Below are 64,195 nucleotides of genomic sequence, written 5' to 3'. Positions count from 1 at the left end.
GCATCATTTATTTCTATGATGTAGCCTAAGACATGTATAATGTAAGGTTGGGCAGTAAAAGTTTTCGGTTGCCCCAAGACAACTAGAGTAGTCATCATCCTTTTTAGCTGTGAATCTATCAATAATCTATATATTTAGTCATGCCAGGGATGTTTATTGGCATCGTATTTATCACCAACATCAGAGAGTGGTTTCAGTTTTAAGATTAATTGCTTGGAAGAAAACGTAAACATTTACTGTGAGGTAGACTATAATATTATCAAATAAAATACAACCTGAAATAAAACATTTTAATTATCCAACATTGTTTTTTGTATTCCTTTCTTAATTCGTATTTAATGGAAAATTGTATAATGGCAAATTCTCTAATTAATAATAATATTAATAATCTAGTTAATTTGATAATAACAAAAATAAGGCTTTATAACAATGTAATAAAACATATGTAGCATTTTTCCTTTTGCTATAGTTTGTCAAACACTGACATTTACAAGGGAGTCGTTTATTATATAGATAATACATAAGCATAAATACTAATAAGGAATAATAGAAGTACATATATCGATTACATTAGCTAAAACTGAATCATTTTAAGTCATCAATGTTTGTGAATCTGATTGTTGATTTCTTTCGAGTTTGTGAAGTGCATGTAGGAAAGGGTTAGGCCTATAAAATGAGCCTGCTGTTATTCTCCAAATACAGGTGTCATATCCTGATGGTGTCTTACTGTTGACTAGTCTACTGACTGTTTATTATAATCACTGATGATCTATCACCTGGGGACACTTCAGACATATTCCGTTTCTGCTATGTAAGCGATTTAGAAAAATATGCCATGTTTGACTATTTTGGCACTTTTACCATGCATATGAGTTTAAGATTGAGCCACTGAAAATCAAACATGCATTTTTGATTGAACTCACAACAATCTGGGCTATGCCTATAAGGCTACATGCAGGCCCACACATGCATGTGTGACTACACTTTTTAAAACATCATATTTTTCTAAATGTGGTTTTGTGCTTGTGAAACAAAACCAATTTCATAGTTTTGATTTCTTCACTATTATTCTACAATGTAAAAAACAGTAAAAATAAAAAAAAAACCTTGAATGAGTAGGTGTGTCCAAATATTTGACTGGTACTGTATATATACACTATCGGTAAAAAGTTTTAGAACACCTACTCATTCAAGGGATTTTCTTTATTTTAACTTTAGTAGTGGTTTCTTTGCAGCAATTCGACCATGTAAACCTGATTCACGCAATGTCCTCTGAACAGTTGATGTTGAGATGTGTCTGTTACCTGAACTCTGTGAAGCATTTATTTGGGCTGCAATTTCTGAGGCTGGTAACTCTAATGAACTTATCCTCTGAAGCAGAGGTAACTCTTGGTCTTCCTTTCCTATGGCGGTCCTCATGAGAGCCAGTTTCATCATAGCACTTGATGGTTTTTGTGACTGCACTTGAAGAAACTTTCAAAGTTCTTGAAGTTTTCCGGATTGACAGACCTTCATGTCTTAAAGTAATGATGGACTGTCGTTTCTCTTTGCTTATTTGAGCTGTTCTTGCAATAATATGGACTTGGTCTTTTACCAAATAGGGCTATCTTCTGTATACCACCCCTACCATCTAACAACACAACTGATTGGCTCAAACACATTTAGAAGGAAAGAAATTCCACAAATTAACTTTTAACAAGGCACACATGTTAATTGAAATGCATTCCAGGTGACTACCTCATGAAGCTGGTTGAGAGAATGCCAAGAGTGTGCAAAGCTGTCATCAAGACAAAGGGTGGCTATTGGAAGAATCTCAAATATAACATATATTTTGATTTGTTTAACACTTTTTTGGTTACTACATGATTCCATATGTGTTATTTCATAATTTTGATGTCTTCACTATTATTCTACAATGTAAAAAGTAGTACAAATAAATAAAAACCCTTGAATGAGTAGGTGTGTCCAAACTTTTGACTGGTGGTGTATATATACACTACCGTTCAAAAGTTTGGGGTCACTTAGAAATGTCCTTGTTTTCCATGAAAACACACATGAAATGAGTTAGAATAGGAAATATAGCAAAATGCATAGTAGCATGTAGTCATTGACAAGGTTAGAAATAATGATTTTTAATATAAATAATAATTGTGTCCTTCAAACTTTGCTTTCGTCAAAGAATCCTCCATTTGCAGCTATTACAGCCTTGCAGACCTTTGGCATTCTAGTTGTCAATGTGTTGAGGTAATCTGAAGAGATTTCACCCCATGCTTCCTGAAGCACCTCCCACAAGTTGGATTGGCTTGATGGGCACTTCTTACGTACCATACGGTCAAGCTGCTCCCACAAAAGCTCAATATGGTTGAGATCCGGTGACTGTGCTGGCCACTCCATTATAGACAATACCAGCTGACTGCTTCTTCCTTAAATAGTTATTGCATAGTTTGGAGCTGTGCTTTGGGTCATTGTCCTGTTGTAGGAGGAAATTGGCTCCAATCAAGCGCCGTCCACAGGGTATGGCATGGCGTTGCAAAATGGAGTGATAGCCTTCCTTCTTCAAGATCCCTTTTACCCTGTACAAATCTCCCACTTTACCAACACTAAAGCACCCCCAGACCATCACATTGCCTCCACCATGCTTGACAAATGGCATCAAGCACTCCTCCAGCATCTTTTCATTTGGTCTGCGTCTCACAAATGTTCTGCTTTGTGATCCGAACACCTCAAACTTCGATTCGTCTGTCCATACCACTTTTTTCCAATCTTCCTCTGTCCAGTGTCTGTGTTCTTTTGCCCATCTTAATCTTTTCTTTTTATTGGCCAGTCTAAGATATTGCTTTTTCTTTGCAACTCTACCTAGAAGGTCAGCATCCCGGAGTCGCCTCTTCACTGTTGACGTTGAGACTGGTGTTTTGCGGGTACTATTTAATGAAGCTGCCAGTTGAGGACCTGTGAGGCGTCTGTTTCTCAAAATAGACACTCTAATGTATTTGTCCTCTTGCTCAGTTGTGCACCGGGGCCTCCCACTCCTCTTTCTATTCTGGTTAGAGACAGTTTGCTCTGATCTGTGAAGGAAGTAGTACACAGCGTTGTACGAGATCTTCAGTTTCTTGGCAATTTCTCACATGGAATAGCCTTCATTTCTCAGAACAAGAATAGACTGACGAGTTTCAGAAGAAAGTTATTTGTTTCTGGCCATTTTGAGCCTGTAATCGAACACACAATTGCTGATGCTCCAGATACTCAGCTAGTCTCAAGAAGGCCAGTTTTATTGCTTCTTTAATCAGCACAACAGTTTTCAGCTGTGCTAACATGATTGCAAAAGGGTTTTCTAATGATCAATTAGTCTTTTAAAATGATAAACTTGGATTAGCAAACACAACGTGCCATTGGAACACAGGACTGATGGTTGCTGATAATGGGCCTCTGTACGCCTATGTAGATATTCCATTAAAAATCAGCCATTTCCAGCTACAATAGCCATTTACAACATTAACAATGTCTACATTGTATTTCTGATCAATTTGATGTTATTTTAATGGACAAAAAATTTGCTTTTCTTTCGAAAACAAGGACGTTTCTAAGTGACCCCAAACTTTTGAACGGTAGTGTATATATATATATATATATATACTAAATTACCAAAAGTATGTGGACACCTGCTCATCGAATCTCATTCCAAAATCAGGGTATTAATATGGAGTTGGCCCCCACCTTTGCTGCTATAACAGCCTCCACTCTTCTGGAAAGGCTTTCCACTAGATGTTGGAACATTGCTGCGGGGACTTGCTTCCATTCAGCAACAAGAGCATTAGTGAGGACAGGCACTGATTTGGGGCGATTAGCCCTGGCTCACAGTCGGCGTTCCAATTAATCCCAAAGGTGTTCAATGGGGTTGAGGTCAGGGCTCTGTGCAGGCCAGTCAAGTTCTTCCACACTCGACAAACCATTTCTGTGTGAACCTCGCTTGTGTATGGGGACATTGTCATGCTGAAACAGGAAAAGGCCTTCCCCAAACTGTTGCCACAAAGTTGGAAGCACAGAATCGTCTAGAATGTCATTGTATGCTGTAGCGTAAACATTTCCCTTCACTGGAACTAAGGGGCCAAGCCCGAACCATGAAAAACAGCCCCAGACTATTATTCCTCCTCCACCAAACTTTAGAGTTGGCAATATGCATTGGAGTAGTTCTCCTAGCATCCGCCAAACCCAGATTCGTCGGTCAGACTGCCAGACGGTGAAGCGTGATTCATCACTCCAGAGAACGCATTTCCACTGCTCCAGAGTCCAATGGCGACAAGCTTGGCACACCTGTATTTGGGGAGTTTCTCTCATTCTTCTCTGCAGATCCTCTCAAGCTCTGTCAGGTTGGATGGGGAGCATCGCTGCACAGCTATTTTCAGGTCTCTCCAGAGATGTTAGATCGGGTTCAAGTCCAGGCTCTGGCTGGGCCACTCAAGGACATTCAGAGACTTGTCCCGAAGCCACTCATGCTTTGTCTTGGCTGTGTGCTTAAGGTCGCTGTCCTGTTGGAAGGAGGTCCTGAGCGTTTTCATCAAGGATCTCTCTGTACTTTGCTGCGTTCATCTTTCCCTCTATCCTGGCTAGTCTCCTAGTCCCTGCTGCTGAAAACATCCCCACAGCATGATGCTGCCACCACCATGCTTTACCGTAGGGATGAAGCCAGGTTTCCTCCAGATGTGACGCTTGGCGTTCAGGCCAAAGAGTTCAATCTTGGTGTCATCAGACAGAGAATCTTGTTTCTCATGGTCGGAGAGTCCTTTAGGTGCCTTTTGGCAAACTCCAAGCGGGCTGTCATGTGCCTTTTACTGAGGAGTGGCTACCATAAAGGCATGATTGGTGGAGTCCTTCAGAGATGGGTGTCCTTCTGGAAGGTTCTCCCATCTCCACAGAGGAACTCTGGAGCTCTGTCAGAGTGACCATCGGGTTCTTGGTCACCTCCCTGACCAAGGCCCTTCTCCCCTGATTGCTCAGTTTGGCTGGGCGGCCAGCTCTAGGAAGAGTCTTGGTGGTTCCAAATTTCTTCCATTTAAGAATGATGGGGACCTTCAATGCTGCAGAAATGTTTGGGTAGCCTTCCCCAGATCTGTACCTCGACACAGTCCTGTCTCGGAGCTCTACGGACAATTCCTTCGACCTCGTGGCTTGGTTTTTGCTCTAACATGCACTGTCAACTGTGGGACCTTATATAGACAGGTGTGTGCCTTTCCAAATCATGTTCAATCAATTGAATTTACCACAGGTGGACTCCAATCAAATTGTAGAAACATCTCAAGGATGATAAATGGAAATAGGATGCACCTGAGCTCAGTTTCGAGTCTCATAGCAAAGGGTCTGAATACTTATGTAAATAATGTCTTTCTGTTTTTTATTTCTAATACATTTGCAAAAATTTCGAAAAACCTGTTTTCGCTTTGTCATTATGGGGTACTGTGTGTAGATTGATGAGGAAAAAATGTAATTTAATCAATTTTAGAATAAGGCTGTAACGTAACAAAATCTTGAAAAAGGGAAGTTGTCTGAATACTTTCCGAAAGCACTAGTCTATATACACTACCGGTCAAACGTTTTAGAACACCTACTCATTCAAGGGTTTTACTTTATTTTTACTATTTTCTACATTGTAGAATAATGGCGAAGACATCAAAACTATGAAATAACACATATGGAATCATGTAGTAACCAAAAAAGTGTTAAACAAATAAAAATATATTTTATATTTGAGATTTTTCAAATAGCCACCCTTTGCCTTGATGACAGCTTTGAACACTCTTGGCATTGTCTCAACCAGCTTCACCTGGAATGCTTTTCCAACAGTCTTTATGGAGTTCCCACATATGCTGAGCACTTGTTGGCTGCTTTTCCTTCACTCTGCTTTCCGACTCATCCCAAACCTCAATCTCAATTTGGTTGAGATCGGGGGATTATGGAGTCCAGGTCATCTGATGCAGCACTCCATCACTCTCCTTCTTGGTAAAATAGCCCTTATACAGCCTGGAGGTGTGTTGGATCATTGTCCTGTTGAAAAACAAATGATAGTCCCACTAAGCCCAAACCAGATGGGATGGTGTATCGCTGCAGAATGTTGTGGTAGCCATGCTGGTTAAGTGTGCCTTGAATTCTAAATAAATCACAGCAAAGCACCCCCACACCATAACACCTCCTCCTCCATACTTTACGGTTGGAAATACACATGCGGAGATCATCCGTTCACCCACACCGCGTCTCACAAAGACACAGCGGTTGGACCCAAAAATCTCAAATTTGGACTCCAGACCAAATGACAATTTCCACCAGTCTGATGTCCATTGCTCGTGTTACTTGGCCCAAGCTAGTCTCTTCTTATTATTGGTGTCCTTTAGTAGTGGTTTCTTTGCATCAATTCGACCATGAAGGCCTGATTCACACAGTCTCCTCTGAACAGTTGATGTTGAGATGTATCTGTTACTTGAACTCTGTGAAGCATTTATTTGGCCTGCAATTTCTGAGGCTGGTAACTCTAATGAACTTATCCTCTGCAGCAGAGGTAACTCTGGGTCTTCCATTCCTGTGGTGGTCCTCATGAGAGCCATTTTCATCATAGCGCTTGATGGTTTTTGCGACTGCAGTTGAAGCAACTTTCAAAGTTCTTGAAATGTTCTTAAAGTAATGATGGACTGTCGTTTTTTTTTGCTTATTTGAGCTGTTTTTGCCATAATAGGGATATCTTCTGTATACCAGAAACCCTGTTTGTTGAATTTTGGGGAAATTACCAGAATTTTGCAACCCTGAACTGGACATACAGTGGGGAAAAAAGTATTTAGTCAGCCACCAATTGTGCAAGTTCTCCCACTTAAAAAGATGAGAGAGGCCTGTAATGTTCATCATAGGTACACGTCAACTATGACAGACAAATTGAGATTTTTTTTCTCCAGAAAATCACATTGTAGGATTTTTTATGAATTTATTTGCAAATTATGGTGGAAAATAAGTATTTGGTCACCTACAAAAAAGCAGGATTTCTGGCTCTCACAGACCTGTAACTTCTTCTTTAAGAGGCTCCTCTGTCCTCCACTCGTTACCTGTATTAATGGCACCTGTTTGAACTTGTTATCAGTATAAAAGACACCTGTCCACAACCTCAAACAGTCACACTCCAAACTTCACTATGGCCAAGACCAAAGAGCTGTCAAAGGACACCAGAAACAAAATTGTAGACCTGCACCAGGCTGGGAAGACTGAATCTGCAATAGGTAAGCAGCTTGGTTTGAAGAAATCAACTGTGGGAGCAATTATTAGGAAATGGAAGACATACAAGACCACTGATAATCTCCCTCGATCTGGGGCTCCGCGCAAGATCTCACCCCGGGTCAAAATGATCACAAGAACGGTGAGCAAAAATCCCAGAATCACACTGGGGGACCTAGTGAATGACCTGCAGAGAGCTGGGACCAAAGTAACAAAGCCTACCATCAGTAACACACTACGCCGCCAGGGACTCAAATCCTGCAGTGCCAGACGTGTCCCCCTGCTTAAGCCAGTACATGTCCAGGCCCGTCTGAAGTTTGCTAGAGTGCATTTGGATGATCCAGAAGAGGATTGGGAGAATGTCATATGGTCAGATGAAACCAAAATTGAACTTTTTGGTAAAAACTCAACTCGTCGTGTTTGGAGGACAAAGAATGCTGAGTTGCATCCAAAGAACACCATACCTACTGTGAAGCATGGGGGTGGAAACATCATGCTTTGGGGCTGTTTTTCTGCAAAGGGACCAGGACGACTGATCCATGTAAAGGAAAGAATGAATGGGGCCATGTATCGTGAGATTTTGAGTGAAAACCTCCTTCCATCAGCAAGGGCATTGAAGATGAAACGTGGCTGGGTCTTTCAGCATGACAATGATCCCAAACACACCGCCCGGGCAACGAAGGAGTGGCTTCGTAAGAAGCATTTCAAGGGCCTGGAGTGGCCTAGCCAGTCTCCAGATCTCAACCCCATAGAAAATCTTTGGAGGGAGTTGAAAGTCCGTGTTGCCCAGCGACAGCCCCAAAACATCACTGCTCTAGAGGAGATCTGCATGGAGGAATGGGCCAAAATACCAGCAACAGTGTGTGAAAACCTTGTGAAGACTTACAGAAAACGTTTGACCTGTGTCATTGCCAACAAAGGGTATATAACAAAGTATTGAGAAACTTTTGTTATTGACCAAATACTTTTTTTCCACCATAATTTGCAAATAAATTCATAAAAAATCCTACAATGTCATTTTCTGGATTTTTTTTCTCATTTTGTCTGTCATAGTTGACGTGTACCTATGATGAAAATTACAGGCCTCTCTCATCTTTTTAAGTGGGTGAACTTGCACAATTGGTGGCTGACTAAATACTTTTTTCCCCCACTGTAGTTCGAGGATTTTGGTTGTTGGTTCACAGTCACATCACACACAAGGTGTCAATCATTATGCCTTTAATGTTCCCCTGTAATGTACAGTATACATTTGGTACTGTTATGGCAGTTGTGTAAAGTTACATGGCATCATAGAAAGACCTCTAAAGAAAGTAAAGCAAAATACTATAGAAATAAGGTTTTTCCATGAAATCAGGAAATTGGAAAGGCTATCCCAATATTTATCAATATCAACAAGCTCACCAATGTACAATAAGATGTTGCTCCCCCTCCAACCCCCCCACCCATTCTAAAATACCCAACCTCCACACACTGATAGTGCACTGGTTGCTAAGCAACAGAGGGAGAGATGGATTGAGAAGGCATAGTCAATCAATTCTACAGCGGGAGAGGGAGAGCACAGAGAGAGTGACCCAGCGAAAGAGGAGAGGGGTAGAGGGGGAGGAGGGGAGGAGGGAAAGGCAGAATGCAGAGTGATTGCAGTCGTATTCCTGCTCGAGTAGTGGAGAGGGGTTAGAGATGATATTTTAAAACATATATCTTTGTTAACGGTATCTTGCCTCTGCAAATAAATCTATCTCTAGAACTGTCCGCCTCTCAATCTCTGTCCAAATATTCCGCTTTAATCACTACACATTATAATCTGTTCACCCTCCCTATGTTGAATGTTAACCAATTCAAGAGAGTTTATAATTTTACATTTTATACTCTCACTCTCTATCGCACACACACACACACGCACGCATGCACGCACGCACACACACTAACACACACACGCGCCCAGCAGTAGCACATCTCCCCCAGTGTGTGTGTCTGTGCAGAGCTTGGTGTTGAGCGCATCGACTGAGTATTGATCCCTCCACTCACCTCCCTGCAGTCAGCTCTTGTCCTACCTAGCATACCCTGTCTGATTTCTCCCTTAATGGCTTTTATCCAGCTCCAATCTTTATTTAAACTGAAAAGCAGGAATTAGCACTCACTCCCTTCCCGCTACTCCTTCCCCATCCTTTCACCCTCCTCTCCAGGCAGTCAACACATCACTGAACCCCATTCCTCATTTTCTGGCTTTCTCTTTGTTCCCATCCACATTTTACTCCCCCTACCCATTCTGTTTCTCTGTGTGTGTTGGCAATGATTGTGGTGCTGTTTGTGTGTCTGTGCGAGAGAGAAAGAGAGAGTAAGAGAGAGAGTGAGGTGGATTTCATACAAAGATCATATGAGTTTCAGTCATATAGGTATCAGATTTCTGCATATTACCCAAAAATATGCAACTTACTCATCAATAAATATTCAGGCGTTATATATTTACAGTACAGTGAGATGAATTTCCATCCTCCAGTCACTGACATTTCAGCCTGGGAATGAGAGGCATTTGTTCTCTGAGGAAGAATTTGTTATGGATGGGCTTTCCTTATTGGGGACGACCTGCTGCATGCTGTCACCCCACCATTCCATTTGATTTGATTTGATGATGTTCATAGAAGGAAGTGATTGGAGACTCTTATCTTGGCTGAGCAGAAAACAAGCTATACCAAATAAGACACTGCCGACTATCTGTGCTGGCACACACAATGGGGATTAATTGATCCCCTAATACCACATATAAATCAATTCCTGCCTTCCCCGTGAGCTCCTCTGTCCAATTGGAGGACGTATCATTTGATCAACAGATGCTCCGTGGCCAATGGGGAGGCAAGTGGGAGGGAGACTGACAGACAGCAGAATGGAGGTTAGTCCTACTATGGCCAGGGGAGAGCCAATCAGATAGCCATTGGCAGGAGAATTGTTACTGAGCTGGATTTAATAGAATTAGTGCTAAATCCTCAGAGCTACAGAGTGCAAAACTGTAGCGGGAAACTACTGTATAAGAAGCCATCTATGGTTGGAGAAAAATGACTAGTTGATACAATATTCACATAAATCTAATAGGAATAAATGTGTTTGTTGAGCCAATTGATATCACAAAACACACGGTATACCCTCTTCAGAGTCACTGTAAACCTATCACAATATCATATCAAAATATCATATCACAATATCATATCAAGTATCACATGGTCACTGTTCTTTTCTTCTCTCAGATAGCCCATCCTCTCCTCCTCCCATGCAACCAAGTCTCTGGTCTGGTCAGGGCACTGACCATTATCTTCCAGTCGCCTCCTCTTATCTCCACTTTCGTTTGATTCATATCCATTAGACTATCGCTTCCATCCACTAGCACTCTTCTTCACCTTCTTTTGTCTCTCTCTCCTCGTCTCTCCTAGTCTCTCTTATCAGTCACTTTGCTGTTTCTGCCTTTCCCGCAAACATGTTTTCGTTTTACAGCTCATATAATAACAGGCTAAAAATATGCCTTTTTCTTTCTGGAGAGTATTGATTTTGCCCGTAGCATTGTCTATAGATAGGGAGAGGAGAAAGAGAGAGGGGGAGTGAAATGAACTAGCAGGAAAATAAGGAAAGGATCAGTCTATGTCTGGTGAAGCTCTCACCTTTTGTATTACTGTACTTAAGCCAGTTGCAACATACATTTGCTGTACATTACAGCACAATAATAATCCCACTTTGTCGGTTAAATGTGTATCCATTGTACTGGTCTACAGCACAGGGAGTGGGCACATGTGTAAACATGTGTAACTACTATTATAGCCTACTGTCTACATCTATTTCATGATATGAAAGAACATTTGACAGGCCATACATGGCAAATGCTCACCGAATATGTTTTAGGTTAGTGAATGGTTGGCTCTTTTGGCACTTGTGTGTAATGGAAATGGAGAGAGCTGATCAATAGAATATTGATCGCAGCTGGCCGTAGTCAAGGGAATTGAGAGTGAGAATAGGAGGGAATTGGGGTGGGGGTTGGCTGCTGGTAGAATTTTTAAAATGCTTTATTTCAGAGATGACATATAGCCTGTTTGAAGTGAGGGGAGAATGGCGGAGCCGAAGCATCTCCTTCCAGTATGCGCTCTGTCTGAACAGTCATCGGACAGATTGGGCTTCCCAGAAGTTGTCTCTTGAATCTGAGCTGAATCTACTACAAAGCGATGGAGGCTTTTAAGGCCACAGCAGCTAGTGTGTGGGGATCTCTGTTTTAAAGGCTTTCAGAGCCATCCAGCAGTGTTTTAAAGCACTGCAAGCACATAGTCTAGTGATTTGTACTGCTATCCAGGGTGCAAGAGTGTCTGGAACCCCAGGGGACACTGAGACACACAGTACTTAGGGAATACTTATACTACCTACACACACAGAACACAGGCTAGGACTGAGGTCCTATACCCATACACCCAACACTGGAGAAGTGGATAGTAGAGGCATCACACACTTTATAAAGGGGGCACTGATGGAACATTTATTTTGTGTGTGGAAAAATAGTATATTTCTACCATAGAAATTGATAACATTGTGGGGGCATATAGGTTACCTCCTCAGTTTCAGTGGGTATACTGGCTGTGGTGGACAGGACCAGCTGGTAACCCAGGTCCACAGGAGACATTGGTAAGGCATTGGTAAGTGGTTAGAACCCGGGTCTATAAGTAAGTATCCCTGAGAGAGAAAGGCCCCATACCTCAGTAAAAATTCATCTGTAAATAATGTATTGAATGCTAACTTCAAGGTCCAGAGGGAACAACGGATGGGCTCTTTAATCTTTTTGTTGCTTATTTATGCAGTGCAGGTTCAGACTGATCGGTTTGCAACTCCATTCTCTATTGTAATTTCAGCAGCCTACATATCATTTTACATGTGGATATGGATTTGGATAGTCTTGTTTTTCCATTTTGCCCTCAGGTTTGCATACAATACACCTGTGTGCCGACATGTTTCTCTGCCCTCTCATGGTTGTGGTGCATGTGTGTGTTATCTAGACCGGTAGCCGAGGCGGATACATGGTCCTAGGTGTGTGTGCCCTGTTAATGCCCAGAGCCTGGATCCATTGATCTCTGTGCAGGATGTCAAACATTTTAGCGCGGATCTTGTCCTTGTTATTGCCCTACACAAGCAGGCTGTTAATGCATTAAAAATCGTTTCTCCCTATCTTTCCAAACCCATTTCGGAGCCCTGCCCGGAGCAACACAAGAATATACCTCCATTGTATCATATACCACTCCTGACCCCCCTTCCTCCACCAACTGTTTCTCCCTGTCCTTCCATCCTCTTTGTCTCAATCAATCTTTACGACACCCGGTTGCATCTCCCTAATGTTTCCGGACTTGACTGTATCCCCGTTCAAAAATTCTTAATTAAGCCCATTCTGTCTGTTTACAGTTGGGCAAATTACAATCTGACAGGGCTAATAAAATAACATCTGAGAGAGGAGGCCAAGAAAAGCATAAAGGGACCATTCTCTATGACCCTTACCTCCTTCATCTACCACTCCATCTCTACCACTCTTTATCTCCCTATGTTCTACCTCACAGCTCAGGCGAAGGGGGGAGTGATGTACTGATACCCGTTGTTCAGGCCCCTGTGTTGATTTCATTTCTAGCAAGCTTTCATCTCTGGCTATTGAGATTCATTAATATGCTCCCTGAAGTACAGTTATTGTTACTGCTGTGAGTCATATGCCTATCTCTGAACATTAGCATTCTCTTGATTTAGTTATTGACATATGCAATATCTAGACTTCAGAAATGTTTTGGTTTATGTTTCGTATCTCTATTTCTGTCCAATGTATGTTTTAAAGTAGACAGCTGCAGGAGTAGTGGGTGAGATGGGAAGGGAAGGGGGACCTCTCCAGCTGTTTAGGGAGACCTAGAGGGTGAATAAGGTTTGGAGGCCTACCATCCTCTCAGAGCAGAGTCCAACCACACCTGTCTGAGGTCAGAGGTCATGACAGGAACAAATAAGGGGTGGTTTTCTAAGAAACCTGAAAAGAAAGCAATACATCCCAAATTATGTAAGAGATGTTCAAAGGGCACGTTAATAAAGGGAAATATAAGACGGCCCAGGTTCACACAAATTAGAAACATTTATTGGCCAAATGATTGGTTTGGTACAAATATGGGGCCAACAGTCTTCCTTATTTTCAATTATAACCAACAAAAAATTTAATAAGTAAAATTAGTTTTAAGCTCTTTTAAAGTGTATTATTTTCTTCGGTATGTGTGTCTGTGAGAAAGAGAGGGAAAGACAGTGTGTGTTTTTGATACTTTGTATGTCGCTCGACAGTCTGACAGAAGCAAAGCGCTGCAGTATTGTATTTCACACTCCACCAGACATATACCTCACATTGGATGTGTGAGAAATCCATTGTGGTCTTTGAGGACCTATCAGAGAGCCTCTGTGAACACATCCTCACCTCCTGTATGTCAGCCACACACACAGGCTACACACTGCAGTGTGATGTGTTCGCCCCTCTCTCAGGAGGGTATGTGTGAGTGTGTGAAGTGAAAGAGAGAGAGAGAGGTTCTGATTATGTGTCATAGGATCAGTGTGTGTGTGTGTGCGGTGTGTGTCTGAATGTCTGTCTTTAGTGCAGTTAATCAGAGGAGAGGCCTGGAGAGTGTCAGGCAGCTCAGTTGAAGAGTCCTCAAGCCCTCTCTCTGTGTGTTCACACCTCTTAACCCAGTCTATCATCTCTCACACCGACACGGCCTCTCCATTGACACTTGCCACCGCCGTACAGCATACAGCCCTCTCCAAAGGCTGAGAGTCCACTACAGGGGTTGTTAGCATAAAGACAGTGTTCAGAACAGTAAAGCATATGCATGGTATGAACTGTACGTATCAGAACCCCCGGGATATTACATTATAATGAAGAAGAAGAAAATTTGTTCTGTAAAAATATGGATTATAGAAGATGAAAATGAAGTATAATGACTTTCATCTCCCATGACCATTCTCTGCATGCCTGTCACCTTCACTCTTATTTTTCATTCATTGTGCAAATGGATTGATATGGATGGATGGATAGATGGATAGATGGATGACAAAAAGATGGATTGACGGGTCAGTGATGGAGGGAAAAATAGCATCCATCTTTTATACCCCAGAAACAATGCAAATGTGTTTATTCAAATGTGTCCTTCTCCTGTACAGCTGACCAACGGAAGTGAGAGAGGGGTGTCAGTACTGTCACTGGCCAGTATAAGTGGGGTCAGGGGGTGGGGTCAGAGGGTGATGGTCAGTGGAGGAAGGTTAAAGGTCACAGAGCAGTGGGTCCTGTTAAAATATGAAGTATTTTAACAAGGCTCCTTCAGGGATGTTATGTAATGGCTTGGGACTAGTTTACAGGGTGAAGGGGTGCTAGATAGGAGATTTTATATGCACTATGCCGGATGTATATTTATTTACCCTTTTTTATCAGGATTCAAAGTGAGGGCACAGAGGTCAAGAGGGTCAGGGTTAATATTGATGTTGTTTTTTGGGAAGTATTATTATTATTATTATTATTATTATTATTCTGATTTACATAAAGAATATGCCTTTATGTAGCATAGTTTAACTTGAACCTTCCAGACATGTTAATGTCATTGAATGTCATCAAATTAGGTCTTAATAAATGTTCATATGTTCTCATCAACAGCCTTGTGTCATGAACGATGATATCCCCCTTGTAAGGTTCTGTATTTATTTTCTTAGTCAACCTTGTGTTCTTGAACATAGCCCTGTTTCTTTGTGTTCTTGAACGTAGCCCTGTCTTTAATTTTTTGTTCATTGATTTCACCTGTGTTTGTTACTCACATGGTCTCATTATCTCCTTATTTAGTTCAGTTCATTCTGTTTGTGCCTTGTGAGGTATTGTTCGTTTTGACTCTACTAAGCCTTTCCTAGCTCGTTTGTGAGAACCAGTTATAGCCTTCAGTCCTAGTTTTTGATTCTCCTGCCTGTTTGCCTACCTGTGTATGACCATTGCCTGCCTGTGACGATGATTCCTGCCTTCTGCGAAGGCTAAATAAACACCTGCCGCACTCAGCGCGTGAATCTACACATTTTTCACCCTGAGAATTCATTACACCCCTTTCACACCACAAATCTCCATCACTCTCTCTACGTCATCATTGATCACTCCACAGCCCCAGTCTCTCTCTCCCTCGGCTATCTTTCTTCTCATACCTATAACCTCCCTCCATCCTCTAGCCTCACTGTAAAATGTGTCCTTATTCCCTGCCTCAGGACACTAACCGTGTGCTATTATCAGTCCAGAGCTGTTAAATTAATATATTGATATTGACGAGCTATCAGCCGGGGGATAAATTATTTTGGAGCAGAAGGCTAGGGTCACATGACTTTTAGTACCCACGATTCTGCAATTATTACCTGTGAGTAGGCCAGTGGTACATTTCCCATCCCCCCTTCCATACATTCACACTTTGGCCTATAAACATCAACACGTAGCCTACATGTAATGAATACTCGGACAGAGTGGTAAGATCCAATCGCAGAATAGCGATGCTTTATTAGAGTACAGACAAGGGAATAGCTTAATCGTGGTCGGGCGGGCTGTGGTCAAAACCGGGCCAGGCATAGACAGGCAGAGGTACCAATGGAGCGGGCTTAGTCGTAGTCGAGGGCACAGGCACAGGATCAGAGGACGGTAATCACTGGGGTAGACAAGCAGAGGATTAAGAAATTCGGGGAGTCAAACAACAAGGCACAGGTCGGATACACGGGTAATCAAAAACAACAAACTCTCTCTCTCTCTCTCGGAACAAAACGCTTAGTCACAATGGAACAATACCTCGCGCCGACTGAGCTTCTGAGCACACCTTAAATCCTACACTAATTACTGACAGGTGTGCTCAGAACTCAGGTGAACCAGATCGAGTCTGATGACTCCCACTCTCTGTAGATCGGGGAAGTGTCAGACTCTGTCTAGACCCTGCCAACCCCCGATCCCTTACAGTATCCCCCTCCCCAGGGCCGGCTCCTGACGGCCTTCTACCTCTACCGGGTGGTCTTCCTCTGGGTCGGGGTCCTGGATGATCTGGGTGCTCAGCGTGGAAAGTGGCCTTGAGAGCGGGATCCAGTATGTCCTTAGCCGGAACCCAGGACCGTTCCTCAGGTCCATATCCCTCCCAGTCCACGAGATATTCGATGCCCCCTCGTCTCCGTCTTGACTCCAGTATCTCGTGGACTGTATAGGTGGTGTCCTGTTCATCCTCCAAAGGTGGTGTAGTAGGTTGTTGAGCGATTGGTGGATACATCGGGCTATAATGGACAGGTTTCAACAGGGAGACGTGGAACGTAGGGTTTATCCTGTAGTGTCGAGGGAGTAACAGACGGTAGGTGACAGGGTTAATACGTCTCTGAACTTTGAAAGGACCAATGTACCTGGGTTGGAGCTTCTTGCAGCTCCGTCGGAACCGCAGGTCTTGGGTAGACAGCCACACTCGTTGCCCGGGTTGATAAATGGGAGTAGGTCTCCGGCGTCGGTCGGCGTAGGTCTTTTGCTGTTGTGAGGCTTGACTGAGATGTTGATGGGCCGTCTCCCAGACCTGCGCACTCCGACGGAACCACTCGTCCACCGCCGGTACCATCCCTGATGCGGTATCCCACGGGAACAGGGGGGGTTGATACCCTAGAACACACTGGAAGGGCGTTAAGCGTAGGGAGGTGTGAATGAGTGAGTTCTGAGCATACTCTACCCAAGGAAGGAATCGACTCCACTCTTGCGGCTGCCGCGAACATTGTTGCCGTAGATATTTCCCAATTTCCTTGTTGAGCCGTTCTGTCTGCCTATTGGCCTGGGGATGATATCCGGAGGTTAGGCTAACCGAGATGCCCAAGCGTTCGCAGAAGGCCTTCCATACCCGGGATACAAACTGGGGTCCCCGGTCGGAAACAATATCCTCCGGGACACCAAACTGCCGGAACACCTGGGTAAACATAGTCTCAGCCATCTGAGTGGCGTTAGGCAAACGGGTCATGGGTACTAACCGGCACATCTTGGAGAAACGATCGATGACCACGAGAATTACAGTATGGCCCTCTGATTCTGGTAGGTCGGTAACAAAGTCCATAGCAATGTGCGACCATGGTCGTTGAGGAGTTGGCAATGGCATCAGCTTACCCTCCGGTAGTGCACGAGGTGCCTTGGACTGAGCACATACTGGACAGGATAAGACATAGTCTCTGACGTCATCTGTGAGGGAATCCCACCAGTATTTTCGGCTGATGAGTCGTGTAGTTCGAGTGATTCCGGGATGACCAGATCCCAGCGACGTGTGGCACCATTCCATCAGTTGAGGTCGAAGAGGAGCTGGCACAAACACCTTAGACCCCGGGGTTTCTGGAGGGGCTGGTTCCGCTTGTAAGCTCTCCTGAATCGTGTCATCAATAGCCCACCTCACCGGACCAGCACGGTAACTCATGGGGAGAATAGGTTCTGGCTCCACGGGTCTTTCCGTGCGCTCGAACCGTCGGGAAAGTGCGTCCCGCCTTACCATTCTTGGACCCGGGGATATAAGAGACAGTGAATCGGAAACGGTTGAAGAATAAAGACCACCTTGCCTGTCGGGAGTTCAGTCGTTTGGCACTGTGAAGATACTCCAGGTTGCGGTGGTCCGTGAGCACTTGGAACGGATGCTCTGCTCCCTCCAACCAATGTCTCCACTCCTCCAGTGCTAACTTCACCGCCAGTAATTCCCGATTACCCACGTCATAGTTCTGCTCGGCAGAATTCAGTTTCCTTGAAAAGAAAGCACAGGGTCGTGATTTAGGCGGCTCACCTTGGCGTTGGGATAACACGGCTCCAACTCCAACCTCCGAAGCGTCCACTTCCACGATAAACGGTAAGGTAGGGTCCGGCTGACATAGAATAGGAGCGGTGGTAAAGCGTTGTTTCAACGTCTCAAACGCACGCACTGCCCCCTCCGTCCAGTTCAGACCGCGACCCTTGTAGCTGGTCATCGCCGACAGGGGCGCTGCGGTTGTGCTGAAATTACGCACGAAACCGTCTATAGTAATTGGCAAACCCTAAGAACCTCTGGAGCTCCTTCACCGTCTTGGGTTGAGGCCAGTCTTGTACCGCTTGCACCTTGGATTCATCCAGTTTAACCCCGTCGGGAGTGAGTATGGCCCCAAGGAAGGAAATCGTAGTGACATGGAATTCACTCTTTTCTGCCTTCACGAACAGAGAATGTTGTAGGAGCCGATCCAGAACCTGTCGTACATGGGACACATGTTCACTCAGAGAGTTAGAATATATTAGGATGTCATCAATGTACACTATAACAAATCGATCAATCATGTCTCTGAAAATGTCATTCATGAACGCCTGGAATACTGAGGGCGCGTTGGTAAGTCCATAGGGCATGACACAATATTCGTAGTGTCCTCGATGTGTGATGAAGGCGGTCTTCCATTCATCCCCCTCTCTAATACGCACCAAATTGTACGCACTCCTGAGGTCCAGTTTACTGTACATGGAGGCCTGTCCCACCTGTTCAAGGGCTGCTGGAATCAAAGGAAGGGGGTAACGATTTTTGATGGTAATATCGTTCAACCCTCGATAGTCTATACAAGGACGCAGTCCGCCATCCTTTTTCTTCACAAAGAAAAAACTGGATGCGGCGGGAGACGTCGATGGGCGAATGGCCCCTTGCTGTAGCGCCTCATCAATATACTGGCTCATCGCTTCTCGTTCCGGCTGTGACAACGGGTAGATTCTTCCACGAGGAGGTGTAGCTCCGGATAGCAGATCAATCCCGCAGTCCCAGGCCCGATGAGGTGGTAACACGGTAGCCCTCTCCTTGGAGAACACCTGCGCGTAATCCTGGTATTCTGTAGGGACCACAGTAGACACCGCACCCTGCGCATCCTCCACAGTAGACATTTTGCACGGTAAATTGAGGCACTCTGCCCTACATACCTCACTCCAAGCTGTGATATCGCCAGATTTCCAGGAGATGACCGGATCATGGAGGACGAGCCAGGGGTGGCCGAGAACTAGTGGCTCCCGTGGAGCGGAGATGACGAAAAAAAAGATGTTCTCCTGGTGTATGGAGCCCACTTGTAACTTGATTACCTCTGTACGGTGCGTAATGAACCCAGTGCCCATGGGCTCACCGTCTAGCGCGTTGACTCGCAGGGGAGGTTGAATTGGGATAAGTTGAACTCCCAACTCCTCAGCAAGACCCATATCCAGAAAGCTGGCAGCCGCTCCGGAATCAATAAGTCCTTCCAACCTGCACACTTTCTCTCCGACAGATAAGGTAACTGGCACATACATTTGTTTCGATGTAATGTTCAAAACTTGATTCTCACACACCGGTTTGGCAGTTCCGAGGCGATATCCTGGTGTACGGTTAGGTCGTACCGGACATTGACGAACGAAATGACCCGACTGACCACAATACAGGCATAGTCCGTCTTGCCGACGTTGTTGTCTCACCGAACCTTGTAGAGGTGACCGTCCCAGTTGCATAGGTTCCTCCTCAGATTCTCTCCTCCGCTCTGTCGATTGCATAGGACCAGTGATCGAGGACTCCCGGACTGTGGATGCCTTGTGTTGCACTATAAGATTATCAATAGAGATGGCTATTTTGATAAACTCATGTAGTGCAGTGATATCTCCTCGACAAGCCAACTCAGTCTGTACGTCTTTGCGCAGCCCTCTTCGGAAAACTGTGAGCAAAGCAGTCTCGCTCCATCCGCTACCGGCTGCTATAGTACGGAACTCTAAAGCGTAGTCGGCTACTGTGCGACGGCCCTGCTGAAGTTCGCATAGTTGGTCTCCCACACTACGCCCAGATACTGGGTGGTCGAACACCTCTTGAAACAGTCTCTTGAACTGAACTTCCGCATTCAACTCGGGGACCTCAGCTGCCCAAAGCGCAGTAGCCCAATCCAGTGCTCTTCCCGTTAGCAGAGAAATCATGAAATCCACCCTGCTACGGTCATCGGAAAACATAGTACGATTATACGACATATACAGGGACGTCTGGAGTAGAAACCCCTGACATTTGCCAGGTTCCCCGTCGTACCTTGTAGGTAGAGAAATCGGAGGTGCATGACGAGGACTGACCGTGCTCGGGGTGGTGCCTTCAGCCGCACCAGCGTTGAGTAACTGTAGGAGTTCATCCATCCGTTTCTCCTGTATCTCCCATCGCCTCTGGAATTCCGCTGGATCCATGGTAATGGCGAGGTATTCTGTAATGAATACTCGGTAAGTGGTAAGATCCAATCGCAGAATAGCGATGCTTTATTAGAGTACAGACAAGGGAATAGCTTAATCGTGGTCGGGCGGGCTGTGGTCAAAACCGGGCCAGGCATAGACAGGCAGAGGTACCAATGGAGCGGGCTTAGTCGTAGTCGAGGGCACAGGCACAGGATCAGAGGACGGTAATCACTGGGGTAGACAAGCAGAGGATTAAGCAATTCGGGGAGTCAAACAACAAGGCACAGGTCGGATACACGGGTAATCAAAAACAACAAACTCTCTCTCTCTCTCTCGGAACAAAACGCTTAGCAAGTCACAATGGAACAATACCTCGCGCCGACTGAGCTTCTGAGCACACCTTAAATCCTACACTAATTCCTGACAGGTGTGCTCAGAACTCAGGTGAACCAGATCGAGTCTGATGACTCCCCCTCTCTGTAGATCGGGGAAGTGTCAGACTCTGTCTAGACCCTGCCAACCCCCGATCCCTTACACTACAGTGGGTTACAGGGGGCTGTGGGGAATACTGATTATCATTATTGCTGTCATAATCGTCATTTCGTCATACAGGGGTTAGAGCTGAATATTGTGCATTACTAGTAGCCTACCAATACACTCATACAATACATAGAATGTCCATCCATGTGTATATGGGCAATATATGTATGAGGATGTATAAAATCAAATGCAAATTGTAGACTATTGAGCGCACATACGTTGCCTTAAGAGTAGAATACCTACAGAAACAAAAATGCTAAAATAGGAATGTTATGCACTGATGTTTCCATATAAATGCAAATGGGAGGTGAAATATGGGAGAAAGGTGAACTCTGCAGATGAGGGGGCAGTGAGCATCAGAGTGCCGATCATGGAAGTGCTCTCATTGCGCTCCGGCCACCACTGACCTCTTGACCCTGGCCATGGCCTAAAGGTTAAGGGTCACCACCAAGGGTCATCAGGGTTCACTGCTGGCCTGGCCGAGAACCATCACCATAGAAACCGTGGTCCCCAGGGAGGGAGAAAGGGAAAGGGCACTGGACTCTAACATCTACCACCTCCCCCAAACCAGGGGCTATATCACATCTTTTCTGCTTTTAGAGATTTCAGCTTCCCCTACTAGCACACATTGGACTAGCATACAGTGGTATTGTTTAGGCCTACAGTAGGAAAGGTAGCATAAAGCATCTAGTAAGGGACCATTATCATGATCAGGTTAATATGATATTTGCAATATAATGAGCAATCTGATACTCACCAGGAGAGAAAGAGCTGATCTCTTGAGATTCTCATCTGACAAATAAATTGACATTAGTATCTTGTTATGTGAAGTATTGCTTTCCTAGTCTTACTAAGATGTCTTACTCTGTCACTTGTATTTTGTACCAGGAAAGTGACATGCAAGTCTACATACTGCGTGTGTAGAATTTCCATAAAGTGTGACGAATAAGAGCCCTACTGAAATATTTGTTTCAAACGGTCAAAACAATGTCGAGGTTTATTGGCATCTTGCGCCATCTAGTGGTTAAATGCCATATCTCTCTTTACGCAGCGCGGCACTACTGGTCCTTTCCCGTCTCCGCTCTCCTCACCGCTCCCCCGCAAAAGAAAATCACTCCGTCTGCATCAGTCTCCCGGGAGCGCCGGTCGATGCCTCGTCCGACCATATGTCTGAGCCCAGCTGCCAATCAACAGGTCAACGCGACCCCCGGGAGAGAGAGGGGGTTGTGTGGAGAGATCAAACAGTGTACCTCAGGGATGACAGATGCAGATGAAAAGAAAGGCAATAAAACATTGTTTCAAAGATGGCGACGGTGCATTGGGAGGCAAATTATTGTTAACAGTAATGTGTAGAATAGCGCATCGCACTCATAATAATCGATTGACTATTATGAGGCCTTTGTTCCTGTGACTATTGTTCCTGTGACACAACTGTACACGACAGAGATAACGGTTCTCATGCAGCATAATGCTGACGTCTAAAGAGTTGACCTGTTTCTATCTATTCATAAGCTTTACAATACCTTGTTTGGACCTTTTCCAAAACTTCAAGTTCATGCAAGCCCATCTGCCATGGGTCCGTGTACCTTTCCTTATTTTGATTTCCGAGTCAAAACTGAGAGTGGAAAAACGTTCTCATTCATTGTGCCAAAATTGGACATGTAATAATGTATTCATTTTTTGTCTCTCCGTTTTTCATTTGGTTCATACATGGAAGTACACCCCCCCTTATTGAATATTCACAGGGTTTAGGTGGGGTGTTTAAAGCCTAGGTTGGCAGCACAAAGAAAGGATTAGACTGTGTGAGTGTGACAGGAAGATAAAAATACTCATGTTAGACTAAGATGCAGAACTTATCATGAAGTATGCACACCAATAGAACAAACTCAACAACAACTGAACAAAGTTGGTTTGCACTAGCTGGCTAAAAGGCTGGCTAGCTAGCCCTACCTGGTTACTGGCTATAGTCATGCTAGCTAGTAGTAGCTAGTGGAAGTAAGTTAGTCCCTCAACCTGCTACAAGATTAAGCTGCCCGGCCAGAGCTACCTGCTGCAGAAAGGTCCGATTTCTCAATTACTTCTGTAGGGAAGGACAGGAGGGTCTCAGCTGATGTCCAATAATTATTATATTTTCTGTCCAGTTGTCCCTCAAACAGGCCTGCAGGTGCCATCAAACAGCTTACATACCATCTGTAAGTGAACTGTGAGGATTGTCGTTTCCCATGCTAATAAAGTCTATTTGAATTTAATCGAGAGAGAGAGAGATAATCACTGTTGAGCATTCCATTTAAAATAGTGTATAACTGTTCTAGAGTCATATTGACTCAGCACAGTAGGGTACAGCAGGGTTAGAGAGATATGCAGACTTACAGTCATGGGGCCAGGATTATTGCTTCCCATCAGGGTGTTGTAGGAGGCGGTAGTGCGGGGTCTTGAGAGCATCATGTCCACTGGATAGGGCTGAGTGACTGAACTGTGTGAATGGTCCTGCCGGTGATTGTGTGAGTGAGTGAGTGAGTGAATGAGAGAGAGAGAGAGAGAGAGAGAGAGAGAGAGAGAGAGAGAGAGTGTGTGTGTGTGTGGGGGGGGGGGGTGTACGATCTTAATTTTTCTCACAGCAGAAAAATATTCCTGCAGCAACAGGAAATCTGAATTATTGTGTGGATTATAATTAATTGATATTTTTGTAAGGGTTGATACATTCTTAGTTAGGGCAAATCAAGTCAGACATTTTAAAGTGGAAATTACAAACTTCAGAATCCTTTTAAAACCTCAAATACACTACAAGTTTGCCTGCAACAAATGGGTGATCAATTAAAGATCCTACACCTGTATACACTGAGTGTACAAAACATTAAGGACACCTTCCGAATATTGAGTTGCACCCCCCTTTTTCCCTCAGAACAGCCTCAGTTTGTCAGGGCATGGACTCTACAAGGTGTCGAAAGCATTCCACAGGGATGCTAACCCATGTTGACTCCAAAGCGTCCCACAGTTGTGTAAAGTTGGCTGGATGTCCTTTGGGTGGTGGACATTCTTGATTCACATGGGAAACTGTTGAGCATAAAAAACCCAGCAGCATTGCAGTTCTTGACACAAACCAGTGTGCCTAGAACCTACTACCATACCCTGTTTAAAGGCACTTAAATATTTTGTCTTGCCCATTCACCCTCTGAATGGCACACATACACAATCCAAGTCTCAATTGTCTCAAGGCTTAAAAATCCTTCTTTAACCTGTCTCCTCCCCTTCATCAACACTGATTGAAGTGGATTTAACAAGTGACATCAACAAGGGATCATAGCTTTGGATTCACCTGGTCAGTCTATGTCATGGAAAGAGTAGGTGTCCTTAATGTTTTGTACACAGTGTACATTCAGAGAAGTAGGCCAGTTGTCACAACAATAGTTGTGTTTGCTACTGAAGAGTATAGCCTATGTCTGCCTTTCAGTGAGCAGGAAAGGATGTTGGTGAAGTATACCCATACCAATAAAAAGGCTTATTTTAACTTACTGTATTAGCTGACGTAACTAGATGAAGTTCATGATGATCAGCTGAGATGCCATACTGTGCTTTTCTCCTACGGGGACATTAAGAACTCTCACACAGACACAAACAGACCCCCCCCCCCAGAATGGTAACTATTTACAGTAACTGCAGTTCATTATTACTTAGTCAATAAACACCATTAGCCAACAGAAGATAGAGCTAAGTTAGCTACAGAAAGTAATGGAGAAATCTGACCTTTCTGCAGCAGGTAGCTCTGGCCGGGCAGTTAATCTTGTAGCAGGTTGAGGGACTAACTTACTTCCATTAGCTACTACTAGCTAGCATGACTATAGCCAGTAACCAAGTAGCGCTAGCTTGCCAGCCTGCTAGCTATTCTGTAGCCAGCTAGTGCTAGCTAGTGCAAGCCAACTTTGTTCAATTGTTGTTGAGTCATCTTATCTAACATGAGTATTTTTATCTTCCAGTCACACTCACACAGTCTAATCCTTTCTTTCTGGTGAAACCCTGTGAATATTCTATGAGGGGGCGTGTACTTCCAGGTATAAAAAAAAAATGAATACATTTTGTTGTTGTTTGTTTTCTGTTATTCCATGTCCAATTTTGACACAATAAATGAGAAAACAAGTCGATTTCAGAAACAAATTTTCCACACTCCGTTTTGACTGGGAAATCAAAATAACAAAAAGTACACAGACGTATTCTGTTAAGAATTTAGTTAACCTAGTTGTTATAACCTAGGTCATTAAACCAAGTTAAACCTTGGCTAAATTTGGGTCATGTAAGGATTGACTAATTCAAATAATCGAACACATTTGGCATGTTTATTGAAATAATAATGTTTATAGTTCTAGTTTTGGTGGTGCTGTTGTGCTTCCTGTCTTATCAAATGTCAGTCACATAAAACCCCCAGCTTTATGTCATTTTCTACAGATGCTCTGTGGAATCAGACATCAGCCAATGTTTAGTCAACATTTGTCAATATTGTGTCTTGTGTTGAGCCATAGTCAATCTAAGAGATACTACAACAGAGCTATGAAACTAGCTTTGGAATGCTGTAATGTACTAATGTACTAAAACATGGCCATAAGTTTTCATCATCATCACAGCAGGACTCATCTTCTTACCTCACTCTCAGATCTGTTAATCAGGCACAAGTTGTGGACAGTAATCTCAGGCCCCCTGCACCCTTCCGCCTATCCTATTAGATTAAGAAGATAAAGCACACAACCTGACATGCCTCTCTCTGCAATGGCCTTACAAGCTGGGGCTAAAGTGTACCACACACTGACAGCGTCAGTCATCTTAAACACTTTTAACTTCTGACCACCATTCTTTGAATGGAGAGGTTATTTGGTAAATTGAGATGTCAGGTGTCTTGACGATGGACAATTCACATATTCCTAAAATGCATGGCACGTCTACAATGTCAGAGGCCGAAAGAATATAGCACATTGCTTGAGTATTCCCAACATTTATTTTAACCTTCAATTATGCTATTTTGGATTAATCATCACTAAAAGTGTAACAACTTGACAACTTGTGTCTTGTGTCATGTTAAAGTCATTCACAGGGATCTACATAGTCTGATAGTTCTCCCATTGTTCATTTTACTGTAAACTACAACCTTACACCTTGACACTGTGGTCCTCATCACAACCACCAAATAGGTAACAGTGTGTGTGTGTGTGTGTGTGTGTGTGTGTGTGTGTGTGTGTGTGTGTGTGTGTGTGTGTGTGTGTGTGTGTGTGTGTGTGTGTGTGTGTGTGTGTGTTTGTGTGTGTGTGTATGCATGCGTGTGTGTGTGGTGGATGCAACCTGTTCAATGCCTTGTTTCCTGCCAGCATGCGGCAAACATATGCAACAGAATTAAAGCCCTAAAGCTTGCAAATTGATGAGGATTTAATGCAGAGTGCAATTCATGGGAATTAAACAAATTAGTGGTCTAATTAGCTTGTCCGCAATGAATCGAGAGATTTGGTAAACAAAAATTAATTAGATGGATTTGTTATCGCTCTAATAAACATAGAGGGAAATTGGGTTTTGAAATGATTGTCTCTTGTATTTTTGCCTTTTCCCATAAATAGATTAATTATATTTTCTTTTTATAATGTAATCTAATCTACATGTCAGATGTATTGCTTTATCCGAATGTTCAGTAATTGGTAGACAAAAAAACTCATATGACTTGCAATAAACAAGCTGCATAATCCACTCAAAAAAACAACTCAAGTACTGTGAATTTAAATGTCAACCTTTGGAAATCACATAGGAATTTCCTATTAATGGAATAACTGACAGCTGATGATTGACTTTTATTTTTAATCTTGTTGTATTCACCAGATATTCTTTTCTGACCATGCTGCTGCATATTTTAACATGTTTTGCCCTTTGGGAAAGAAATATGGTGCCAGTTCCCTAGCCATTTTCAGACCTGTTATCATTATTATTGTATACTGTATCATATTTCTTTCACATTTCCAGTTGAGTTTGATTGACTGTTGGGTTTGATTGGACCTGTATACCTTCTACTTGTTGTTGCCTGTGATGACTTTCACAATGGCCTTGTCCTCTTGGCCTCTCCACGCACACTCCTCCACCTGCACCTCCCCCTCTACATGCTCACTCTTCTACCTGCACCTCCCCCTCTTCATGACATCCACTCCCCCTCCCCCCTCTCATCTCCATCCCTCCCTCCTTCCCTCACCTCCCTCCCCCTTCCCTCACCACCCGCAGTGTCTCCTCACCACAGGAGCGGTTACAGATTACAGATTATTTTTTTCGAAACTCCTTAGGATCTCTAGGATTATCCAGGTGCTTATCCCCGGAGTCGGCTTTGGGAAGCCTGCTTTAGTCTCTCTTACAGCACAAGATTTGGAATCCTGGCAGCTCTGACTAATTAGCATGGGCTCACTTTTAACACCCTGTATCGACACACAACCACACACAACCACACACGGACACAATTAGGAACACACAACCACATACAACCACACACATGAACACACAGGCACACAAAAAGACACAGAGACACACAAAGGTATTCACACTCACGCACACATGCACGCACACACACACACACATGCACATGCACAATTGATGAACTGTACTACCCAGTGTACCAAATGTCTTCTCAGAACAGTCATCTGTATGGTACATTATTCTGTACAGATTTGTTACTATATAGTGCTTTATTTATTAATTTAAAAAGTTATAATTCAGTGTAAGCCTTTTCTCGTCTGACAGAAATCAGTGACACATTGCTGGGTGAGTTTTTTGTTTATTTATTTGAAATTGTGCAGATATATAAAATATTGCAATACGTTCATCAATATATTTACAATTAATTTTCTTCATATACAGAATTAATCAAATGCAATATACATGTATAATATTACAGTACAAATCTGGTGTATTACGTTTCAAACAATAAATAGTGCAATATCGTACTTTGGTGCTTTGGTACTCTTATTTGTGCCAGCCAGCCACAGATTTCACAATCATACTCAATACATCTCTCTCAGCCATCTGTCATACAAAGAACAGGCCAACATCCAACACGCATCCAATTCTATGTGGTTCTATTGAACCGGAGCGTGGTTGGGTGTCGTCTGGCCTGCAGGCTGGGCCAGCTCCAATACATCCTGGCTGAGAGGTAGGACAGAGGGTGGGCCGCGGAGAGAGGGTGGGCTGGGGGACAGCACCAGCACGACACCCCCCTGGGCCTATGGAGGGGGTAATAGGGTGTGTGCAGGGTGTAGGGGAGCTGTCCTGTCACCCTGCGGATCCTGCGGCGAGCCCGGCGCCGATGGTAGTCCCCATTGGAGAAGTCCTGGAAGTTAGCGGGGTGGATGGCCCAGAAATGGCCTTTACCATTGTCACTCCGACCAGCCTTCACAAAGCACTCATTCAGGGACAGGTTGTGTCTGACGCTGTTCCTCCAGTTCTTATCCTGTAGAACAACAATAAAGTTGACATATGAGACATGAAGTATAAAGGTGAGTAATGAATTAAGTGTTGTATGTGGCCCTGGAACAGAAACTGTTCAACATATCATCCTTGTCCTCATTTATTAGAAACCAATAATCGTTTTACCTCACGGCTGAATCCCCAGTATATGCATTGATACACTGTACTGAGAATATGGCAATTTGCCCTTGCTTTCATTTAATTGGTGCCAAGTTCATGTGAAGGGTCCACGGTGACCTTTGGTCAAGTTTGTTTGAGTTGGCTGCCAGACGAAACCACCACATTCACCTTGTCAAACTCCCCCAATCCTATGAGGTAAACCTGTTGTTACACCTGTTAAAGACCTAGTTTTAGTTTTTAGCCAGTTGCGGCTATCAACAGGTTTACCTATAGCCTTGAGATTACTTAGACCTTCCATGCAACAACAGGACCAGCCGAGCCAGGGTCCTGCATGCAGCAATTATACTTATTACTGAATCAGACCACCCTGTTTCAACAGTTCACAATAGGAATATAGTGAACATTTAAAATTATAGATATACTTTTTTCAAGCTCTTTATTTTCAGATGCTGCCTTTTGACTACAGTAGAGGATGTGTGTAATGTCCCAAATAGTACTTTAAGTTTTGGAAACTTTCCACACACTAGTCATTGCTTGATCAAAGAGCTTTGCAAAGGTTTTTCTCATGAGTATCTTGTCTACTGTTATTCAGTTAAATTGATAGGAATATCAGTAATTGGCTATTGACTATACAGGGAGTTGTCAATTTCAATTAAATTCAGTCCATATATGAAGTGAGTTGAAATTGCATTTCAAGAATAGAAAAAATCTGCTTTCAAAATAAATTGCACTCTTTTCAATTATTGAATTGGAATTGGAATGTACTGTATCTCCTGAATTGAAATGAAACTGACCCCAACCCTAATTCAGACAAATTCTCAACTTGAAATGAACCCTGAAATGAATCACTTGGACATACCTTGCTCTTGAAGTAGGGGTAGTTATCCATGATCCACTGGTAGATGTCACACAGCAAGAGCTTCTTCTCCTCTGAAGCAAGTATGGCCATGGAGATAAGGGAGATGTAGGACTGGGAAGGCTTGTCCTGTGGGCTGTCTGTAGTGGTTGCCTCTTGGTCTTTTCCCCCTTTGATCTCCTCCTCCTCTTCATTCTCCTCCTCTGACCCCTCTTCTCCTTCTGGCCCCTTCTCAGGGCTCCCAAGTTTGATACGTTCCCTCTCTGAGAGGATGTCAGGACTCTGCCCCTCCAGTGGGCTATGAGGGGTCTGCTCCACTGGGGGATTAGTTTGCTCTTCTCTCATGCACTTACTGTCCTTGTTGTACAGCAGGTAGTCTATGGTGAAGCATATTCCCAAGCGCTCCCGGCCTCTGTTGCAGCTGCTTCTGTCCTCCATGGTCCTTCTTACACTTTTAAGGCAGTTACTAATACTTGCTATGTAGATTACCTATGCCCACCACAATAGGCAATTGTCAGCTTCTTTCACAGGTGTTTTTGTTTCTTTTTGTGTCTAGGACACTGCTGTGCTCTCCATCAGGTAGGATGCCTCTCTTCAATGTCCTTTGGGTAAGTAAGTTAATGACTGAAGTCTCTCTGGTCACAAGATCAAGTTAGGACAATTAAAAGGGATCGTCCCAACTTACTCTAATTGTTTGGTGACTCAAACTCAATGTGATGCCAAAGCTTGAATAGGTTTAGAACAATCTAATTTGTTAGACCAAATAGATCTGATAGAGAAAAAAACGGTATTTTTTTAAATCTATGCAGTGTTACTCAACTGTATCTTGTGGACACTAGATCAGAATGGATCACAGTTGTGAGGGTACCACTATTTAAATGTCTGTGAATTTATCCTTCACAGTGAGAGGCAATAGAGACAGGAGAAGCGCAGGTAGGGGGTCTAATCGAGGCAGATTAATTTGATTAACCACAGCAAATCTTTGTAATTACGGGAGATTAAACACTCTGATTTAGTAGGACATGGTGTTCAGTTGGGTGCTTCAGCAGCACCAAAAGGCATTTAAACAGCGTTATCCCTACTTAAATGGTTTTCGGACAGAGGATGCGCTGCATAGTGCGCATTATCAGAGTTGGGCTTACTGTAAGCCATTCTGTTAGAAAACAATAAATCATTTATCATAAATTATATGCTAAAATCAAACTACTTTTTTCCTGTTCGAACTTGCAGTGAAGCACAATGACAATAGCCAAGAGGCTAGACATACTAATTAAAACTATACTGAGTAGAACCACCTTGCTTGAGTTGATTTACTTAATCTAAATTCAATAATTTGGTTGCAGATGTTGAGTGCCGAATCAAGAGCAGAACTATCTCAACTTGATTATTTTACGATTATTCTACTATTCCTCGCATAGGTCTTGTCACGGTTGCGAGGTTCCAAACTGAATATGAAATGTTTAATTGTTCTATGTAAAAAGCTTTAATGCTGCTGACTATTTGTAACTATTATAACACCGACAAGTGTTGCACTTGTGCTATTCTAGTGTTAAACTACAATAGGCCTAGCCCTGTTCTCTGTATAGAAATGATGCTACTGCATTTTGTTCTGTACATCATCTTGCTATAAAATGTATTATACTCAATTATATTTCATTTCATTTGGTTAGAGAGCACACTCAAAGTGCTACTTTCCAGAAATGTCCCTAGTGTCAGTAATACAAAGCTAAGTTGTAGTACTGTTTTAGAACAAATTATCTCACACTGGCCAAGAATGAGAGGAATGAAGAACCACCAGTGGACTATATCACCCTCGTCTGTCTGAGTTGTGGAACTACTACTACAACCTGCCTGTACAGTACCATCCAAATAGAATGAATGAGCCATGTGGTAAAATGTATCATTAATTCAAGCTAGAATCCTTAATGTAAAGAATAACAAAGCGGTTACATCCACCTATGTTTTGGTAAAAAGCTGAGGGATTGACCTGGAGAAATGTAACCACTCACAAATGTAAAGACAGAGCTATGGATGCAAGCACTGACCATCCATGATATGAACATTTTGAGGCTATACAGCAGGGGTGTCAAACTCATTCCATGGAGGGCCTAGTGTCTGCAGGTTTTAGTTTTTTCTTTCAATTAAGACCTAGACAACCAGGTGAGGGGAGTTCTTTAATTAGTGACCATCATTCATCAGTCAAGTACAAGGGAGGAGCGAAACCCCACAGACATTCGGCCCTCCATGGAATGAGTTTGACACGTGCTATACAGTGGTTGTTTACAATTACATTGTTTACAAAGATTGGAGTAAAACAAGCTTGTAGGGTTCAGATGGAGTATGACAGTTTAACTAAGCTCATGAGGCATTTTTAAGTTATATTCTTCAAGAACCATGTATAATTAATGTATAAATCCATAAATTGATGTAGCAACTAAGGAGTCCAGCTTTAAATATAAATGATTCCGTAATATAAAATATTATAATACCAACATCATGTTGTAGCCTATCAACCAAACCCCACACTGTTTGATTATAATATGGAGGATATATTTTAAAGAACTGGAGGCATTGCAAGACACCGTTCCGTGAATATAATTTGTGCTTGAATTTGTGTGTGCAAACCAGATGTAGTTCTGTCCTTGAGCTGTTCTTGTCTATGAATGTTCTGTATTATGTCATGTTTCATGTTTTGTGTGGACCCCAGGAAGAGTAGCTGCTGCTTTCGCAACAGCTAATGGGGAACCTATTTCAATTGACTGAAATAGGTGTCAGTACTCATTTTCTGTGCGAGTGAGTTGACACACTGATGGTTTCGCAGAACTGATGGCTTCTATGGTTGTGGCTTGATGGAGTAGGCCTACTGCATTTTAGCTAAGCCTTACCATAACCCTTTTCCCAACCTTAACCTAATTTCCCTAACCTGGTACGTTAATTCTCCTAACCTGGTACTTTAATTCTCCTAACCTGCTACATTAACTCACCTAACCTGCTACTTTAATTATCCTAACCTGCTACGTTAATTCTTCATCTAGTCACAACGTAGAAGCCATCAGTCCAGAGAAACAGTGTCAGCACACCTGTGCTGTTTATATTTAGGTGCAGGAACTCTGCAATACTTTTGCACTAATATTCTGTAAGAGGTGCAGTAACTTAAGCAGTAGAACAATTGCGGTGCCGGTACTCAGTTCCGGTGAGCTCCTGCCACAGTCAAGCAAGCACTTGTGCAAACAGCAAAAAATAAAACACAGGGATGATATGAAAGTAGGCCTACATAGAGCAGAGTTAGGCTACTATTTATTGTTCCAATTGTTTACTTAAGTTATGGCAAATTTGAGGTGAAAGTAAAATCATGCAAAGATGATATATGACAGTGTATATCATCTTTTAATTAGATTTTATGAATCAATTTTTAACCATTTCTGTTATTCAGCGCAAATCAAGAAGTTTGGAAATCGAGAAATGGATTCAGGGCAGAGTGTGAAATCGGGATTTATTTAAGGCATTACATTTACATTTTAGTCATTTAGCAGACGCTCTTATCCAGAGCGACTTACAGTTAGAGTGCATACATTCTTTTTTTCATACTGGCCCCCCATGGGAATCGAACCCACAACCCTGGTGTTGCAAACGCCATGCTCCACCAACTGAGCTACATCCCTGCCGGCCATTCCCTCCCCTACCCTGGACGACGCTGGGCCAATTGTGCGCCGCCCCATGGGTCTCCCGGTCGCGGCCGGCTACGACAGAGCCTGGATTCGAACCAGGATCTCTAGTGGCACAGCTAGTACTGCGATGCAGTGACTGCTCTTATTCAATGCACTGCATTTTCAAATTGATAATCAAGTATAACCTCTCATCAGAACGTGACTTCAGTACGCAACATCTGTGTACTGCATTTTCACTTGGCTCCCTGTGATTATTTAGATTTTGTGTTAAAAATAGACAAAGCATTTATAGTTGATAGCTAATAGTTCATTGCAAATCCCGAAGTGGAGTTTTTCACTCAGACAGGAGTTGATTTGGCCATGTGCCTCTCCCCATTTAACAGGTCATGCTTTCCTCTTGTGTTGAATTTGAATTATTTCCACAATGCATATTCTCTTTGACTCGATAGTATAAAACTCAGCAACCCCCAACGTTCAGCTATTTGGAGGCTGGTTATGTTTTCTTATAATTGAGGCCTAACATAGAGGTGAGGCCTGTCTTTGAGTGTTTAAAAAAAAGTTGTACTGTCACTTTAAAATAATGCTGGCACGCCTACTTTCAACGCACTCCTTGAAACTCGTAATGTAGTTGCGCTGTGATTGGAAGCAGAGAATCGTCGACCAGCGACCCCTCTGCTCTCATTGGCGAAGGACTATCTTTCGGTTCTGGCTCTCGCGGGGCTGCTTTACGAAGATGGCGGCCGAACTGGTGGAAGCAATGGTAAGCAGAGCTCCGCTCGCCAGGGTTGATAGAAAAGGGGCTGCTGTAGTGTTGGAGATGGGCTGCTAGGCTAGGAAACTGTAAGGGTGTCTCATGAATACTGTCTAAAATGATTTAACTTCGCTACCTAGTGATGGTTGATTAATTGGTACATTGAAACTGGTTTCCCTGCGCTGCTAAGTGCGTCTAGCTAACAGCAGGGACATGGCAAATTAATGATGAGACCATAAAAACATTCGCCAGCAGGGAGTCGGCGTTTAATTGTATCATTCAATGTTTAAGCAAGATATTGCATTAAGCATTCAGTCCATCCACTGTCCATTTGACATGGATTTATTTTCAGTATTGGGGGGTGACAACAGAACAAGTGGAGTTAGCTTAGCTAGCTAGCTATGTAACCAATAGCCTAGCCTCTGTTGTCAGACAAGGCAATTGCTCAATGTCTCTGTCCCCCTATACATGCGTACTGTCTTAACAAAACAGCCAGCATGTCACTGTAAGCCTAACACACGAGCTGTAGAAATTAACTCAATTGATGAGATTGACTGATGTAGCTACCTAGCTAGCTTGTAAGATACATTTCCTAACTAAATAGCTAGCTACATGCATTGCTGGGTATTCGACTACACCGGTGTTGTATCCTACAGTAGTTAAAGAAGGGACCAGTCTAGGTTTTGCTTGCAGGAAATATATTATATGCATGGCGTTAGGAACAGAAAGGGGTCATGTTACTGAATTCTGGAGGGTATGGAGGGGAAATATTGCTCCAAGCAAATACTAACGCGAATATTTCAACCGAGTTAAAAAATAAATAATCTGAGTGTACACTTTAAACAACTTTTTTAGACACCTGTGCACATCTCTTTGTGTAGTATAGGCTACCTTTCTTATTGGGACTTGCCTAGCTCAAGGAATCCAAAGATGGTCATTCAAAACCTCCCCTCTTCTTCCTATCTCTCTCTCCTTTGTCTTCCCTCCAGAACATGGTAAAGAATTTTCGGGTGTCTGACCTGCAGACGCTGCTGGCCTCCATGGGCCGCAGTAAAAGTGGTCTGAAGCAGGACCTGGTGGGACGGGCGCTGAGGCTGGTGCAAACAGAGTGCAGCCCAGAGCTACTGAAGAATGTGCGGCAGCTCTATGAGTCACGCTTCCCCAAGGCTTCGGGTTGGCTGGCTGCCCGGCGCCCGGAGGTGGTCCCGGTGGCCTACTCCTCCCTCAGCTCCTCGCCCACGGGCACACAGGGCGCAGACTACCTCAACGGCATCCCCAAGCTGTCCTCCACACCTGCAGCTGAGGTCAAGCTGGTGTCACTGCCCTTCTACCAAACTCTGGAGACACTGTTGCCGCCAACGGAGCTGAGTGAGTGATTTCTCTTCAGTGAGATGTAGAGATTTCAGGCTAGTCATGTCCTTGTATAGAGGCCCAAACGTTTTTACTGATCGACCTATAACTAAAGCTCAGCAGAATACTTCCTGGTCAGGTCTTATGGTCAGGAAAAACCCTGGCAACCGGGCCCTGGCACTACACATACAGTGCATGCGGAAAGTATTCAGACCCCTTGACTTTTTCCACATTTTGTTACATTACAGCCTTATTCTAAAATTGATTACAAATAATAATAATCCTCAATCTACACACAATACCCCATAATGACAAAACAAAAAATGTTTTTTAGAAATTTATTAAATACAAAACCCCAGAAATATTACATTTACATAAGTATTCAGACCCTTTACTCAGTACTTTGTTGAAGCACCGTAGGCATCGATTACAGCCTCGAGTCTACTTGGGTATGAAGCTACAAGCTTGGCACACCTGTATTTGGAGAGTTTCACCCATTCTTCTCTGCAGATCCTCTCAAGCTCTGTCAGGTTGGATGGGGAGCATCGCTGCACAGCTATTTTCAGGTCTGTCCAGAGATGTTAGATCGGGTTCAAGTCCGGGCTCTGGCATGGCCACTCAAGGACATTCAGAGACTTGTCCCGAAGCCACTCCTGCGTTGTCTTGGCTGTGTGCTTAGGGTCGTTGTCCTGTTGGAAGGTGAACATTTGCCCCCAGTCAGAGGTCCTGAGCGCTCTGGAGCAGGTTTTCATCAAGGATCTATCTGTACTTTGCGCCGTTCATCTTTCCCTCGATCCTGACTAGTCTCCCTGCCACTGAAAAACATCCCCACAGCATGATGGTGCCACCACCATGCTTCACCGTAGGGATGGTGCCAGGTTTCCTCCAGACGTGACGCTTGGCATTCAGGCCAAAGAGTTCAATCTTGGTTTCATCAGACCAGAGAATCTTGTTTCTCATGGTCTGAGTCCTTTAGGTCCCTTTTGGCAAACTCCAAGCGGGCTGTGATGTTATTTTTACTGAGTAGTGGCTTCCGTCTGGCCACTCTACCATAAAGGCATGATTGGTGGAGTGCTGCAGAGATGGTTGGCCTTCTGGAAGGTTCTCTCATCTCCACAAAGGAACTCTGGAGCTCTGTCAGAGGGGCCATCTGGTTCTTGGTCACCTCCCTGACCAAGGCCCTTCTCCCCCGATTGCTCAGTTTGGCCGGGCGGCCAGCTCTAGGAAGAGTCTTGGTGGTTCCAAATTTCTTCCATTTAAGAATGATGGAGGCCACTGTGTTGTTGGGGACCTTCAATGCTGCAGAAATATTTTGGTACCCTTCCCCAGATCTGTGCCTCGACACAATCCTGTCTCGGGGCTTTACGGACAATTCCTTCGACCTCATGGCTTGGTTTTTGCTCGGACATGCACTGTCAACTGTGGGACCTTGTATAGACAGGTGTGTGCCTTTCCAAATCATGTCCAATCAATTGAATTTACCACAGGTGGACTCCAATCAAGTTGTAGAAACATCTCAAGGATGGTCAATGGAAACACAATGCACCTGAGCTCAATTTCGAGTCTCGTAGCAAAGGGTCTGAATACTTATGTCAATAAGGTATTTATATTTTATGTTGAATACATTTGCAAACATTTCTAAAAACCTGTTTTAGTTTTGTCATTATGGGGTATTGTGTGTAGATTGATGAGGACACAAATGTATTATCAATTTTAGAATAAGGCTGTAACGTAACAAAATGTGGAAAAAGTCAAGGGGTCTGAATCCTTCCCGAATGCACTTTAATGACAGAAACCTGCCATGGCATTACAATGAAAAATGCTAAGGACATTTTGGACATTACAAAGCATAGTGATGTTGTGCAATGTGTTTGATCTTCTTTTTTTTCTGCACCTGTCCTTGTAGTTGCCCAGAACAGTGAGAAACTGCAGGACAGTCAATGCGTATTTGAGTTAACACAGAGCCAAGCGGACCAAGTCAGAAACTCAACGTGAGTATAACACTTTTATTAAAAGTTAACTGTCTATTCTACTGCTTGTGACTTTTAATGAGCACTGAGGGTACCATCATTTTCCCCTCCCTTGTTGTTTCAGTGAGCTTCGACCAGGAATGAAGGCAATCCAGGTGGTCCTTAGGTGAGTTAAGAGTTCTCAACTGTTTTACACACAGCAGCACCCCAATCCCACTGTTAATATAATTGCATAGGTAGTTAGCATATTGCATATAGTTGATACATATATACATGTTAGGGACATACAGTTGATTTGCCCAATCAAGTATGCAGTTATAGCCTATGCTATATCAGTAGCTAGGTTTCCATCAATTTGTAAAAAGATTTTCATGCGAATATTTGTTTAAAATATGCATATTTTACCAGCAGTGGTCTATTTCCATCAAACTGTCTTCTTGTTAATTAAAAGCTGTGCGTAATGATGTATTGCACATAAAAAGCACTTTGTCGTATAACTTCTCATTTACCAAATAAAAAACAAGGACAGTGTGTTTCCATCCCATTTTTAACTGCCGTTGGTTTTGGCACAAAAAGTCTGCAACAAACAGAAAATGTGCCCACTGTTCTTAGCGTGTGCGCTCTAGCCAACAGATCGCAGATACAGAGCAGAGGGTAGGCTTCATGATGAGGTTATGGAGAAGAGCAAGATCATTTTTATTTGTCAATTGACAGCCAAGCATTGATCGTCATGTCACTAGCATCAAACTAAGACCCTCAATATTTACCGGAAAGGAGCATCAAGATCATCCCTGTGCACTTTCACAACCCTGTGAAGTTCATAACTTATTTCATCTGTAGCCTAATAAACTGTGCAGTGTGCATGCTTTTCCAAGTCGTGGGAGAACCACACAACAAAGCATAGCGTGACTGCAATTTTACTTTGATATTATGGTTATTCTATCAAAAATGTGCATCATAGCATTTCTACTGCATTTGCAGCATGATAGAAGGATTACTGTTATACAGTGAGGGGTAAAAAGTATTTGATCCCCTGCTGATTTTGTACATTTGCCCACTGACAAAGAAATGATCAGTCTATAATTTTAATGGTAGGTTTATTTGAACAGTGAGAGACAGAATAACAACAAACAAATCCAGAAAAACGCATGTCAAAAATGTTATAAATTGATTTGCATTTTAATGAGGGAAATAAGTATTTGACCCCTCTGCAAAACATGATTTAGTACATGGTGGCAAAACCCTTGTTGGCAATCAGAGGTCAGACGTTTCTTGTAGTTGGCCACCAGGTTTGCACACATCTCAGGAGGGATTTTGTCCCACTCCTCTTTGCAGATCTTCTCCAAGTCATTAAGGTTTTGAGGCTGACGTTTGGCAACTCGAACCTTCAGCTCCCTCCACAGATTTTCTATGGGATTAAGGTCTGGAGACTGGCTAGGCCACTCCAGGACCTTAATGTGCTTCTTCTTGAGCCACTCCTTTGTTGCCTTGGCCGTGTGTTTTGGGTCATTGTCATGCTGGAATACCCATCCATGACCCCTTTTCAATGCCCTGGCTGAGGGAAGGAGGTTCTCACCCAATATTTGACGGTATATGGCCCGTCCATCGTCCCTTTGATGCGGTGAAGTTGTCCTGTCCCCTTAGCAGAAAAACACCCCCAAAGCATAATGTTTCCACCTCCATGTTTGACGGTGGGGATGGTGTTCTTGGGGTCATAGGCAGCATTCCTCCTCCTCCAAACACATTGAGTTGATGCCAAAGAGCTCCATTTTGGTTTCATCTGACCACAACACTTTCACCCAGTTCTCCTCTGAATCATTCAGATGTTCATTGGCAAACTTCAGACGGGCATGTATATGTGCTTTCTTGAGCAGGGGGGCCTTGCGGGCGCTGCAGGATTTCAGTCCTTCACGGCGTATTGTGTTACCAATTGTTTTCTTGGTGACTATGGTCCCAGCTGCCTTGAGATCATTGACAAGATCCTCCCATGTAGTTCTGGGATGATTCCTCACCGTTCTCATGATCATTGCAACTCCACGAGGTGAGATCTTGCATGGAGCCCCAGGCTGAGGGAGATTGACAGTTCTTTTGTGTTTCTTCCATTTGTGAATAATCGCACCAACTGTTGTCACCTTCTCACCAAGCTGCTTGGCGATGGTCTTGTAGCCCATTCCAGCCTTGTGTAGGTCTACAATCTTGTCCCTGACATCCTTGGAGAGCTCTTTGGTCTTGGCCATGGTGGAGAGTTTTGGAATCTGATTGATTGATTGCTTCTGTGGACAGGTGTCTTTTATACAGGTAACAAGCTGAGATTAGGAGCACTCCCTTTAAGAGTGTGCTCCTAATCTCAGCTCACTACCTGTATAAAATACACCTGGGAGCCAGAAATCTTTCTTATTGAGAGGGAGTCAAATACTTATTTCCCTCATTAAAATGCAAATCAATTTATAACATTTTTGTCATGCGTTTTTCTGGTTTTTGTTGTTGTTGTTCTGTCTCTCACTGTTCAAATAAACCTACCATTAAAATTATAGACTGATCATTTCTTTGTCAGTGGGCAAACGTACAAAATCAGCAGGGGATCAAATACTTTTTTCACTCACTGTACTATTCCAGGTATTTCTTAAAGAGGTAGGGTTTCAAGTGTCTCCGGAAGGTGGTCAGTGACTCCGCTGTCCTGGCGTCGTGGGGGAGCTTGTTCCACCATTGGGGTGCCAGAGCAGCGAATAGCTTTGACTGGGCTGAGCGGGAACTGTGCTTCCGTAGAGGTAGGGGGGCTAGCAGGCCAGAGGTGGATGAACATAATGCCCTCGTTTGGGTGTAGGGTCTGATCGGAGCCTGAAGGTAAGGAGGTGCCGTTCCCCTCACAGCTCCGTAGGCAAGCACCATGGTCTTGTAGTAGATGCGAGCTTCAACTGGAAGCCAGTGGAGTGTGCGGAGGAGCGGGGTGACATGAGAGAACTTGGGAAGGTTGAACAGCAGACGGGCTGCAGCGTTCTGGATAAGTTGTAGGGGTTTAATGGCACAGGCAGGGAGCCCAGCCAACAGCGAGTTGCAGTAATCCAGACTGGAGATGACAAGTGCCTGGATTAGGACCTGTGCTGCTTTCTGTGTAAGGTAGGGTCGTACTCTGCGAATGTTGTAGAGCATGAACCTACAGGATCAGGCTTTGATGTTAGCAGAGAACGACTGGGTGTTGTCCAGGTTACGCCAAGGTTCTTTGCACTCTGGGAGGAGGACACAATGGAGTTGTCAACCGTGATGGCGAGATCATGGAGCGGGCAGTCCTTCCCCGGGAGGAAGAGCAGCTCAGTCTTGCCGAGGTTCAGCTTGAGGTGGTGATCCGACATCCACACTGATATGTCTGCCAGACATTGCAGAGATGCGATTCGCCACCTGGTTATCAGAAGGGGGAAAGGAGAAAATTATTTGTGTGTCGTCTGCGTAGCAATGATAGGAGAGACCATGTGAGGATATAAAATAACCAATGATAACCTCCTATGCTGTTTCTATGATCCTTTACAGAATCTGTTACACAGACTCCATTGGTGTCCAGGAAGATCAGTACCCTCCCAATATTGCTGTCAAAGTCAACCAGTCTTACTGTCATGTACCAGTGAGTAGTCAAGATGGGGAATCCGATGCCATCAGGCATACAAACCAACTAACTAATCAGAAGAAAATGCCTAAGCCTATATCTTAGAGGCTTAACATGTCTATTTGTTCTGTACAGGGTTACTACCCTTCTAATAAGCCAGGTGTGGAGCCGCGTCGGCCCTGTCGCCCAGTCAACATCACACCCTGGTTACAGCTCTCCACTGCCACCAACCGGGTCACCGTCACATGGGGCAAATTTGGGAAGGTCAGTCTCTGGTTGACATTTTGTTCTGTTATTTTAAACCTCGCTGCTGTATTCCAAACTTGTTTTGATTCATTTCCATTACAAATATTTGAAATGGTGTGGTTTGTTTTCTGTAGCTGTTATACTGCTTAGAAAGCAGATATCTACTGCTTTCTAGTGTTCATTCCGCTCAGTGCTCACTCCTCTCATTCTGTGTGCAGCGCTACTCGGTGGCAGTGTATTTAGTGAGGGTCTTCACATCAGCAGAGCTCTTCAGCCAACTCAAACACTGCTCAGTGGAGAGTGCAGAACGCTGTCGTGAACGCAGTAAGTGGCCTCGACATTTTTCTCTTTCTCCCTGTTTTTCATGCTTCATGCATTTTAGTAACATTCACCGCATAATGCAGTGTGATGTTGAACTAGTTTCTCTCTGCTCTGTCCAGTCCAGGACAAGCTACGCTTTGATCCAGAGAGCGAGATCGCTACCACAGGGCTACGGGTGTCCCTCATCTGTCCTGTGAGTATCTGCGCTCACACCCTAATCCATATCCACCCAGTCATGCTTTGATTTCTTATTAGAGAGGAAGTCACAAACCTTTCAGTTGTTACTGACCAAAACATAGAAAAATCACAACACGACGAACAGGCTACAACCCACCATTTGTCTACAGATTAATACTAATGACATATCTCCCTTTCCTCCTCCTCTCAGCTGGTGAAGATGCGGATAGGCGTGCCGTGTCGGGTGCTCACCTGTGCCCACCTGCAGTGTTTTGACGCCATCTTCTTCCTGCAAATGAATGAGAAGAAGCCCACGTGGACCTGCCCTGTGTGTGACAAACAGGCTCCCTTTGAGCTGCTCACCATCGATGGGTAAGTAAGGCATGCTGAGGCTTGACACTTACCAGCAGCACCACTACCATTCACTCTGCAGGAATTTGAGAACCACGCTTCCTCTTTGCATGAGTCATTGCTTGTTCAACCTTGGAAACAAACATTTGCATTTTTGGAGCAATTTGTAGACTCCTGTTAACTTGCAATGGCCTACCTACACTGGGCTCCATTTTCAATACGGCTGTTGTCTCCCTGTTCTATTGTGGAACAGAGTAGAATAGTAGACCTAATCAAACCATTTCTACAAACTTCCTATCTAAGATTTGAGAGTTGATAATGAGTGTTGTGGGACACATCTGATCGATCCCTGCTTGTGTGTCCTGGTATGATATGTACTGACGGACTGTTTGTCTCATGTTCCAGGCTGGCATCTGAGATCTTAAAAGAGACCCATGAGGATATCGAGGAGATTGAATATCTGACTGACGGTTCATGGAGACCCATCCGAGATGAGAAGGAGAGGGACGGGGAGAGGGAACGGAGCAACACGCCTGACTACCCTGTTCTGGATATATGTAAGTGCATGTCAAATATTGCCTTTACAGCTGTTGCAAACGAACGTTTTGATTTCTAAAGTTAATTTAAGACGCCACGCTGCGTAGGTCATCTCTGTCTGTTTTGTAAAGAATGCTATTGGTTTGTAATAGTGTGTGAACCTGCTCCCTCCTCCCAGGTGTTCCTGAGGCGAATGGCCACTCCCCGGCCCACAGCAGCACCAGCCAAACGGGGAAGTCAGGAGCTGGGTCCACGGCGGGGGGGGCGGGAGGAGGAGTGGTGGTTGATCTGACTCTGGACTCTGAGGAGGAGGAGGAGGAGGAGGAGGAGGGGGGGAGGGGCTGGAGGAGACAGCGACGACACTGAGGACAGCCAGGACAGCCCCGCCCCCAAGAGGGGCCGATATGACTATGACAAGGACCTGGTCACTGCCTACTGACTGGCGGACTGACCCCACAGACTGGGAAAGAGGGTTGGGCTGGATTGGAGGACAGGAAATCATTAGTCCCTACTACATCCCCCGCCCGCCCTCTCTACTCTGGCATATATTCACACAGACACATACTGTCAACCTCTGGAGTGGTTAGGCTTCCTCAATACACCACTGGGGAAAAAAACAGCTCCCTAACAATTGTGGCCCTCCCCCTCCCAGCATTCAAATCCTGTATCCTCCATCATAAAGACAATTGAAAAGAGTAACCTCCCAAACTATTCCTCCCCCCTCCATCTTGTACTTTGTATTTGACTTGAACTTAAGGCTCTCAAAGCCACAAGCATTTGGTGTTTGCGTCTCAGAATTTTGCCACTTTCTGTGATCGCAGGAAGTGGGAGATATGGAGCCTCCTCCGTATTTCAGTGGTAAGAGTTCAAAATAACTTATATGAAGAATTTGGGACACGAGCCACAGACTAGATTTTTCTGGAATATGATGGAATTGAACAACACCCCTACTTTTTCTTTCTGTTTAATTTATTCAGACAATGAAGACAAAAAAATTGCTCTAACAGTGTTTAAAAATGAGTTGTTTTTTTAAGTCCGATTTGAAAATCCCTAAAAACCTTTGGTTTGATACTACCCCCATTTTTATTTTGTCTTTAGATGCTGACAAACCTACCTCAGTCATACACAGCAAACTTACTTGACCAGAGAGAGTAGCACCTGAACTAAGGTTGCTATAGTATTTTAACAAGAGGGTCTACTTTTGTATTATTTTCTTTCGCTCACTCGCCTCACTTTTCCAAACAGTTTATGTATGGCCTTTCTAAGGAAAGGGTTCTGGGAAGCAGGGTCGTGTTCATTAAGGCAGACTTAGCAAAACATTTTTTTAATGGTTTGTAACGGAAAATGAGCATTTCTTATTGGACAAGTACAGTTGGTGCCTCCCTGTTTAACTCCATTAGGGCATTTTTGTTCCGATTTGTGCCTACTGAATACGACCCAGGAATGCTGTATCTTTGACAAGTTCTTGTATGTACTCCCCACTGCATGGAAATCTATGATTTTATTTGTTGGCTGAATTTTTTATTTTTTTATTTTTTATTTTTTCACCTGTATGAATTCATATGACAAGCAATTGTCTTTGTGGCGCATTTGCAAAAACAAGCAGTTATCATTTGAGGTTTTGGAACATACTCTTTTCAGATTCTTCCCAATGTTCTGTTTTGCCAGTGTTGTTCATATTGATCAAGGAAACAAATGCAGGATGGATTCTTTTCACTTGCCTATTTAATGTCAGTTTTCAACAGTTGGATAGTCTAAAGACTGACTACTGCTCCATTCAATCTTCCCCTGATATCCTGAGAGCTTTGCAGGATTTTGAACTGGACTAGAGTTTTTCTTTTTGTTTTAAGTTTGCTGAGAATTTTTTACTGAACAAGGCTCTAACTAAAATAATGATCATGTCACAAATATTAGTATCCACACAAAACTGGTCAAAACCATGTTGAGGCAATTGTGCCAAAGCAGATTTGGGTCAGTTATCGCTTGTTGTTATGTCTGAGTTGGGTGCCTTTTTGTTTTGAGTTAAGATTGGTGGAGGCTGGAGCCCACAGTTGTTTGGCTAGTTGAGCTGGTCTACACAGGAAGGCCCAGTAAGTAAATACATTATTTGAGACCGTCATTAACTTTTTTCTTTTCCCTGGAGTGGAGGACTTGAAGAGGGATGTATCTTCAGATGTGGGATGGGATTAATTTGTGAGTGTCGACATCCTTTTTGACTTAATTTTCTTCGTCTTAAGTATTTTATTTATTGCTAATTGATTGCTTCACATCTTTGTTTTATTTGAATGGCAGTTTGTATTAAAATGTACATATGTGGCAATGGAGAGAGTGCTTTACCAGAGCCATTTATATATGGCTCTTATCTGTACATGTTTCCAGTAAGGGATAGCAGAACACTTACGAAGCTTGGACTTTTTGTGGCAGATTGAATGATTGAGGCTCAAAGCACTGCCATTGTTAGACAGGTTCCATTCCTTTTCCTCTGAGTAAACTTAGCAGTTCTAACCAATTACACATTCTGTCTCCTCCCAGTTCAATGATATTACCCTCAGAAATCAGCATTTATTATCACATACAGTGGGGGAAAAAAGTATTTAGTCAGCCACCAATTGTGCATGTTCTCCCACTTAAAAAGATGAGAGAGGCCTGTAATTTTCATCATAGGTACACGTAAACTATGACAGACAAATTGAGAAGAAAAAAATCCAGAAAATCACATTGTAGGATTTTTTATGAATTTATTTGCAAATTATGGTGGAAAATAAGTATTTGGTCACCTACAAACAAGCAAGATTTCTGGCTCTCACAGACCTGTAACTTCTTCTTTAAGAGGCTCCTCTGTCCTCCACGTGTTACCTATATTAATGGCAACTGTTTGAACTTGTTATCAGTATAAAAGACACCTGTCCACAACCTCAAACAGTCACACTCCAAACTCCACTATGGCCAAGACCAAAGAGCTGTCAAAGGACACCAGAAACAAAATTGTAGACCTGCACCAGGCTGGGAAGACTGAATCTGCAATAGGTAAGCAGCTTGGTTTGAAGAAATCAAGTGTGGGAGCAATTATTAGGAAATGGAAGACATACAAGACCACTGATAATCTCCCTCGATCTGGGGCTCCACGCAAGATCTCACCCCGTGGGGTCAAAATGATCACAAGAACGGTGAGCAAAAATCCTAGAACCACACGGGGGGACCTAGTGAATGACCTGCAGAGAGCTGGGACCAAAGTAACAAAGCCTACCATCAGTAACACACTACGCCGCCAGGGACTCAAATCCTGCAGTGCCAGACGTGTCCCCCCTGCTTAAGCCAGTACATGTCCAGGCCCGTCTGAAGTTTGCTAGAGTGCATTTGGATGATCCAGAAGAGGATTGGGAGAATGTCATATGGTCAGATGAAACCAAAATAGAACTTTTTGGTAAAAACTCAACTCGTCGTGTTTGGAGGACAAAGAATGCTGAGTTGCATCCAAAGAACACCATACCTACTGTGAAGCATGGGGGTGGAAACATCATGCTTTGGGGCTGTTTTTCTGCAAAGGGACCAGGACGACTGATCCGTGTAAAGGAAAGAATGAATGGGGCCATGTATCGTGAGATTTTGAGTGAAAACCTCCTTCCATCAGCAAGGGCATTGAAGATGAAACGTGGCTGGGTCTTTCAGCATGACAATGATCCCAAACACACCGCCCGGGCAACGAAGGAGTGGCTTCGTAAGAAGCATTTCAAGGTCCTGGAGTGGCCTAGCCAGTCTCCAGATCTCAACCCCATAGAAAATCTTTGGAGGGAATTGAAAGTCTGTGTTGCCCAGCGACAGCCCCAAAACATCACTGCTCTAGAGGAGATCTGCATGGAGGAATGGGCCAAAATACCAGCAACAGTGTGTGAAAACCTTGTGAAGACTTACAGAAAACGTTTGACCTGTGTCATTGCCAACAAAGGGTATATAACAAAGTATTGAGAAACTTTTGTTATTGACCAAATACTTATTTTCCACCATAATTTGCAAATAAATTCATTAAAAATCCTACAATGTGATTTTCTGGAGAAAAAAATTCTCAATTTGTCTGTCATAGTTGACGTGTACCTATGATTAAAATTACAGGCCTCTCATCTTTTTAAGTGGGAGAACTTGCACAATTGGTGGCTGACTAAATACTTTTTTCCCCCACTGTAGATCCTAGATAAATGTCCTCTCTACATCAGTAATAGCTGCTTCAGAGGAGCTTTTTCCACAGGCACGGTTAAAATTGTAATAAACAGTTAGTCTTTTGGGTATCAACAGTTGTTGAGAGAATTGGGCTACAGGGTTGATATGAGTTTAAATATCCTCTCACTTTTATTTACTTTCCTGGTCATTAGATTCCTCACCCCAGGATAGTCCCTGTTTTAAATATGTACTGTAGAGATGGCATTTGTCTGTTTTTATAGAACTGTGTGTTCTGAATTCCTAAAATGTCTCAAATGGTATTGGTAATGCATGCATTTGACTAGCATATTGACATTCTGTGATCATCCTGAATTCAGACTTGCGTAGACATTGTGTCCAAGGTGTAGTAGTATACCTAATCTAATAATCAGGAGATGGTAACGACTGAGGAAATGTATGGGCTCTGGTCTTTATGTTCACCTGGTCTTCCAATTTTCTGCAGTACTCATGACATTTCCATATAGCTTGCAGATTGTTATACCGATTGGTGAGTCCTGTAAACATGGGAAACTCGCAATGATTGATGGCACTTTCTCAGTAAAAAAAAAAAAAAACGTAGCCGTGTCCCTGAATAGGACCGTCGTTGTACGATTTAATGCATTTACGCAAATGTTAATACATCTTGCAGAAATCCATCTTCAACTATCTAACAGAAATTACTTTACAGATTTAAATCACATTTGTGATTTTACAAGTGCAAAAGTGTAGAAGAACATCACTACGCCGATAACAGATTTCCTCAAGCTTTTTCATATCGTGGGCGAGAGAGGTGAAGTACATGTTGTTTCTAAGGAACTGAGCCAGTGAAACCTGGGTTAGGGGGCGGAGTGGGTTTTAGGCAAATGGAGCGTCAGGTCTTGATAGTGACAACCCTTTTTATTAAAATAATGCTTAAGGTACCATGGGCATTGGCTTGCAATCCATTATGTAAATGTTTTGTTTGTCTTTTTATATGTTTAATATTAAAAGACAATACAATTAAAATAATATTTTATTAAGCTTTGAATTGCTTCCAGTTGTTCCAAAAAATCACAAATACCAGTGTTGGAACTGATGCCACTTTAGGGGTAAGAGAGGTGGTTGAGGTGTAGATGGGTGTGATGTCCTGTACCTGATGCTGTGGCCTCTGACACATTTGTCTCCTGTTCAAAAAGAACTGTAAAATTCTAAATAATCGTAATCGAACACCTGTTATTGACGTGTGGAACTAATTTTAAAAAATGTTTTATCTAATTGTCTGCTAAGTAATTTAGCTTTAAAAGTATCTAACTGAAGTTCCTTCTGGAAAAAGTTATTCAAAACATTTAATCATGATCAAATTACTTTTGCTAGTTTCCCATAGGTAATCAAATTGTATTTGTCACATGCTTCGTAAACAACCGGTGTGGACTAACAGTGAAATGCTTACTTACGGGCCCTTCCCAACAATGCAGAGAGAAAGACAATAGAGAGATAATAGAATAGTAAAACACGTAATAATAAAAGTAATAATAGATACACAATGAGTAACGATAACTTGGCTATATACAGTACAAGGGGTACCGAGTCAATGTGCAGAGATATGAGGTAATTGAGGTAGATATGTACATATAACTAGGAATAAAGTGACAGATGGTAAACGGTAGCAGCAGCGTACGTGATGAATCAAAGTCAGTGCAAAAAGGGTCAATGCAGATAGTAGCTATTTTGTTTATTATTTAGCAGTCTTATGGTTTGGGGGTAGAAGCTGTTCAGGGTCCTGTTGGTTCCAGACTTGTGTGTCGTTACCGCTTGTCGTGCAGTAGCAGAGAGAATCGTTGACCATGTTTAGGGCCTTCCTCTGACACGGCCTGGTATAGAGGTCCTGGATGGCAGGTAGCTCTGACCCTGTGATGTAATGGGCCGTACGCACTACCCGCTATAGCTCTTTGCGGTCGGATGCCAAGCAGTTCCCATACCAAGTGGTGATGCAGCCAGTCAAGAGGCTATCAATGGTGCAGTTGTATAAACTTTTGAGGATATGAGGGCCCATGCCAAATCTTTTCAGCCTCCTGTGGGTGAGAGGCGTTGTCTTGCCCTCACGACTGTGTTGGTGTGTTTGGACCATGATAGATCCTTAGTGATATGGACACTGAGGAACTTGAAGCGCTCAATTCGCTCCACTTCAGCCTTGTATATGTGAATGGGGGCATGCACGGCCCTCCGTTTCCTGTAGTCCACGATCAGCTCCTTTGTCTTGCTGACATTGCGGAAGAGGTTGTTGTTCTGGCAGTAGACTGACAGGTTTCTGACCTCCCTATAGGCTTTCTTATTGTCTGTAATCAGGCCTACCACCCTTGTTTCATCTGCAAACGTAATGATGGTGCTGGAGTCGTGCCCGGCCACGAAGTCGTGGGTGAACAGGGAGTACAGGAGGGGATTAAGCATGCACCCCTGAGGGGCCCCTGTGTTGAGGGTCAGTGTGGCGGATGTGTTGTTGCCTACTCTCACCACTTGGGGGTGTCCCGTCAGAAAGTCCAGGATCCAGTTGCAGAGGGAGGTGTTCAGTCCCAGGGTCCATAGCTTAGTGATGAGCTTGGAGGGCACTATGGTGTTGAACGCTAACTGAAGATTTCCCTCCTAAATGTAATCCTTAAGAGTCTATTGATGCACCCATCTAAGTAACATAATAAAAACATCCCCATCAAAATCTGTCAGTTTAAGCAAGAGATATGTTTTTTTTGCATGGGCTGCATCTCAATCCACCACATCCGGCTATGTCGGCCTTCCGCGTCTGCGGTGGAAGGTGGCCGAGCTACAGCGGTGTTTGTCAGACCATGAGACATCCAGAAAATCAGTCTTCTCATGAAAACGTCTGTAGCATCCGAACCATTCGGGCTACAAACTAATATTACCCCACTATGGAAAGGGAAGTTTCTCACAAACACAATGTTCTCTGTTTTGCTTTAAGACCCCCCACAAGTGTCACAGGACTCGTGTGAAGGTAACCGGTACCATTTTTTATTATGGAAGTATGGAGGTCGTTTTGTGTCCATTAAACAATATTTCCTTAGCTTTCTTATATCTCCTAGATATAGGAAAGACACTTCAAAACCTTATTCTCTGATTTTTATTTATTTTTTACTGCATATTTTGCCATTTTATGAATGTGTTTTTCAGTGCGCTTCTATGGGCTATAGTAGTCAAATTAAAATATTTTATCAAAACAAATTGTATATAAACTCAGCAAAAAACGAAACGTCCTCTCACTGTCAACTGCGTTTATTTCAGCAAACTTAACATGTGTAAATATTTGTATGAACATAACAGGATTCAACAACTGAGACATAAACTGAACAAGTTCCACAGACATGTGACTAACAGAAATTGAATAATGTGTCCCTGAACAAAGAGGGGGGGGGGGGTCAAAAGTAACAGTCAGTATCTGGTGTGGCCACCAGCTGCATTAAGTACTGCAGTGCATCTCCTCCTCATGGACTGCACCAGATTTGCCAGTTCTTGCTGTGAGATGTTACCCCACTCTTCCACCAAGGCACTTGCAAGTTCCCGGACATTTCTGGGGAGAATGGCCCTAGCCCTCACCCTCCGATCCAACAGGTCCCAAATGTGCTCAATGGGATTGAGATCCGGGCTCTTCACTGGCCATGGCAGAACACTGACATTCCTCTCTTGCAGGAAATCACGCACAGAACGAGCAGTATGGCTGGTGGCATTGTCATGCTGGAGGGTCATGTCAGGATGAGCCTGCAGGAAGGATACCACATAAGGGAGGAGGATGTCTTCCCTGTAACGCACAGTTTTGAGATTGCCTGCAATGACAACAAGCTCAGTCCGATGCTGTGACACACCGCCCCAGACCATGACGGACCCTCCACCTCCAAATCAATCCTGCTCCAGAGTACAGGCCTCGATGTAACGCTCATTCCTTCGACGATAAACGCGAATCCAACCATCACCCCTGGTGAGACAAAACCGCGACTCATCAGTGAAGAGCACTTTTTGCCAGTCCTGTCTGGTCCAGCGACGGTGGGTTTGTGCTCATAGGCGACGTTGTTGCCGGTGATGTCTGGTGAGGACCTGCCTTACAACAGGCCTACAAGCCCTCAGTCCAGCCTCTCTCAGCCTATTGCGGACAGTCTGAGCACTAATGGAGGGATTGTGCGTTCCTGGTGTAACTCGGGCAGTTGTTGTTGCCATCCTGTACCTGTCCCGCAGGTGTGATGTTCGGATGTACCGATCCTGTGCAGGTGTTGTTACACGTGGTCTGCCACTACGAGGACGATCAGCTGTCCGTCCTGTCTCCCTGTAGCGCTGTCTTAGGCGTCTCACAGTACGGACATTGCAATTTATTGCCCTGGCCACATCTGCAATCCTCATGCTTCCTTGCAGCATGCCTACGGCACGTTCACGCAGATGAGCAGGGACCCTGGGCATCTTTCTTTTGGTGTTTTTCAGAGTAAGTAGAAAGGCCGCTTTAGTGTCCTAAGTTTTCATAACTGTGATCTTAATTGCCTACCGTCTGTAAGCTGTTAGTGTCTTAACGACCGTTCCACAGGTGCATGTTCATTAATTGTTTATGGTTAATTGAACAAGCATGGGAAACAGTGTTTAAACCCATTACAATGAAGATCTGTGAAGTTATTTGGATTTTACAAATGATCTTTGAATGATAGGGTCCTGAAAAAGGGACTTTTTTTTGCTGAGTTTGTTTTTATACCTACAGGGGTCCTAAAATTCAAAATCAAATAGCTAAATGATCCATGGTATCAAATTTGATTTGCCACATGCGCCGAATACGACAGGTGTAGACCAAATAATTAAAGAGCAGCAGTAAAAAGTAGGGAGGCTATATACAGGGGGTACCGGTACAGAGTCAATGTGTGGGGGCACAGGTTAGTCGAGGTAATTGAGGTAATATGTACATGTGGGTAGAGTTAAAGTGACTATGCATAGATAATAAACAGAGAGGAGCAGTAGTGTAAAAGGGGGTGGGGTGGGGAGGACAATGCAAATAGTCCGGTAGCCATGATTAGCTGTTCAGGAGTCTTATGGCTTGGGGGTAGAAGCTGTTGAGCCTTTTGGACCTAGACTTGGCGCTCCGGTACCGCTTGCCGTGCAGTAGCAGAGAGAACAGTCTATGACTAGTGGCTATATAGATATCCTGGATGGAAGGGGGGGAGGGGGAGGAGAATTCAGCAGGGAGGAGAATGTGGCAAAGAGCTTCCTAGGGTTAGAGGCAGATGCTTGGAATTTAGAGTGGTAGAAAGTGGCCTTAGCAGCAGAAACAGATGAAGAAAATGTAGAGAGGAGGGAGTGAAAAGATGCCATGATTTGGACCATGATAGTTTGGACCATGATAGTTTGTTGGTGATGTGGACACCAAGGAACTTGAAGTTCTCAACCTGTTACACTACAGCCCTGTCGATGAGAATGGGGGCGTGCCCAGTCCTCTTTTTTTTCCCTGTAGTCCACAATCATCTCCTTTGTCTTGATCACGTTGAGGGAGAGGTTGTTATCCTGGCACCACACGGCCAGGTCTCTGACTTCCTCCCTAAAGGCTGTCTCATCGTTGTCAGTGATCAGGCCTACCACTGTTGTGTCGTCGGCAAACTTCATGATGGTGTTGGAGTCGTGCCTGGCCATGCAGTCATGGGTGAACAGGGAGTACAGGACGGGACAAAGTCCAGGATCCAGTTTCAGAGAGAGGAATTTAGTCACAGGGTCCTTAGCTTGGTGATTAGCTTTGAGGGCACTATGGTGTTGAATGCTGAGCTGTTGTCAATGAATAGCATTCTCGCGTAGGTGTTCCTCTTGTCCAGGTGGGAAAGGGCAGTGTGGAGTGCAATAGAGATTGCATCATCTGTGGATCTGTTGGGGCAGTATGCAAATTGGAGTGGATCTAGGGTTTCTGGGATAATAATAAGGGTTTCAAGTCTCCCGAGTGGCGCAGTGGTCTAAGGCACTGCATCGCAGTGCTAGCTGTGCCACTAGAGATCCTGGTTCGAATCCAGGCTCTGCTGTAGCCGGCCGCAACCGGGAGACCAATGGGGCGGCGCACAATTGGCCCAGCGTCGTCCAGGGTAGGGGAGGGAATGGCCGGCAGGGAGGTAGCTCAGTTGGTAGAGCATGGCGTTTGCAACGCCAGGGTTGTGGGTTCGATTCCCACGGGGGGCCAGTATGAAAATAAAAAAGAATAATGTATGCACTAACTAAGTCGCTCTGGATAAGAGCGTCTGCTAAATGACGTAAATGTAAATGTAATAATGGTGGTGTGACTATCTTAAAACAATGCCATATGTTAGCTTAGTAGAATCCTTCTCCAGGCTAAGACTTTTATAGGTTAAATATTCAAATGAAACACACATCTAATCAAACCTTTTGAAAAGTGAAGTAAGTTTGTAGTCTGAACTGAAGTAGTTGAGTAGGAAGTTGTAGAAAACGGCTTGATTGTAATTTCTACAACCTTCCATTGGAGGTCGCTATTCATGAAACAGACCTGTCCTAAAATACCGCGATAGTTCAATTGCTATGCTCATGATTGCTCAGTCTCGCGATTTTTGGAAGACCCCATGTTGCTTGGTCTCCACTAGATAGTACATTTAGACTTTCTGGTCGCGCTATCGCAAAAATGTGTTAATGTAAGGTTAGGATTAAGCATAAGTGTGGTTACGGTTAGGTTTACAATCAAAATTTAAATAGATACATTTTAGAAATAGGCGGGGTTTATAACTGTGGCAACGACCATGTTTCTGTTTCCTGTACAGAAACCCCGAAGCAACAATAGCTCACTTAGGCCGTTTACCATTGGAAAAAAATAAGTCAGTTCCGGTCTACTTAACTGAGTGTGTCTCACATAGACACCAATACAATAGCAGCTGGGTCCATTAAACCAGAAGAAAAAAAATAGAGTGGGGTGTCTCGCTTCCTTTTCACTCTGCGGAAGCCCTTCTCCGCAACCAAACTTCACACCCCGGCTGCATACAAGGGAAGGTCCACCGCTGCACCCCCCAAACCTTCGAAGGCCAACCATCCTCGGTCAGTGACCAGTCCTGTCAACCACCGCCGCTGTCCTTTCCGTGAGACCTGAGTGGCGAGGGCCGCTCCGATTTGAAGAACGCACCACACGATTTTCGTAGGGGAGCCGGTTCTAGAATCTAGTTATCGCCTAGCAGCTAGCTTGCTAGCTAGCCAAGAAGCGAAAGGAACAGTAACGTTAATGTGTTGTGTAAGAAATACAGATAGTTTGTGAAATATTCTGTACTCGTTAACTAGCTAAATTAGCTATCTAAATAGCCAAATGCACCTGACCTGATGGTGACGTGCATCTGGGATTGTCTTTAAACACTTATCTGCCATGCTCGCAAAGTAACGTTAACCAGCTAAGTCACAGACCGCCAGCAACATTTACCCCTGTTGCTCTTTTAGAACAACGTTGAAATATCAGTTAATTGTATTGATTTGCTTCGGAAAGTCGTCCAGGGCACTGTCAAATATTTCGAAATGGCTCCGAAGAGAAGACCCGTTCCCCTAAATATCACGCCCATTGGAGAGGGGCAGTCCATCTCCACGAACATCGATGCTGCGTCTGAGTGAGTACTCATGGGATGGCTGAGGGCATGTCTACTGTACTGATATTAGGGAAATGCTGGCTCCGGGGACTGTAGATGGACAATTTAGTTCCAGGCCAAAACTAACCTAAGTAACACTAGCTTAACACACCTGATTCAAACCAATCACGGGCTCAGTGATTAGTTGCTTCCGGTTACTGCTGGGCTAGAACAAAAATGTGCAAAGATGTGTTCCCAGGAAAGAATATGGTTGTTTAATATTCTACTGTGCCATGTATATCTCCTTCTTAGAGCCAATCTGGAGGCGTTACAGAAGAAGCTAGGAGAGCTAGATTTGGACGAACAGCAGAGGAAACGTCTGGAGGCTTTCCTCACCCAGAAAGCCCAAGTGGGCGAGCTGAAGGATGATGATTTCCACCCCATATGTGAGCTGGGCGCTGGCAACGGTGGAGTGGTCAACAAGGTCCGCCACAAACCCTCCAGACTGGTCATGGCCCGGAAGGTGAGTCTAACCTTGTATCTACTTTTGACATTTTTCTCCAAACCCAGAGTTTTAGATCTATGCTACACTACTGAGACTGTTGAAAGAAACCAGGTCTACACACAAGTCTAAGTCGGTTTATGACTCTGAAACTGATAAGTTATTCTAGATGAGCAGTAGACCCTCTTAGGCCTCACTCCCCCCTATCTGAGATACCTACTGCAGCTCTCATCCTCCACATACAACACCCGTTCTGCCAGTCACATTCTGTTAAAGGTCCCCAAAGCACACATCCCTGGGTCGCTCCTCTTTTCAGTTCGCTGCAGCTAGCGACTGGAACGAGCTGCAAAAAACACTCAAACTGGACATCTCTTCATTCAAAGACTCAATCATGGACGCTCTTACTGACAGTTGTGGCTGCTTCGCATGATGTATTGTTGTCTCTACCTTCTTGCCTTTGTGCTGTTGTCTGTGCCCAATAATGTTTGTACCATGTTTTGTGCTGCTACCATGTTGTTGCTACCATGTTGTTGTCATGTGGGGTTGCTACCATGCTGTGTTGTCATGTGTTGCTGCCATGCTATGTTGTCTTAGGTCTCTCTTTATGTAGTGTTGTGGTGTCTCTCTTGTCGTGATGTGCGTTTTGTCCTATATTTTTATTTTTAATCCCAGCCCCTGTCCCTGCAGGAGGCCTTTTGGTAGGCCTTCATTGTAAATAATAATTTGTTCTTAACTGACTTAAGGTTAAAAATAGATTATTCTGATGTTGATCTGATCTCTTCTCCTCCACAGCTCATCCACCTGGAGATTAAGCCTGCCATCAGGAACCAGATCATCAGAGAGCTGCAGGTGCTCCATGAGTGTAACTCTCCCTACATCGTGGGTTTCTACGGGGCCTTCTACAGCGATGGCGAGATCAGTATCTGTATGGAGCACATGGTAAGAGTGAGAGAGACCAAGGTTTGAGTTGAGGGGGAGGGTCTGATTTACCTCAGTCATTGAACTAACTGTCCTGGAATGATGCAACGTGTTGGAAGACAATGGGGGTCCATGGCAAAAAGGCAGATGTGTGAAAATTTGTGTGTGGTTTTAAGACTGCAATGGTGCTTATTATAGGACCTGTGGGATAACACTAGCAAACCAGTTGTAACTTTGTTTTAACAAGTTGAGATGTTGCAATAGTTGTTACGATATACCTTAATCTTGTCATGCACCTGGAGTTATTGTGTATTACAGTATGACAAAACAATACAAAATGCTGACCATGTACAGTAGCTGTGTGTGTCAGACATTAAGCCGTGGCCTGTTGGGTACAGGATGGAGGCTCTCTGGATCAGGTACTGAAGGAAGCCAGGAGAATCCCTGAGGAGATCTTGGGCAAAGTCAGCATAGCAGTGAGTATTACACAACAATGAAGATTTTAATGTATTATTTGTGCTTCATTTAATGGTACTTGTTTTATTTTGTAGATGTCTAGTTTTATAGCAAATTTTCTGCAATTCTACGCATATTGCCATAGGGTGGAGAGAAATGTTTGCAGTTTTTTAAATGCTGACCTGAGTGACTAACAAAAGCAATTTAAACAAGTTTAGATAGCTGGCCATAAGACAAATTACCAATCTAAAAAGTTTTAGCTGACAAAGGTTAATTGAGTGACTGACATAACAAGATAAAAACTACTGATGCACAACCACATTTTGAGGGGAATTGATCTGCGGGCCACAACAACTCCCTGCTCTAAACACAACAACTTCACAGTATGTCACACCTGTGATCAACTGCACTCTGCTCCCTTCCCTTGTGGTTAAAGGCCCAATGCAGCTGTTTTCATGTCATTATAAAATAATTTCTGGGGAACAATTAGTACATTACTGTAATATTTTTTCATTAAAATTGTAAAAAAAAAAAAAAAAGTTTTTTTGCGAAAAATTATTTATCAAACAAACATTTTGCTAGGAATGTCTGGGAGTGGCCTGAATGAGGGGCCTAATAGGAGGGACATATAACCTGAAAACTATCTGCTATTGGCAGAGAGGTTTGGAACTCACTTTGTGGTCTATTAATTAATACCGCCAGGCAAGCCAAAACTCCACCCATGCAAACCCTGCTTATTAGAAGTTCCTGTGTAAATTGTATTTTCAGCAAGCAACTATCAGGAAATAACACTCATACATTTTTTTCTCTCACTTTTACAGTGTTAGTTTCACCAGTTGTTGTAGAATATGATAGGAAAAACAGAATTTGGACTGCACTGGGCCTTTTGGAAGGAGTTTCTTATTGTTTCTCAATAGACTGCTTTTTCTCCTGTCATTGTGATAATCAGGAGTCACAGGAAGCTCGACATGCAAGACCTCACTGTTCACACTGTGTGTGTTTTTGAATGGATGTAACTATGGACCCAGGCAGGGTGAAACATCTCAGAGCTGGTCTTTGTGTATGATTTCAGGACCAGGAAGTGTGGATGACGATGTGTTGTGTTAAATAAAATGTTTGCATCTCACTTTTAAAGGTACTCAGAGGACTTGCCTATCTGCGGGAGAAGCACCAGATCATGCACAGAGGTAAGAGACATCTCTCCATATAGAATGTATGTGTTTTTGTGCATATTAACAATATGATTTGAGACCCTGGGTAGTGTTTTATTTGGATGTATTGAATTAGTGTGAGGTCTATAGTGTCTTTGGGTGTATCTGGAGATGAGGGGATGTACTGTAAAAAATAAATTAAAAAAAACCTGTTGTCTTTAAGGTTTTGCTGTCTAGTGTTGTTCTGGAGCTGAGGGCGGTGGTGAAGTGTTTTGAGCGGAGTGTTTATTTTATTTTAGTTGAGGGCCCTGATGTATATGGAGCCGATGGGGTGGGCTCTGGTGTGTTGGGGTGTAGTTGAAGGCGGAGCTGAGGGCCATGGTGTATGTTAGTGTTTTGGGCTGTGGGGTTGTTAGGCAGCAGGGCTGAAGCAGAGCAGAGCTGTCTAGGAGCCCAGTCAGTAATTACAGGCTCTCCAGTGTGATTACATGGCAGCCACGCCCTGCAGCCCCCTCTCTCTGTCACGCCACCTCTCATACTTGCCCCTCTGTCTGCTCTGAAGTGGGAGGGGTCACCACAGAGGATGGATAGCAGGTCTACTACACCCCATTATTGAGAATTTTTCCAGACTAGAGGGATTGAGGAGGATTTGGCTTGTTTGTATGGTCTCAACTGTAAATGTTGCGGTCAGTGCTAGCTAGCAGAATCAGTGGCTTTGTGAAATGTGTCAGTGGTGAGGTGTCTGGCATGGGACAGGGACAGGGACAGGGAGACATGGGGAAGGCGCAGCTAGGGCTGCTGGGTCTGGGCCCCCGGCCCTCTCGCTCTGACACCTCAACTGTCCTCCCTGCTCTGCCACACAGACGTCAAGCCCTCCAACATCCTGGTGAACTCACGCGGGGAGATCAAGCTGTGTGACTTTGGCGTGAGTGGCCAGCTCATCGACTCCATGGCCAACTCCTTCGTGGGAACGCGCTCCTACATGTCGGTGAGTCAGCTCTCCCTCCCCTGCCCAGGCCGCCCTGCCAAGAGCCGAGGCCGTACCCAGTAGAGGGCTGTGTGGCACGGAGGCAGCCGCTGCCAGCCCTGTCCCCTTCCCTCAGACACCTGGAGGGAGTGATGCACAGAGCCGCCCGCCCTGCCTGCCCATTTGGCCCACTCTGGGTGTGACGTACGTGTGTTTTCCTCAACAGCCGGAGAGACTGCAGGGCACACACTACTCTGTGCAGTCGGACGTGTGGAGCATGGGCCTGTCCCTGGTGGAGCTGGCCATCGGCCGCTACCCCATCCCCCCGCCTGACGCCAAGGAGCTGGAAGCTATCTTTGGCCGGCCTGTACAGGACGGAGCCGAGGGGGAACCACACGCCCCCTCCAACCGCCTCCCCAGACCACCAGGAGGACGACCAGTCAGCGGTTAGAACACACCTGAAGCCCTTTCTTCTCACGCAATATTACGACACAGTAATAATATAAGTGCTTTTCAAACAGATTTATTTTTGCTTTTCAATAAAAGGTATCCTGGAAGCAAAACAAAATATATATATTTTTGAATGTTTTATTTTATTTACGATTTCTACATTTCTCTCCATATTCTCCTCTTCCTCAGGACATGGGCTGGACAGTCGACCTGCCATGGCTATATTTGAGCTGCTGGACTACATTGTCAATGAGGTCAGATGAACTGCTGACTCCACATATTATTCTCCTTATTACACGTTCTCCTTGTCCGTGTGCTCTGGTCATTTTAAATGAGTTTTGTTCTCTTGCATACCTTCTCCTCATTCCCAGCCTCCTCCCAGGCTTCCACTCGGTGTCTTCACCAACGATTTCCAGGAGTTTGTGACAAAATGGTGAGCCCAAGCATTCATCATATAAGAATACTGCCCATTACCTCAGCACCTTTTATTGTCAGCATTCAGACAGAATCCCCAGTTGGTTTACTCTGACTGTTTGGTGGCTGTGGGTGGGCTCTCCACACATCTTGTGACTTGCATCCACTAGGCAGAGCCTAGAGCAATGTGACACAAACTTAGATTCAAAGGTCATTTTCTCATCTCTAGAGAAATTACTTTATATTCGGTCAAGTCAGCAAAATGAGAAGGTGCTTATTGTGATTTCCTGTGCTGCTAACCTACTCCAAGAACTTCTGGAGGGATTAGAGACAAACATATTTCATAGTGGAGAAAGCTTTCCTTTTATTTCTCTATGCGGGGTTTTCTAATGATTTCTTGGGAGTCATGGAGATTATCAACTGTTTGTGTTAATAGTCTGATCAAGAATCCAGCGGAGAGAGCTGACCTGAAGATGCTGATGGTGAGTAGCTAGCAACTGTTATCTCCATTGACTGTTACTTGAAGTGCATCTACAGTTGAAGTCGGAAGTTTACATACACCTTAGCCAAATACATTTCAACTCAGTTTTTCACAATTCCTGACATTTAATCCTAGTAAAAATTCCCTGTCTTAGGTCAGTTAGGATCACCACTTTATTTTAAGAATGTGAAATGTCAGAATAATAGTAGAGAGAATGATTTATTTCAGCTTTTATTTATTTCATCACATTCCCAGTGGGTCAGAAGTTTACATTCAATTGTTTAACTTGGGTCAAACGTTTTGGGTAGCCTTCCACAAGCTTCCCATAATAATTTGGGTGAATTTTGGCCCATTCCTCCTGACAGAGCTGGTGTAACTGAGTCAGGTTTGTAGGCCTCCTTGCTCGCACATGCTTTTTCAGTTCTGCCCACAAATTTTCTATAGGATTGAGGTCAGGGCTTTGTGATGACCACTCCAATACCTTGACTTTGTTGTCCTTAAGCCATTTTGTCACAACTTTGGAAATATGCTTGGGGTCATTGTCCATTTGGAAGACCCATTTGCGACCAAGCTTTAACTTCCTGACTGATGTCTTGAGATGTTGCTTCAATATAGCCACATTATTTTCCTTCCTCATTATGCCATCTATTTTGTGAAGTGCACCAGTCCCTTCTGCAGCAAAGCACCCCCACAGCATGATGCTGCCACCCCCGTGCTTCATGGTTGGGATGGTGTTCTTCGGCTTGCAAGAATCCCACTTTTTCCTCCAAACATATCGATGGTCATTATGGCCAAACAGATGTATTTTTGTTTCATCAGACCAGAGGACATTTCTCCAAAATGTACGATCTTTGTCCCCATGTGCAGTTACAAACCGTAGTCTGGCTTTTTTATGGCAGTTTTGGAGCAGTGCCTTCTTCCTTGCTTACCGGCCTTTCAGGTTATGTCGATATAGGACTCGTTTTACTGTGGATATAGATACTTTTGTACTTCTTTCCTCCAGCATCTTCACAAGGTCCTTTGCTGTTGTTCTGGGATTGATTTGCATTTTTCGCACCAAAGTACATTCATCTCTAGGAGACAGGACGCGTCTCCTTCCTGAGCGGTGACGGCTGCGTGGTCCCATGGTGTTTATACCTGCATACTATTGTTTATACAGATGAACGTGGTACCTTCAGGCGTTTGGAAATTGCTCCCAAGGATGAACCAGACTTGTGGAGGTCTACAATTTGTTATCTGAGGTCTTGGCTGATTTCTTTTGATGTTCCCATGATGTCAAGCAAAGAGGCACTGAGTTTGAAGGTAGGCCTTGAAATACATTCACAGGTACACTTCCAATTGACTCAAATGATGTCAATTAGCCTATCAGAAGCTTCTAAAGCCATGACATCATTGTCTGCAATTTTCCAAGCTGTTTAAAGGCACATTCAACTTAGTGTATGTAAACTTCTGACCCACTGGAATTGTGATACAGTGACATAATCTGTCTGTAAACAATTGTTGGAAAAAGTACTTGTGTCATGCACAAAGTAGATGTCCTAACCAACTTGCCAAAACTATAGTTTGTTAACAAGAAATTTGTGGAGAGGTTGAAAAATGAGTTTTAATGACTCCAACCTAAGTGTATGTAAACTTCTGACTTCAACTGTATGTAGTTGGACAGTTTAGCTATGTTAGTTAATTGAGGTTTATAAACACTTTTTTTTGTTTGCAAATTGGCTCAGGGGTCGTATTAGCGTTCAGAAATCTGCGTTTTCAAAACGCAGACATTCAAAAAAGATGCGTTTTAAACCCTTTCACCTGCGTTTCATATTGAAAGTCAACTTTTGTTTTTTTCTTCAATAAAGTGATCAGGGGCGTGCAACTACAGTTTTCCTTCACACAAAATGCAACACATTCAGCAGAAAATTGCTTCATTTTCATGAGATGACCATGGCCATCATATCTAATGTTTATCATAGAAAGAATATAGCCAGCTACATTTCCTAATGTTTTGCTTTAAGTTAATCTTGCATTTTACCAGAGAAAAGTACAAAGAGAAAAGTACTGGATAAAAGTAGCTTCACATCAGTCAGAGCACTGTCTGCTGATGGAATGCCTGTTCGTGAATGTGGGGATTTGATTGGTCTGATGTATCTGAAGCCAAGCAGAAATTACAATAAGAAGAATTTAAGATCTGCGTTGATAAAACGCAGCAATATGTTTCTTATGCGTTTTATCACATTTCTTCTGTGTGGAAAAACGCCAAATTCTGCGTTAAAGTGACCACTGTGGCTATGTTCCCTACTGTACATGCCCTTTCGATATTAGCCATGAACTAATTCTAATGTATTCATTAACTTGCGTTTGTTATTTGTTTAGAACCACACGTTTATCAAGCGTGCTGAGGTGGAGGAGGTGGACTTTGCTGGCTGGATGTGTAAAACCATGGGCCTCAACCAACCCAGCACCCCCACCCGCGTCACAGAATGAACAGCCCAGCGCCAAGCTGCTTCCCACATTAGGATCCCTGGTGTCTCACTGTCACACACACACACACTTTGGCACCTGTTTCGTCTTGCTCTTAAAGGTTTTAGCACTCTCTCTAAAGTACACTTATCATCAACAGGGCCCATTGACTCATTGTATGACCACAGATTTCCCATGCCAGTGTCAGGGTAGATCTACACACAAGTCATGCTCTTTTTCTCCAATCATCATGTTAACGAGAAGGTACAAAGCATGAAAGGGCTGCCAGTTTATAATTTATTAATTGCCATTGTTATCATCTTACCACATTTGTATTGTGGCCTCCTGTAGCTCAATTGGTAGAGCATGGCACTTGCAACGCCAGGGTTGTGGGTTCGATTCCCACGGCGGGCCAGTATGAAAAATGTATGCACTCACTAACTGTAAGTCGCTCTGGATAAGAGCGTCTGCTAAAATGACTAAAATGTAAAAATGTATTGATAAATTCTGTATTAATATTGGCAAGAGAGTTGTTAAGGGTTTGTGCAACTGCATATTAGTGAAGGCTGTAGAGGGGCCATCTTTGACAAAGAAAAGGTGTCCATGACAGAAATCACTGGAGTCGAGTGCTTTGTATTCACAGGAGGACAGCAAACCAAAGAAGGTACTCATCATGACTACTAATGTTTTGCATATAATGCCTTATCAAAGTACTTAGTTTTGTACATTCATGACCAGTATTTTTTTGAGAGAGGAGTACTTTCAATGTTGACATTTTTATTTGATTATAATGGTAATTAAGCAGTTAACAAATGTGTTCATTTTACAAAATGGCATGATTTACTATCTTATATATTTTCCAGACTCCCAAGATCATGTTTTTTTTTTTTTTTACTTGTCTCTGTATCAACTGCCTGAAACGCTCATCTGTGTCAACTCAGAATCTGTCCAACACCTTGACTACAGCTGCTCTGAAATGTTCAGATTTTTGCCAGTGTACTCAATTTATTCCCCCAAGTGTTTTTGGTTCTGCTCGCACTGTTCTGCTTTGCGTGAGTACGTGTAACCTACACGCCAAGCTTTCTTTTGGTGAAGCCGTGGTGACTGGCTCTGGTGGGGTGGTGGTGGTAAAATGTATTAATTAGCCTGTCGTCTGTAAGAGACCCCGTATGTATCATCTGCTTCTGGCTGACATTCAGAATTCCCAATAGACTTGCATTCGTTGCTAACAAAGTGAAAGCATTGTCGCCTGTATGTGTATAAAGCTATATAAACTGTACGCAAGTGCTATTTTGCAGTCTTAAGGAAACCATTTTTGACTCGTTTAGACTGAAATGGAAGAAATGTCATTTTATCTAAAAAAAAAAAAAAGGGTGTTGGATATTGTTATAATGTAAAAAATAAAACTTATTTGTGAATGTATATGGCAACCTTGTTTTTATGTGGGAGGGTTTTGTGGTTAGTTGTTAAGGAGCAAATATTAAATTGTGCTTTCTATTGGGAGAACTTAATGGCTTTGCCCTATTGCAGGAGCGTTCCTTTAGAAACCGAAGTTGCTACCTGATACTTAAGGAGGAAAGACGGGAGGTAAGTGCCAAATGATGCTCTTAACCCAGGTTATAACATGCTACACAAATCTAAGGAGTCTTCAACTCTTGAGTTATGGAGCTGCAACACATAGCTTCCAGTTAAACAATTCTTTGGATACGTATTTTAAAACCAAAACACTTTAGGAGATACATTCCGTATTGCTCTTAAGTATTGTTTGATTAAAGTGTCTCGCCTTTGGCCTGAATTAAATCGAAACCATGACTCAGCCACAAATGACAAAAGCAGAGTTGCTGGTGGGTGTCCGTGGTGGGGAAGACTAGTTTATATTGGACTGTAAAACTGTATTGTAATAAACATGGCTGACATCATCTGGCCTGCCAACCAGAAGGGAAAATTAACCAGTCTGATTGTTCGCTAATTATTTTAGACTTGTATGAAAACGGTATAGTTAAATCGTTCAGATGTACAATGTATTGGATGTTAAACTGCAGAACTGTCACAAATATTAATTTATTGATTTATCGCTGTTATTATAGATTGTAAATTGTTTATATCAAGTGTCCGTATAGCAGGGGTATTCAACCCTACGAGGTCCGGAGCCTGCTGGTTTTCTGTTCTACCTGAAAATGAATTGCACCCACCTGGTGTCACAGGACTAAATCAGTCCCTGATTAAAGGAGAACAATGAAAA

General features: G+C 43.6%; 3 protein-coding genes across 3 annotated transcripts; 2 read left to right on the top strand and 1 right to left on the bottom strand.

The window, feature by feature from the left end:
- Positions 1 to 27,814: 27,814 nt before the first annotated feature.
- Positions 27,815 to 30,282, bottom strand: LOC121539914 (forkhead box protein D4-like). The gene is made up of 2 exons (XM_041848560.1): positions 29,460 to 30,282; positions 27,815 to 28,463 (listed from the first exon to the last, which is right to left on the bottom strand). The coding sequence occupies exons 1-2, from the start codon at positions 29,892 to 29,894 to the stop codon at positions 28,083 to 28,085; spliced, it is 816 nt and encodes a 271-aa protein (XP_041704494.1). The 5' UTR covers positions 29,895 to 30,282; the 3' UTR covers positions 27,815 to 28,082.
- A 3,525-nt stretch (positions 30,283 to 33,807) lies between these two features.
- On the top strand, positions 33,808 to 44,934 carry LOC121540360 (E3 SUMO-protein ligase PIAS4-A-like). Its single transcript, XM_041849178.2, has 11 exons — positions 33,808 to 33,884; positions 34,865 to 35,243; positions 37,132 to 37,216; positions 37,320 to 37,361; positions 40,721 to 40,811; positions 40,929 to 41,057; positions 41,258 to 41,363; positions 41,480 to 41,553; positions 41,749 to 41,909; positions 42,294 to 42,445; positions 42,604 to 44,934. Exons 1-11 carry the CDS (start codon positions 33,858 to 33,860, stop codon positions 42,789 to 42,791), a joined length of 1,434 nt encoding a protein of 477 aa, XP_041705112.2. The 5' UTR covers positions 33,808 to 33,857; the 3' UTR covers positions 42,792 to 44,934.
- Positions 44,935 to 52,839: 7,905 nt separating this feature from the next.
- On the top strand, positions 52,840 to 62,367 carry map2k2a (mitogen-activated protein kinase kinase 2a). The gene is made up of 11 exons (XM_041849179.2): positions 52,840 to 54,208; positions 54,479 to 54,689; positions 55,461 to 55,607; positions 55,985 to 56,062; positions 57,178 to 57,229; positions 58,057 to 58,181; positions 58,387 to 58,606; positions 58,800 to 58,864; positions 58,982 to 59,043; positions 59,461 to 59,506; positions 61,867 to 62,367. The coding sequence occupies exons 1-11, from the start codon at positions 54,120 to 54,122 to the stop codon at positions 61,975 to 61,977; spliced, it is 1,206 nt and encodes a 401-aa protein (XP_041705113.1). The 5' UTR covers positions 52,840 to 54,119; the 3' UTR covers positions 61,978 to 62,367.
- Positions 62,368 to 64,195: the final 1,828 nt, after the last annotated feature.

This window comes from Coregonus clupeaformis, chromosome 26 (genome assembly GCF_020615455.1).
Source record: "Coregonus clupeaformis isolate EN_2021a chromosome 26, ASM2061545v1, whole genome shotgun sequence".
NCBI classification, from domain to species: Eukaryota; Metazoa; Chordata; class Actinopteri; order Salmoniformes; family Salmonidae; genus Coregonus; species Coregonus clupeaformis.
This window is presented reverse-complemented; position numbering and strand designations above follow the sequence as displayed.

Excerpts from the sequence above, each read along its gene's own strand:
- LOC121539914 (XM_041848560.1), bottom strand. The coding sequence starts at position 29,894 with ATGGAGGACAGAAGCAGCTGCAACAGAGGCCGGGAGCGCTTGGGAATA. Across the intron at positions 28,464-29,459 it reads ACCCCTACTTCAAGAGCAAG|GATAAGAACTGGAGGAACAG; the intron begins GTATGTCCAAGT and ends GTTGTTCTACAG.
- LOC121540360 (XM_041849178.2), top strand. The coding sequence starts at position 33,858 with ATGGCGGCCGAACTGGTGGAAGCAATG. Across the intron at positions 37,362-40,720 it reads GCAATCCAGGTGGTCCTTAG|AATCTGTTACACAGACTCCA; the intron begins GTGAGTTAAGAG and ends GATCCTTTACAG. Across the intron at positions 42,446-42,603 it reads CTACCCTGTTCTGGATATAT|GTGTTCCTGAGGCGAATGGC; the intron begins GTAAGTGCATGT and ends CCCTCCTCCCAG.
- map2k2a (XM_041849179.2), top strand. The coding sequence starts at position 54,120 with ATGGCTCCGAAGAGAAGACCCGTTCCCCTAAATATCACGCCCATTGGA. Across the intron at positions 58,182-58,386 it reads GAACGCGCTCCTACATGTCG|CCGGAGAGACTGCAGGGCAC; the intron begins GTGAGTCAGCTC and ends TTTCCTCAACAG. Across the intron at positions 58,607-58,799 it reads AGGAGGACGACCAGTCAGCG|GACATGGGCTGGACAGTCGA; the intron begins GTTAGAACACAC and ends CCTCTTCCTCAG.